The sequence below is a fragment of the Nicotiana attenuata genome, chromosome 5 (genome assembly GCF_001879085.1).
Source record: "Nicotiana attenuata strain UT chromosome 5, NIATTr2, whole genome shotgun sequence".
Classification (NCBI taxonomy): Eukaryota; Viridiplantae; Streptophyta; class Magnoliopsida; order Solanales; family Solanaceae; genus Nicotiana; species Nicotiana attenuata.
The window spans coordinates 13,143,525-13,215,613 of NC_031993.1; the positions used below are offsets into that span (position 1 = coordinate 13,143,525).

A 72,089-nucleotide genomic window follows, 5' to 3' on the forward strand; every position below is an offset into this window, starting at 1 on the left:
TCCTAAGTCTAATCTCTGATTTCCTTGTGTAGGGAGCAGCGAAAGAAAGCAGCCAAAGATGGTATATGGATAGCGGCTTCTTTAAACATATGACTGGAAGTACAGATGATTTCCTTTCACTCAAAGCCTTGTAAGGTGGGAGTGTGTCCTTTGGCAATGGCAAAAAGGGATATATTCTAGGAGTTGGAAGAGTTGGGAAGACACTCACTCACTCAATTGAGAATGTATATTATGTGAATGGCCTAAAATATAGCATGTTAAGTGTCTCTCAAATCTTCGACAAAGGAAACAAAGTGGAGTTCTTATCAAAGTCTCCCACTGTCACCAATCTTGTGACTGGTGAAGTAGTTCTGATGGCAAAAGATTCAAAACCATCTATGTTGCTGACTTTGAGTCCTTAAACAGTAGGGATCTTACATGTTTGAGTGTTTTTGATGATGATATTTAACTGTGGGACAGAAGATTGGGACATGCAAACTTCTCCTTGTTGAACTAGCTAGTTAAGAAGGACCTGATTTGTGGGCTGCCAAAGTCAAGGTTCAAGGATCACAAAGTGTGTGATGCATCCTTCAAGCCAAAAAAGGAATTAAGCACCTCAAGGCCACTGGATGTTCTCCATATGAATTTGTGTGGACCTATGAGGGTGACCAGCAGAGGAGGAAAGAAATATATTTTTGTCATTGTAGATGACTACTCCAGATTCACATGGACCTTGTTCCTCAGAACCAAGGATGAAACTTTTCCAGTCTTTGCTGCTTTTGTGAAGCAGATTCAAGTGAAAATGAGCCACAATTTTGTAAGCATAAGATCTGATCATGATACATAGTTCGACAATGCAAAATTTGACGAATTCTATGTTGAATATGGTATAAGTCATAATTTTCCAGCTCTCATAACACCCCAACAAAATGGTGTTGTAGAGAGGAAAAATAGGACTCTGGAAGACACGACAAGGATGATGCTAATTGACAGTGGTTTACCAAAGAGCTTTTGGGCTGAGGCAATGAACACTGCCTGCTATTTGATAAACAGGTGAATGATCATGTCCCTATTAAATAATACCTCGTCTAAAGGGAGAAAACCCAAGCTGACTTACCTGAGAACATTTGGTTGTAAATGTTTTGTTCTTAATAATGGTAATGAAGCAGTGGAAAATTTTGATGCCAAAAGTGATAAAGGGATCTTTCTTGGATATTCTTCATTAAGCCAAGTAAGGTCTACAACAAAAGGACTCAATGTGTTGAAGAAAGCGTATATGTAATTTTTGATGAATCACACCACTTAAGTGGGAAAGATTCACATGATAAGAATGATCAAGCCAGAGTGCAGTCAAAGGTTCCTAGAGAAGTAATTGATATGGAAAACAGGAAGGCTGATCTGATGATCAGGTCAAGGAGTCCAATGAAGAGAATGCAGCAGAACCCCCAGCTGATTCAGAGGAACCTGGTTCCTCCATTACAACAACTGAAGTAGAAAACAGAGTTGTTGATGCAGTGCAAGAAACTCCTGATGCTGAGAAGGGAAGTGGCACTCATTCTTCCATCGATGCTAACAATGGATCCCACTCAGAGGAACCTAGCTCTTCTTACGATGAGATTCAAGTGTCCAAATAGAAGCACAAAAGCTCACATCCTCTCCAGAATGTGATCACTCCTCTTGATTCAGGGATCTAAACTAGATCAAGGAAGCATTGAAAGATGCTGACTGGATTGCTGCTATGCAAGATGAACTTCATCAATTTGAGAGGAACAACATGTGGCACTTGGTTCCTCGACATTTAGATAGAACTGTCATTGGAACAAGGTGGATATTCAGATACAAGCTTGATGAGTTTGGAAATACAACAAGAAATAAGTCCAGGTTGGTGGTCCAAGTTTATAATCAAGAAAACGGTATTGACTATGATGAGACTTTTGCTCCAGTTGCATGGATGGAAGCCATCAGGAATTCTCATTGTAGTTGCATTTCATATGGAATTCAAATTGTTCCAATAGATGTCAAGAGTGAATTTCTGAATGGATATTTAAAGGAAGAAGTCTTTGTCAAATAACCACCTGGTTTTGAATGTCATGAGCATCCTGATCATGTATTCAAGCTCGACATGACACTATATGGTTTAAAGCAGACCCCTCGTTCATGGTACGAAAGGTTGTCCAGGTTCCTTCTGTAAAATGACTTTATAAGAGGGAAAATTGACAACACTCTCTTTTCGAAAAAAAAAGAGGGAGGAAACTGCTAATTGTGCAAGTTTATGTTGACGATATCATCTTTGGTGCAACAAATGATTCCTTATATGAGGAGTTTGCCAAGCTTATGGGAAGCGAATTTGAGATGAGCATGATGGGGGTACAAAATTTCTTCCTAGGTCAGCAAGTTAAGCAGACCTCTAAAGGAACGAAGATAAGTCAGCAAAAATACATTAAAGAGCTTCTGAAGAGGTTTGAGATGGAAAGCTCAAAGAATATAAATACTCCTATTGCCACTGCCACCCCTCTGGACATGGACGAACTTGGTTCCCCTGTGAATGAAACCATGTATCGGGGTGTCATTGGCTCACTCTTGTATCTCACGGCCAACAAGCCTAACATTGTGTTCAGTGTGGGATTGTGTGCTAGATTCTAATCAAGTCCAAAAGAATCTCATCTAAAAGCTGCTAAGAGAATTCTGAGGTATTTCAAAGGAACAGAGGACCCGGTCCTCTACTATCCCTCAGGAGACAATTTCGACTTAATTAGGTATGTTGATGTTGATTATGCTGGTTTTTTGGTGGATAGAAAGAGCACATTTGAGATGACACATTTAATGGGATCATGCTTGATTTTATGGTGCACAAAGAAACAAAACTCCGTAGCTCTTTCTACTGCAGAAGATGAATATGTGGCAACTGTTTTCTATTGTGCTCGACTGTTGTAGATCAAGCAACAACCGAAAGACTTTGGTGTATTTGCTGATTGTGTGCCATTACTTTATGACAACACAAGTGCTCTCAACATGACAAAGAACCCGGTCCAGCATAAGAGGATAAAGCACATTGATGTTCGACATCATTTTCTCAGGGACAATGTTGAAAAGGCTCTCATATGCATGAAGTTTTGCAAAACAGAGGACCAAGGTAGCTGATATCTTCACCAAAGCATTGAGCAAAGAGCATTGTGAAAAGAATCGACTAGAGTTGGGACTAATAAAATAGAACTGAGCACCAAGTCCCTCAATGTTTGGCTATGAAGGAATGTAAAGGTAAACTACTAACAAGTAATTTCTGGTAATTTCTAACTCAATTCTATACCGTTATAGGTAAACACGCACGACAATTATAGAGAAAACAAGCAGCTAGTGATGTTGCAATTCGGTAGAAGGATGAGGCTCATATTTACACAATCAGTCAGGGAACCTGGTTCCCTTGACTCAGGTTAGTAGTTCCTCTTACACTCATACGCATTTTAAACTGCTAAAAAAGTGCCACATCATTAAAATATGTCTGCCTTTTCTTTCACCATTTTAAGCCCAAGCGTCACACCCGTTATAAACTGACCCGTCTACCCAGTCCGTTGCACCCAATTGTAACCGATCCCTCATCCCCTCTAAATGAACCCAAAAGATATGTCTTTCCTACAACTGTCTATATCAAAGCCATCAAACTCTTTTCCTCTCTTAGAAAACCCTCTCTCTCTCGTGTCTTTGCTCTCAAAAATCACCATGTCTTCCCAGAATCCATAGTCTCCAAAGGCTACCATTGTCACTCCCACTGCGCCATTGTCTCACGAAGCACTGCAGCACGAACCTGAGTCTCAACCTTCACCTAGTGAAAATCCCAACTTCGACCAACAACAACCTAATGTCTTCTTTCAACCCCATCAAGTTCTGTTCTCAACGTAGCCGAAAAAATCAAACACCCAAAAGGTTTGTTGCTACAACCTCTCCCTCTGCTTCGCCGGGAAAAATGTCAGAAGACGCAATAATAGACGGAGAAGAGGGAACAAGAGTTTCGAGTCAGCAAGTTGGGGCGGTATCTATAGCCCAAGAGGTTGTTGTTGGTTGTGTTGAAGCATCCGAAGTGCCTATTACTCCTCCTGCTCCAACGTTTGATCTGAATGTTGCTTATCCATCAGGTAATGCATCTCTTGCATCTACTGACTCTACATAGTTGTATGTAAGTGAGAAAGTAGTTATAAGAATATGTTGTTTATTGCTACTAAATGAGGGTTGGTTGGGGAGTATGTGTATGGTGATATGACTGTTGGGTATCAAGGGGAAGGAGACGAGAATGGAGTTGGAAGTGCGGAACCGGTGCCTTATGGTGACTTAGTGCTAGTTAGTACCACAGTGGAGTCAACAAACGGACCTGCTCCCTCTGCCCAAGAAGAGCATTTTGCTCCTACTTGGGATGAAACCCCATGCTCCACAAAAGAGCCCCTAGACAGTATTGACCCTGCTCATTCTCCTCACTTTGATGCAATGCCATTTGATTTTGTAATTCATAAGATGAGACCTTTGTCTGAAGAAGAGAATGATAACAGTGAGGAGGACCATGATGATATGTCAGTGGCATATTTTATTGCTACTAGAAGTGGTAGGCAGTCCCCAAAGAGCCCTTTCTTAAAAGACCCACTACTAGGCAGCAGAAGAAAGAAGCTCTTGAGAGTGCTTTGAAGAGAAACAAGGAGAGAAAGAAAAGAAGAAGGTTAGTGAAAGGGGTAAAATTAGTGAATGAGGAGGATGTGCATTCGGCAAATATTGTGGATATTGAGGATGAAGATACGAATGAGGAACCTGCTTCCCTTGTTCGTAAATCTTCCAAGAAGTCTGTACTTGTGAAGCCCAAGAGAGTGTCATTTGTGAAAGGTGTCGAGAGTGATAAAGAGAAGAGTGTTGACCGGAAGGAGTCTGGTGAGAAAAGTAAGTCTGAGAAGAAGGAGAAAAGTGTGAAGAAGCCTTAGAAGAGAAAGGCAAGAAACAAAGATGAACCTCGTTCCTCCAAGAAAGCCAAAGTAGAAGTGTCTGAAGTTGAGAGAAGAGAAAATCTAAAGAATCAAAGGGTGTTGTGGGGCAGAGTGGTTAATGCTAATATTCTTGAAATGTCAGGCATGAGACAGCAGTCTACAATCTGCGAGTTTTAGAAGTGGCTCATCTGTTCACCATTCGGAGTCCCAAAGTTTATGAAGAGGAGGTTCGCAGCTTCTACGCGGATCTGTTCACTGTGGAAGGCGACAATATCTACCTGAAGGTTAATGGAGTGGACTTTGTGATGGATGAAGTTGTAATAGGAAATATCTTGGGTTTTCCTACTGATGGGATGTCGTCTATTGAAGGTACTTGTTTCCCTAACATTAGGAATATCACTCTAAAGAATAAGGTTGTTCAAAGAGGGGAATGGGGGCACAAGAAGGCCCTGCTTCCGAAATATCCGCTTATGTTTGATATAGTGAACAAGGTCCTGCTCCCTCGCGTAGAGAGACGTTCCATTACTTCATAGCAGATATGTTCCTCATGGAAGCACCCGATGGATACACTACCATCAACTTGTCTGGTATCATGATTGAACATACGAAAAAGGTGGCTGACTTCAAGGATGGGAACCATGGTTTGCCTTATGGGTTCTTGCTCACTAGAGTGTTCGAATATTTCAAAGTACCTTTAGGAAGAGCAGTAGTGGGAACTCGAAAGCAAAAGTTCTCAATGACTACCTTAGAGGAGTGCGAGTGTATAGATAAGAAGGGGTGCTGGCAGCAGTTCTATGATTTCTCAGCTAATCGATGCTCAGACTGCTACTAATGAGGAAATAAAGAGGATAAAGGCTAGGAATGCCATTCTTGAGGGACAGCTCAGTCAAGTCAAGGAGGAACCTGGTTCTAGTAGTGCGCAGGGTGCAGAGGTTGCCCACTTGACAGTTGAAAATGCATAACTGAGGAAACAGGTTGAGAACCTAAAACAAGCAGCGGTCTGCAAATGCTCGAGTGGATATTCTTCTCAAAGCCCTTACCTCTTCATACTTTCCTCCCTCTTCTAGTGCCTCTTAAACAGTCCCTTTGTTAGTGTCCAGTTTAACTTTGTTTTCTTAGCCCAGTGTCCTTTTTTGGCTTGTCGTTTTTATGACACTGGTACTTTAAGCTTGTTTTTTGTGTGGGTGTTTTGTAACAATGGTACTACTGCCTACGTTTTTCTTCTCAAATTAATCAATGAGCATCTCAATCTTTTATTGTCCATGTTATACTCTTGTGCTCCATTTTTAGCTATGATGTGAGCACACAAGCGGTATGAGTTAACTTTGCTGGACTTCTTTTTGCGTTTTCTTGCATATATTATTTTTTATGATGCCAAAAGGGGGAAGAAAAATTGAAGGGGGGAGAAAGAGAAACAGGTTAGGGGGAATATAACTAATCTGCAAGGTGAATTGTATGGAGATCTGGTTCTCAAGGGAAACTTCAATTCTAAGTTTGTCATCATCAAAAAAGGAAAATTGATAAGTTATGTGCTTTTGTATTTTGATGATTTAACAAACTTCATATGTGAACTAGATAGGTAACCTGATACACAGCCTCAAAGTGCTCAGAACAACAAGTTACATGTCTGGCACAAGTTCCAATGATATCAATCAAAGAAACGGTAGAGGGAACAGATGTCTATCAATTCCTTTGGTCACTACAAGTCAACTCCTTACAATTGTTAAAGCTGCTACACTGTTGCACTACACACGCAATAGTGCAGCAGTCAGTTTATAGAGCATGCTGTGTACCGAATACTTGCTTACATCATCCTAATGACCTCACTTATATGTTACCAACATGAGGAAAGGGAAAATACACACTTGAAAAACCTAAAATTGATTTTCTCTCTCAAGTGCTAGCCACCACCTCTCTGAAGAACAAAGTTGCTGCAACCTCAAGGACCAGATCCAAAGATTGAAGACAACTTAAGTCCTTAGCTTTGTTGAGTCTTTGTTATTTGTTCTTAATTTGTAATCCTACACTAGTTTCAAGAAGTGTCTTTGTAGGAAAAATTTAAACCATTATTTGGTTTAGTTTCTTGACTAGTGTTAGTCAAGGTTTGTTGCTTTGTAATAGAGTTATTACAAAGAGGCTTGTAATATAGTTATTGCAAGTAGGTGAGAGATTAAGAGTTTAATTCTTAGGTTACAATAGGTTGTAATCTAAAGTTTCTCTGTTAGTGAAGTTGAATTCCTACGAGTGTAGGTCGTGGTTTTTAACCCCGTGAGCTGAGAGTTTTCCATGTAAAATATTGCTGTGTTATTTACTTACCATTATGTGTACGTGTGTGTGTTATGTGGGAACTAATAGAGAACTAGGTTCTTTATATAGTTTGGTGGACTCTTAGTTTACATCAACTATTGAAGCAATCAAACAGAATATAAGAAAAAGAGCAGTAGCTCTTGGATCTTTCCAACTTAACAAGTTATAGAATCTCTCCCCTTGATTAGCTAAATACCTTGCAACAACTTGCATTCTTGATACAATGCTTCTTAACCTATCATACCTTATTCTAACAACATCGATGTTTTGAGATGTTGGGAACGTGTCGAATTCCTCATCCAATTCATCCCAAGGTACTCTTTCATCTTGTGACAACTTGATATCGATGTGTGGTGGATTTCTTGGCCTCATTCTATAATTCCACGTACCGATCAAGAAAAGAAGGACGAATATCGCGCTTAAAATTTGCCTCGGGAAGCACACAAATTGAACGAAGATGATGTGTACTAGTACTGTTGCAAAAGAATTCTTCCAAGTGCAAATCTATTGTTATATAGAATAGCACATATATTAGTCATGTGTCTTTCTGTTATGTGACAACCGTTAGTGAGTTGTCCAATAGTTAGTTGCTTAACTTAAATTAGTTGGATAGTTAGGTGTATAAATGTATCGACAATTATCTTCAATAGAACAACAATTTATTTCTTCTTCAGCTAACTCTCTCTCTCTCTCTCTCTCAAATTCTACCATTGTTACACCTCCAAATCTCTTGCATTTCAGCATGGTATCAGAGCGGGAGATACTGGAATCTCACGTTTTGACAATCTCAAACTGATTGCTGCCTAAATCTCTCAATTTCGTTCGATCAATTACTGTTATTGACATGATAATGGGAGAGAACACAATTGACCACACACATCCTCTATTTTTGGGTCCTTCAGACACTCCGAGCTCTGTATTGATTCTGGTAAAGCTCAATGGGTCGAAAAACTATAGGTTATGGAGTAGATCGATGAGGATTGCACTTTTTCGGGGAAGAAGAAGCTAGGGGTTGTGACCGGAATATGCAAAAAGGAATCCTACAAGACAGTTGATTTACAAGAGCAATGGCAGACCTATAATGCTATTGTTTTGTCATGGATCATGAACAATGTGTGTGATGAGCTTTTTGGTGGCATTGTGTATGCATCGGATGCTCATCTCGTTTGGGAAGATCTACGGTGGAGATTTGATAAGGTCAATCGATTAAGAATTTTTTAATTGCATCGTGAAATTGCAACCCTCTCATAGGGAACCAGCTCAGTTTTATTCTATTTCACAAACTAAAGGAACTTTGGCATGAGTATGATGTGTTATATTCCCTTTCTCTAATTGCGGATGCCCTAAGTCTAAGGAAAATATGGAACAACTACATCAACAACAAGTTATGCAATTCCTTAGTGGATTGAATGAGTCTTATGATCAGGCGAGAAGACAAATTCTCATAAAGACAACTACACATATGCTAAATCAGGCCTATGCAATGATTGTACAGGATGAAAGTCAGCAGAGTGTGGGTGCTAATGTTGTGACTGATAGAGGTGATCCTTCCTTGGCTATGCAAGCAACAGGCAGGGGACAAGGATTTCTAGGCAAAAGGCAATTTCTGCAATGTGAGCACTGGCGGATGAAAGGTCGCACCAAGGAGAATTGTTACAAAATCATTGGCTATCCATTAGATTTTGTTCCAAAGAAGAAGCAGGGTACAAGGAACTCTGACAACTGGAGAAATACTGGTAATGGGAGTCAAAATCATGGTGGAGGAAGGCCAGATAATTGGAAAAGAGAACCCCTTGCAGCTGTGAATCAAGCAGATGTTGGATCATGCTCTCAACTAGATGGGCATGTACAGACAACAACTGAGAACAAGGGATACTACTTCACTTATGTCACACATACTGGCAGTGCATATTTGCTGGATAAAGAAACAGTGAAAAATGTCCTTTATATACCTGATTTTAGGTTTAACCTATTATGAGTCTCAAAGCTCACAAGAGCACTATCTTGCAATATCAATTTATTCCCTGATTTCTATGTATTCCAGGACCTCTGCAATGAAAGGGTGAAGGGGATTGGTAGAGAGAGGTGGATTATATGTGCTTAGAGATGGAAGATTAACTAACAAGCTGAAGGCCATTTGTGCAATGAGCAGACTGTGTGGAGGAAGCAGCAGCCTATGGCACATGAGACTGGGACATCCTTCACTATCAACTATGAATAATATAAAGGAGTTACATAGCTATGTTAGTAGTATAGCATAGAATAATTGCTTTGTTTGCCCCTTAGCAAAACAAACTAGGTTGAAATTCCCACTTAGTGATTCTAGAGCTGATGGATTGTTTCATCTTGTACACATGGATCTTTGGGGCCCTTTTAAGGTTCCTACATTTGATAACAAGTATTAATTCCTATTGTGGATGATCACTCTAGATACACATGGGTACATTTTTTGTAGCCGAAGTCTGAAGTAATAGTAGCAATAAAATAGTTTCTTAACAAATTTGGAGTCATGGTTAAAGTACTGAGATCAGATAATGGGACTGAATTCTTTAATTCACAATGTGCATCTCTGTTGAGTAATCTTGGCATTATTCATCAGAGTAGTTGTCCTTATACTCCTCAGCAGAATGGTATAGTAGAAAGGAAGCACATACATATTCTTGATATTGCTAAGGCCTTGAAATTTCAGGGGTCCATTCCTATGAAGTATTGGGGCATGTGTGTGGAGGCTGCAGTGTATTTGATAAATAGGTTACCATCCAGCATTCTAGGGGGCAAGGTACCTTTTGAGTTATTACATTGTAGAAAGGCTTCCCTTCTTCATCTAAGGGTCTAGGTTGTCTGTGCTATGCAACAAATCTGCCCAAGGGAGACAAATTTGCTGAGAGAGCCAAAGCAGCAGTTTTGATGGGATACTCTAAAACACAGAAGAGATATATACTTCTGGATTTACAAACTAGACACTTCTTTACTAGCAGGATGTTGTTTTCTGGGAGTCTGAGTTTCCTTTTGCCAAAGGAAGCACTAATATGAGCAAGTATGTCTTCTCCTCTACATATGAAGACATCATATTACAGTAGTACTCTTTGTGATCAAACTTACCAGAAACAGCAGCAGGTGTAGATCACACAGATGTTTAAGATGATATACAACATGAAGTTGAGGGGGCAATATCTGATGGTTTTGATGCAGCAGGTTTTCAGGATGCAGAAGCTCAAAGTCCTAATGCATCATTATAGGATGCAGAGTCTCAGAATGAGTTGAACAATGAAATGCAACAATCACTTAAAGAAGAAAATGAAAATGTACCGCCAAACACAGGAAGGAAATCTTCAAGACAAACCAAGGAGACACTATGGATGAAAGATTACATCACTACAAAGAAGGCTACTACCTGCAATTATCCAATTTCAAACTATTTGTCTTATGACAAACATCCTCCTGTTACCAATGTTATTTGGCCAAGTTCTCTCAACAGGTTGAGCCACAGTCCTTCAAAGAAGCTGTCAAGGACAGTAGATGGATTGAGGCTATGAAGCAGGAGATAAAGGCTTTGGAATATGACAAAACATGGTGCATAATTGATTTTCCAGAGGGTAAAAATATAGGAGGCCCAAAATGGGTATATAAGATTAAGTATAAAGCAGATGGGGACATTGAGAGATATAAGGCAAGGTTAGTGGCAAAGGGGTATAGTCAAAGAGAAGGATTGGACTATCATGACACTTTCTCTCCAGTGGCAAAGATGGTCACTGTGAGGTCAATCATAGCACTTGCTGCTTCAAAAGGGTGGAACTTGTTCCAAATGGATGTATACAATGCCTTCTTGCAAGGTGATTTGTATGAGGAAGTTTATATGGAATTGCCTGAGGGATTTAGACAACAAGGTGAGCGGAAAGTCTACAAGTTAATGAAGTCCTTATATGGGCTTAAACAAGCCTCAAGATAGTAGAACATCAAGCTAACAGAAGCACTCCTAAGTGCAAGTTTTGTTCAAAGCAATAATGAATATTCCCTATTCACTCTGAAGAGCCAGGAAGAGGTAGTGATTGTCCTAGTCTATATGGATGATCTTCTTATCACAGGAAGCAGTGCAAGCTTGATTAAACAGGCCAAGAATATCCGACACCAGAAATTCAAAGTCAAGGACTTAGGAGAACTTAAGTACTTCCTGGGAATTGAAGTACTAAAATCTAAGGCTGGCATTTTGTTGAACTAGAGGAAGTATGTAGTGCAGCTCATCTCAGAGATGGGGTTAAGTGGAGCTAAGCCTGCTTGCACGCCCTTGGAGGCTAATGCAAAATTCACTTCAATGGAATATGATCAGGCAAATAAAGTCAAGGATGATTCCCTATTGCAGGAAATCAGTGCCTATCAAAGGCTAGTTGGCAAGCTACTGTATGTCACCATTACAAGACCTGACATCAATTATGCTATGCAAACCTTAAGTCAGTTCATGCAAAGGCCCAATAAGTCTCGTTGGAATGCTGCAGTTAGAGTTGTAAGGTACTTAAAAGGTGCACTAGGACAAGGAATCTTAATGGCTTCTGGTCACACATGGGAGTTAACATGCTGGTGTGACTCAGACTGGGCGGCATGTCCCAACACAAAAAGGTCAGTTACGGGTTATGTGATAAAGTTTGGGAGTTCCTTGGTGTCTTGGAAATCAAAGAAACAACAAATTGTGTCAATGAGCTCAACGGAAGCTGAGTACAGAAGCATGGCTGCTGCAACTGCTGAGATCATATGGTTACTTGGTTTGTTTAAAGATTTGGGTGTGAAGATTACATAGCCAGTGACAATCCTTAGTGATAGTAAGTCTGCTATTCAGATTGCAGCAAATCCGATACTACATGAATGGACAAAACACATAGAAATCGATTGTCATTTCATTATAGACAAGATCAAAGAAGGGGTAGTTCAAGCAATACATGTGAACACAAAGGAGCAGTATGCTGACTTTCTAACCAAAGGCTTAGGAACTGCTCAACATGTGCATATACTCGACAAGCTTGGAGTGCTTAACATTCTATACCCTCCACCTTGAGGGGGCATATTGTGATACAGAATAGCACATGTATTAGTCATGTGTCTTTCTGTTATGTGGAAGTTGTTAGTGAGTTGGTCAATAGTTAGTTGCTTAACTTAAATTAGTTGGATAGTTAGGTGTATAAATGTACCGACCATAATCTTCAATAGAACACTGATTCATTTCTTCTTCAGCTGACTCTCTCTCTCAATCTGCCATTGTTACACCTCCAAATCTCTTGCATTTCAGCAAAATCCATTGAACCATTTGCAAATAGCAATCAAGCCTGTTAATATCCCAGCTATTCGAACATAGTTAGCTTGCTTCTTCTTATGCTCCACATGTTTGAGCCAACATCTAGCATGTATTCTACCACCTCTCTTCTCAATGGTGGCTCTGCGCGACTTAGCCTCGTGGCAACAATTTGAGTAGCTTGGTGCCTTAGATTATCAATTTGGTAATAAGTCAGTGGGTGAGGTAATATAGAGTTGGCAATAAGGGTTGAGAGTACATAGTCAACATATTGAGTAGAGATGAACAAGAAAACCTCACAGCCAATTGAATTTCTCTCATCTTCTTTACACCTGTCGGTGTCAACACTATGAGAAGATTGAAACTGACAATTATCAGCACCTTGCAAATGACAATTTTAGCTCGGCAAGAGAGGATGCTTAAAATAAAACTGAAGAGATATGCAACAACAGTGCAATGTAACAGGAAGAATGATGAATTGGTTGATATCAAAAAATGCAAATACCATTATGCCAGATTGAAGCAAAAGGCCGTATAAATTCAAAATAAACACAACAATCAGCCAGAAAAGAAAATAGTTTTGCTCCTACAATTTGTGAAACAATTCAAAAAATTGATGAAGTTACGAAACTGCATAAGGAGACATGTGTTCCCTCAACAGAACGGTATGTTGTTACTTATCGTGCTATCTATCTTAAGGACGATGCTGAAGTAGTTATTTATACTCTTAAATTGATATGTGAATATAGAAAACTAGAATACTGGTGTTCATAAGATTAGCAGGACCTTATGCTGCTTCAATTCCAGTAGCACTTGTGAACTAATTATTTCTCATCTTTTGTTAGTACCAACTGTAATCCCATCCGGATCCTTTCACCATGAATCCCAAACTATGGTATTGTTGTACATGTAAACATTCTCGACATATTTGCTTTTGCGAAGCGACATCTCTTGCAGATCGCATCGTACTTTATATACTAAAGAATATTTGTAAATACATTGCAGGGGACCTATGTATCATGCGACGCGACCTATGTATATTTGTAAATGAAGGATCTGTTTATATGTGTTCTCAAAGCAGTAGAAATATACAAAACAATCTTCAACATGCAGGAACATATTTTTGGGTACAATACAGGTACATATTTTTTGGTTGTTATGAATTTTACAAGCATAACTAAAGCAGGAGTTAAAGGGTAAAAGACATATTATTATCTTCTGGACAACTTGGTATTAATTTTCGAAAATATATCAGAGTTTATAACTCGATGTTCGCATTTACATCTATGGGAGGCCGAGTTGACAGAAGCATCAATCGTTCAAAGGCCCCATACGTGGTTTCAGGATGAGTGGTCAAAATTATCATCACATTGGCTCTCTGTTGCCGGAAATTGAAAAAAAAAACACAATTTGCCCCGTTCTATATATATGATACTAAAAATGAGATGCATAACAGAATGAATAGTCTGCTCCATGAAGAAGTTGAATCTAAAATTGTTCAGGGCTTATCTGAAATGTTAGACGATAATAATATTTTGGCAAAAACATTTCGAATGGCAAGGGATGGATATAAACACTACAATTCTTATTTATAGTATTTTGTTTCTCATACGCGATCATGCTTCTAAAGTATTTATATTGAAATTGTCCAATGGCTGACATGAGTCTCCACATTTTTGTGAGATTGTATGACAATATAGTAAAAGGAGTGAGATTGAATGACATCATTCATGAACGCGCGAAGCGCGGGCAAATTACCTAGTTATTAATTTATAACTAGGTGACTTTAATTAAAAAGATTAAAATTTCGAACCCATAAGATTCAAATTTTGGCTCTGCCAAGCATGATGTACTAATGCCAATAAGAATATGGTTTGGACTAATCACTGAGGTTTATACATAACTTAGAACTATTGTTAGGAAAAGGAGTGAAATGGAAGAGCACGTAGAAGCATAGCGCAATTATGAAATGCATTTGATAAATACCAAAAGAAAGAAATGGAGTTAACTTACAAGCCTTTTAAGTTCTGCAGTTTTTAAAAGTATGTTTCATGCTGGTATATATCGTGATAGAATTATCCAAAGAAAAAAGAATAACAGAAAAATGAGACAATGCATGAAAGAAGAAGAATATAAGTTAAAATCTGAGAGAGAGAGAGAGAGAGAGAGAGAGAGAGAGATTAGAACAGACCAATCACTATCAAATTAAATCATAGTAGCACCTCCCAGATTTTATTGAAAAGAAATGATCATCCCTACTGATGATAAACTAATAAACAGAAAATATAAATGCTCCCATAACAAGATCAACAAGAATAAACTAAAGAAAAATTTAATTCAAAATCCACCACCAAATGCAACCATGCCTGCAAATCACAACAAGCTATCTGTTTTTGCAGGCAATCTCCTGAAGAAACTTAAGGGCACAGAAGGAAGTTTCTCTCTGAATCTTGGGTGCCTCATTGTATAGAACCCCATAATAGTCACCACAACTTTAAAAGGAGTGACATATAGTACTATTGAAGAAATCAAACAGAATATAAGAAAAAGAGCAGTAGCTCTAGGATCTCTCCAACTTAACAAGTTATAGAATCTCTCCCCTTGATTAGCTAAATCCCCTGCAACAGCTTGCATTCTTGATCCAATGCTTCTTAACCTATCATACCTCATTCTAACAACATCGATGTTTCGAGATGTTGGGAACGTGTCAAACTCCTCATCCAATTCATCCCAAGGAACTATTTCAGCTTGTGACAACTTGATATCCATGTGTGGTGGATTTCTTGGCCTCATTCTATAATTCCATGTCCCGATCAAGAAAAGAAGGACGAAGATGGCGCTTAAAATCAGCCTTGGGAAGCACACGAATTGAAAGAATATGATGTGCACTAGTACTGTTGCAAAAGGGTTCTTCCAAGTGCAAATCCCATTGAACCATTTGCAAATTGCAATCAAGCCTGTTAATATCCCAGCTATCCTAACATAGTTGGCTTTGCTTCTTCTTATACTCCACATGTTTGATCCCACGTCAAGCATGTATTCAACCACCTCTCTTCTCAATGGTGGCTCAGCGCGGCTTAGCCTCGTGGCAACAATTTGAGTAGCCTGGTGCCTTAGGTTGTCAATTTGGTAATAAGTCAGTGGGTGAAGGTAATGTAGAGTCGGTAATAAGGGTTGAGAGTACATTGCCAACATATTGAGTAAAGATGAACAAGAAAACCTCACAGCCAATTGAATTTCTCCCATCTTTTTCACCCCTGCTGGTGTCAACACTATGAGAGGATATGAATGAGTGTAAACTCTATCAGTCTCGAGTGTTGAGAGTCTAATCCTTACCTTCCCAATTTTTGAATCACTGACTTTGTCATTTTTATCTGCACCTTGCAAATGACAATTATCAAACACTCCAATTGTGATCACTGTACAAGGATCAAATACCTCCCAAGTGTATTGTTCATTCCATTTGGGATTGAAACTGTTGAGGATTGTTCTTGTCCTAATCCATTTTTGACCATATTTTGCCACACAATAAGCATCTGTAATCCCGCGGCCATCTCTATTCTTCATCGGGGATAAACCTTGAGCATTCAAGATTCCAAGTTCTAGTACCCCTATGCTTGGTTTCCACAACTCCTTGGATGTTGCCTTGAGATCACTACTATAATGTGTTAATTCATCAAGAACATGATATCCACCATCAAAAGATAGCCTCAAGTGAACCTTGCTGTTTAGTTTGGCAACTTTCTTGTTGCCATCTTCAGACACAACATCCTTCTCAAGACTATACCACTTACTAATTGGAGTACTAAAATCTAACCTTTTTTCGACATCTTGTAAAGGGATGACACACTTCCCAAGTTGTTCATCCTTATTTGGTGCCACCTTATCCTCCACACTCAAAACCAACTGATCCTCAAAAGGTTCTGCAGCTACAAACATCAAATCCTCATTCCATGTTGGGCAAACATTCTTACTCAAAGAAATCTTAGTCCTTAAAGCAACATTTCCTAGTGTAATCCTCGCGTAAATCTCCGGCTGCTGCCTGTTCTTGTTACTTAGCTGCAAATCTTGAGCTTCTATCACATTGACTCTCAGATACCAAAGTCTAGGTGATAAATAAACCTTAGATTTTATATTTGCAACACCATCACCATTTACTGCTGTAGCATCTAAATGTAAAGCTTCTGGAAATCCTTCATCAGCTTGTGTCCCTATCCAAACAGCCAACATTAACTCTCCTTTCACCTTTTCTCCCTTCCTATTCTCCAACCAGTACCATTGAGGAGCTAAAGGACTATCCGGGGGTACCCTTTTTGGCACCTCATTTACCTCAAAAACTACTCTTCCAATCAAACCATCATCATTACCACTAGTTCTTGATTTATCCTTCAAGCAAACTTCAAGAATTCTTGATTGAATCCGGTCCTTCAACACGACGAAAACTTGGTTCCAATCAGGACTAGACCTGTCTTCAAAGTGCAGAGTGAGACCTTTTAAGTTCCCAAGTTGCACTTCAACAAAAGGGTGAGGATTGCTATTGCCATCTTTTTTTAAAGGTAGCTCTTTGGCTTTCACTACCCTTATGTAGAGGTAATGCATTTGCTCAACGAGATCAAATGCTGTTCCAAGTCTGTCATTTGCAGTAACTCTTCCACCACCAAGAATTGGAGTAGTCTCCTTTAGATTAAAATCTTCATTTTCTGGTGGACAAAAGTTGTGATTTATTTGATTCCTGTTCTGGTTTTGATTTTGGCTTTGAATTTGGTTTTGGTTTTGGTTCTTGCTTTTGTTCTGTTGTTGGCCTGGATTTTGGTTCTTGTTCTGGTGTTGGCCTGGATTTTGGTTAGACATACTAGCAAGAACACAGCTTGAAACAATGTGAATGATGTTTGAAGAAAGACGCCACTATATTTCCTCAAAGAATGCAACGATCAGTTTATTTGAAAAGCCTCCGTATAAATAAAGATGGATTTATTGTATCTCCTAAGATTTTGGTAACTGATACAAATGCCAGCAATCACTTTCTTTTTCGAAAATATTTGAAAACGGAAAGAAACTTAAATTGGATTTTAAACGTTAGAATTAATTATTATTACTATTTGATTAAGGATGGATTCTGGTTCAGCAAGTAACTGATACCCCATGATTAGCTATAACATAATATAAAACAAAGTAAAATAGATAAAAATAGAAGCCAGAAGCAGAAAAATACAGAAGAAATACTTTGTACTCCATTAATTACTACTACTATTAGAGAGTACTTGTAGGGCATTAAATTTTATATTTATTTATATTTATAATTGTATTCAATATTTTTGGCGATTTGTATGTTTTCTGTTGTTGTTACATTGTTGTTACAGATCTTTTGTTTTTATGCCGAATGTCTCCCACAAACAGCCTCTCTACACTCATGGGTAGGGAAGGTAGAGAGGGGTAAGCTCTGCATACACTCTACCCTTACCAAATCCCACAAGTGAGATTATTACTGGTTTGTTGTTGTATTTTTGGCGATTTAGGTGTATATTTAGTAACAAAGTAATACTACTTTGATCAGTATTTTTGAGAAGTTTGAATTACCTAACAAATGAAAATGAAGAATTTATTTAGTATTTTTTTATTAGACACAAAAAAACATAGTGAAGATTTTCGCTAAAAATATATTATAATAAGAAGACGAACAGATGTTTCATTTCACCGGTAAAATCAGCTTGCTTTTTCATAGGGTTGTCCTCATTGCTCAATCCTCGAGTTGGGATTAGGATTAAATCAAATTAAAATTGAAGAAATTTATCTACCTTAAATGCATTGAAGGTGAATTTATTGTCCTCTTTAAATACCAACACTAAAGTTGTTAATTTATACAACAAATTAATTAGGCTCAAAATTCATCAATTCTATTTAACCGTTCAAATGTTTCTTCTTTGTTTGTTTTTTTCAAAGAACAAATAAGTAATTTGTAATTTAGGTAAAATAGGAACCATGTATTCTTGTTGGACATTAAATGGCTACATGCATACATTTCTTTCTGTTGACGAAGAATTTTGGGTAAATTTTAAAAATAGCCAGATTTATAACTGGTCGTTCAAAAATAGCCCAATTTTAAAAGTAATCGAAATTTAGCCACTTTTTATATAAAGATAAATCTGAGCGAAAACACTGTTCAAAACCCGGAAAATACTCCAGTATATTATGCTGGAGTTCCAGCATAAGTATACTTGAACTCCAACATATTATACTTGAGTTCCAGAATAAGTATGCTGAAACTCCAGCATAATATGATGGAGTTTCAGCATAAGTACACTAGAACTCAAGCACAATATACTGGAGTTCCAGCAAGTATATTGGTCCAGTATAATATACTGGAGTTTGGAGCACCAGTGCTCCAGTCTCCAGTATATTATACTGGAGCTAGCAAAGTCTACCGGTCCAGCATAATATGCTGGAGTTCATACACAAGTGCAGCGAACTCCAGTATATTATGTTGGACCGGTCTCTATTGCAGCAAAATAGTGGCTATTTTTCATTGACTTGGTAAACGCTGGTTATTTTTGATTGACCAGTCCGAAAACTGGCTATACCGTGCTATTTTTACAAGAATTTTGCTAATGGAGCTCCTCACCGTATGGAGGTTGGGCTTGTTTACCTATCATGTAGAGTTTTAGGCTTTTTTTACTTTTGGCCCGCGCAAGAAACTATTTATATTGGTAGCTAAAAATATGTATAAATTTTTTATAATTTTTGTATATAACATACAACACGTATATATATATATATACACACACACACACACACACGAAATTATACAAAAAATATTTTTTTTGGCTATTGTTTTGAGAGCGGTTGTACAATGTCATTTTCCCTGAAGTTTTTGGGAGATCTACGCAAGGAATTTTTACCTAATTTATACTATATTATAAACTTATTTACTCGTTTTAAAGAGATCACTTAATTACATTAGCATATACAATTTATCATTTATATAAACTCCAATCTTACCCATTTTTTCTCCCTCTTCTTCCTTTCCCAAATTTGTATCACACTTATTACGTCTCAAATACTGCAAAAAATCCACTAGTTGGAGAAACGTTGAAAGATATTAGTTGGTGAATTTTGGGCAGTTTTCGTCAGTTCAAATACTCAAACACCATGTCAAAATTCATGATTGTATTGCATAATGCAATTGGAGCTTTTGAAATCACGGAAAATCCGATATAATGGAGAAGAATAAGATTGGTTAGTTATCTTGAAACAGTAAAAAAAGAAACAACACCTATTAAAATCTCCACTGATAATTATTAAAAAGCTTTAAAGCTTTAAATTTAAAAATTAGATTTTGTGAAATTATTAATTGTTTAGATCAGGTATTGTTTCAAATAATTAAGAATATCCTTTGGAGTTTATATCTCAATTTTGAGAGAATTTATTAAAGATTCGACGTGATTTTAGTTAGAATTTTAGATTGAAACTATATATATATATATATATATATATATATANTAAAAGAGAAAAATACGGTAAAATACTTACCTTAAATCCAGAATTTAATCATGAAGGAAGTTCATGGAATAATTGACAATCATTATGCTCAATCCCAAAGCTTCTACTCAATTGGTTACAGTCTCGTGCTGATAACGTGTTATAAAATAATAAAAGAATAAGAATAATATTGCAGAGAAAAGTAGAGAGAGAGAATTCTTATTGATTTGGGATGAATTACAATGGAATAGAATCATCTATTTATAGGGAGAGGGTGACTTAGCCACCAAGTAATAAACCCTAGAATCTCTCTAAATATAGACATTCACCATAAATAAAATTCTATTTATAGCAGTCCTTATTTCCTTTTTATTATTTTGAGAATGACCTTTGGCCCTACTCATACGTAGTCTTAATAGTACGTGCCTTGTTATTTCCTTTTTATTATTGTTGACACTCCTCCGCCGTATTGATAAATTTTATGCTACTAGTCTTATAATACGCGCGTTGCGCGTGTATTTTATGTTGATGAATATAAATTTTTAAAAAGATAAATTTTTGTTAAAATTAACTTACTCAACTTGTATAATTTATCTTATTGTGATTATATTCCTATATATTAGGATTTCCTGTATAGTTTAAATAGAAAAGATTTAATAATAAAAATTTAAGTTAATTTCAACGTCCTGAATATTAGAAAGTTACAATTAAGCAATAATTTTGTCCAATGTGAAATTTATTATTAAATCATAAAAAGGTTGATCAATTTTGCATTGAAGTTTCGTGCTTTTATAATAATCTAAAGTAATAGAGAAGACAAAAAAAAAAAGTAAAATAGTTCTTAGAAGAAATTACTTATTTGATGTTAAAAATAATTTTGTTCATCGTGAATACAATTAGAGTGTCATTAGGATGTCACTTAATTCTGAAAACTATGAACGCCTACAATTTTGTACTAACATACCAAGTAATTGACTTGTTAAACATTTAGTTAAGGTACTTTTAATCAATTTTAAAGTCCTAAATTTTAGGTATCTAGTTTAAATAAGGAAAGAATTAATAACGAATTTCAATGAACTTTGATGTCTTAAATATTAGGAAATACTTAATTGACTATTTTATCTAGTGTGAACTCTATTTTTAAAGGGTAAAAAAGGCGAACAATATTTCACTAAGGGCCTTCGTGCTTTTAATATAGTATATAGTATAGATATAGATAGATAATTTAATTTTAAATTTTCTAGTTTACTCTTAAGAAGATAATTTGTAGCTGCATAAATATCTGTGTCTTATTTTAGATCATAAATTTTAAAAGTTTTTCTTCTTTCTTAAACTTCGTGCTCAGTGGCCAAAAGAGTAAAAATCAGTGTTTCTTAAAGAAATAAACAAAGATTAATAAGCAAAGTTTTAGTTGATTTCAAAGTCCTAAAGTATTAAATATAATTAAATAATATTTTTTCCTAGGAGAAATATATGTTTATAGGATAAAAAAATCGATCAAAAATATATTTCGTGTTGAAGTTTCATTAAAAACAAATTTTGCAAAATTTTAATCGTTACTCTTTAAAAATAAATTTTATGCTGGATAAAATTGTATCATATATTTTAGAGAATAAGAAATTATTTTAAATGGATAAAATAATTACAATACAATTTATTGTTATTAATTTCAATATAAAAATTAGAGCATCTTATATACCCTTCACTTATCCAATATTCTAACTGAGCTTTTGATTTGATACATGTATATATTACAATACGTTAAAAAAATACGTAAAAAAAATATATTGTAGCATTCTTTACCACTACAAACTATTATTATTTTCAAATATTGACATGTCGTTTGTAAATTTACTTAAAGATATTTTCTTACTGATCTGCCTTTTAAGTTTGGTTTAGAATTTTCTTAGTCAACTTCAATAATTAAAGTCTTAAGATTGATCTATTTTTATGGGTAAATATCTAATGTACGTGTAGGAGAGAAGTTATATTAATTTAGACAGTTAAAATAAGAAACATTTTTATGTAACCTAAATATTAGGAGTTTATTCAAAGTTCAAATAAGGAAAATTTAATAATCAAAATTTTAGCTAATTTTAAAGTCCTAAATATTAGGAAATTAACTTAAATTACATTATTGTCCCATGTAAAGTTTATTTTTGAAGGGTAAAAAAGGCGAACGACATTTCGCTAAGGGCTTTCGTGCTTTTAATATAGTATAGATAGATTTAAATATATAGTCATTAAGTACTATCCACAATATTAGGTAGAGTGGTTAATGTGGATTTGGCCGTTTGGCTGACCCATCATATCTTGTGATTATTGGGATGAGCTAAGATTTTTGGAGCCCATCTATGAATGGAGTACTCTCTAAGAATGAGGCTTTTTTGGCCCGACTCAAGCAAGCCCGGTCCGCCTTGAGACTTGAATGAGGTTGGTCTGGGTCGGCTCGTGGACACAGTAAAAGAAAAATTTAATTACTATTATTAGTTCTTAAAATTTATTAATTTTTTAATATTTAACTAATTAACATAGTATATAAATTGGAGATGTAGATGGAAATGAAAACGTTAAGATAACCTGTCACAAGCATACTAAGATAAGCTTGATGTGCTGGTGTTAAATATGCTATAAGTGTCATGTTTTTTTTTTTTTAATATTTTGTTTTGAATTTTGATTTTGAATGAATGAAATATTGTCGTTTATTTTGTATCTCATTATAATCTATTGAATCAATCTCAAAGTGCTTTAATTTTGCAAAAGCTTTCCATCCAAAAAATATCTAAAGCTTTTAGCTTTGATCATTTGACGTCGAGTGAAATGGTTCCTTGCTGAATAAAATTAAAGCTCCACTATACCCCAGGAAAGATCAAATATTGGCCGAATGCCAATCCTCATGCTTTGAAAGAGTAAACAAGTAAGATATTTTTTGACCTGTAAATATTATTATTATTAATATTAATTATTTAATTTGTTTTTTGCATTTTAGGTAGAACTTAAAATTTAAAAATATGAACAATTTTTAAAACATGATGGGGCTAGCTTGTGGGAAGTTATGGCCCACGAAGGACAAGGCTAAACTAACCATCTTAAGGCCTATTGAAATGAGGAAGTGCACGGTTAGCCACTAATAACATATGTATTTACTTTTAAGTCACTGTTTAAAATGTCTTTAGTCTTTAGCCACTGCTTTAATAAACTTTAACTGGCCGGACGAAAATACACTTCTGCTCGTGTCTTTAACTTTTGAACTTAACTTCAGGACTACATGTCCTTAACTTTTGAACTTGTAACTCTAAGTTCAGGACTTCAGGACTACATGTCCTTAACTTTTGAACTTAACTTCAGGACTATATGTCCTTAACTTTTGAACTTAACTTCAGGACTACATGTCCTTAACTTTTGAACTTGTAACTGTAAGTTCAGGACCAAGTGTCCTTAACTTTTGAGCTTGTTAGTCTAAGTTTAAGACCTATTGTCCTTAACTGTTGGGCTTCTTAGCCTAGGTTCAGGACCTATTATCCTTAACTTTTGAGCTTGTTAGTCTAAGTTAAGGACTTCAGGACCTATTGTCCTTAAATTTTGAACTTGTAACTGTAAGTTCAGGACCTATTGTCCTTAACTTTTGAGCTTGTTAGTCTAAGTTCAGGACTTCAGGACCTATTGTCATTAACTTTTGAACTTGTAAGTCTAAGTTCAGGACCAAGTGTCCTTAACTTTTAAGCTTCTTACTCTAAGTTCAGGACCTATTGTCCTTAACTTTTGGGCTTCTTAGCCTAAGTTCAGGACCTAGGTATTAAGCTCAATGTGAAAAGACAGAGGGCCCAATAAACTAATCATTTACTAATTAAATATTATCTACACTTAAATAGGTCATGGATTGTTAGCTAAAAAAAAGAATTAATTATAACTTTTTAATGTACCAAGGATAATAATGTTCTAATTTGTTCCTATTCGATAGCCAAACAAGACCTATTCCTCTCTCATAGTCTCTTCTGTTCCATAGCACCAAGACTCAGAAATTGGGTGTCACGTGAAAACTGCCATTTTCAAGGACTATCTCCTGGTTTCTGGTACTCCGACCGGCGAATTAGCCGTTTTCGACGAACCCATTATGGAGAAAGAGCCTCACAGACGGCGGCACAGTTCTTCTCCATAACATGAAAGAGATAAAAGAAAGGGTAACACAGTCTTTTCATATTAATTTTAATGGACTAGTAGCTACTATTGCTAAGCATTGAAAATGCTGGATAAAAAGTAAATACCACTTTAAAAAGTGGCTATTCCATACAATTTTTTACTATTGAAATGGTGGCCTGGCCCGACAAAAACTGGCTCGTCAAATGCCGAGACTTGCCTAGGCCCATATCTACAACTCTAATATTAAGGTCAACTGATACAATCAAACCTCTCTATAACAATTGTTTGTTCCGAATATTTTTGAATATTATAGCGAATTGCTGTTATAGAAAATATATATTATAATAGAACATGAGATTTGGTTCCGGAAAAATTTGGCTTTTATAGAGAAGTGCTGTTATATAAAGATGTTGTTATAAAGAGATCTGACTGTATTTGAAATTCATTTCTATTTTTTCTAACCTCCCCCTCCTTTACATATCACGAGCCAAATAGAAAGGAATTATGTTGTTACAAACTGGGGGTAAGCGCATAAATAGCCATTCTCAGGAAAGAGATTAGCCAATAATTATTTTGTCCTGAAATTTTAAACTAAAAATCTTAACTTCAGGACAATTCGGGACGTTGTTGTCCTGAAAATTTGAACTAGAAATAATGGAATTCAAGAAGTACTGGCTAATTCTTAAATAGAAGCCCTTTAGAATGGCTACCCGATGTCATTTCTACTACAAGTTGGGATGACATTATTTTTAAACGGATAGAAAAGCACGTTAACGAGGGAAAAGAAATCATAACTAGCCATATTTACAACTGGTAAATTGAAAAATAGCCACAATTTTAAAAGTAATTGAAGTTTAGCCATTTTTCTTGTAAAGATAAAAATTGAACAAAAACACTCTTAAAAATTCGAAAATATTCCAGCATAATATGTTGGAGTTCGAATTTTTTACATATGAGTTTCCGCATAATATGGTGGAACTTTCTTTGTGCTGAAGTTCCAACATAATATGCTGGAAGTTTATACGCAATAGCTCCATAATCCCGCATATTATGCTGGAACTTTCTGTGTTTCAGCAAAATATTAGTTATTTTTCAATGACTTTGCAAGTACTGACTATTTTTAAATTATCAATCCGAAAATAGCTAGTCCGGGCTTTTTTTATGTAAACGAGGCCAACATTTGGCCTTAACGAAAACAGAAGTGGCAGCAGCGTAAATAACCAAAGCCAGCCAGTCCTTTTCTGGAAACCAAAAGCGTCCGTCATTTTCTTTTAAGTTTTTTTAGCTGTATTGGCGCCAGTTTCTCCCGCGGTTTAACCTCACAAAATTTGGAAACCTTAAAAACCCTATCAACCGTACAATACTAGAATCAAGAACTGAAGAGCCGAAGTTAGGTCACCGGAAAATCTTCAGAACCTTAAAATTTTCGCTGCGAATCGTTGGCTGCTAATTAATAGGAAGAATGTTTTATTCGCATACATTCTTGGGACGAAAGGGTCCATTAGGGACAGTATGGTGCGCAGCACACTTGCAAAAGTTGAAGAAGCCTCATTATATTTCCACTCACATTCCCTCCACTGTTGGTAATTTCTTCTTGAAAATTTGCCCCCTTTTTATTTGCCTAACTGATATAATGGGTTGCTTTTCTTTTTCCGAGTTTTCTTTAAAACAAAATCTATTTTCCTAATTTCATGTGGTTGATATGTGATTCTTGTTTTGCTGATATCAGTTGGGACTTTTATAAATTTTATTTGAGATAAATTTTTACTCTTTTACATCTTTTAGTTGAGAAATTTATCCATTTTATGTATCTAATGTTATTTTTCTTGCTGGAAAATTTATCTCTTTTTATTTGCCTAGCTGCAGAATTCTCTCTTTTTATTCTCAGATTTGATGAGTTTCTTTTCCTTATTTTGGTTGCTGAACTATTTTTCCTTCTTTTATTATTCAATTTGTTTTTTTTTTAAATGTCAGTTGGGACCTTTTTGTTAGATAAAGATTTATTATTTTCGATTAAAGATTGGTTCTTTTGATTAAATATTGGGATTTGGTGTGATATAGAGGTTTGTCATTTGCTAAGATGAATTGATTTCTATTTCAGTGGAGGCTTTTGTGTTTCTGTTTCTAGTCACGATAGTTGAAGCTTGGATAAATCTCTGCTTATGCACTATCTATTGTCAACTGTGTTGTGCCAGTTATTCATTGTTCATTTTAAAGGTGGTTAGATGATAATTTGCATTTCGATCCTGATATTTAAGTGTAGTAAAATTGACTATGAAGAGTAAAAATCCATGCTTTCACATATGCTTATGATTGAACTAAGAGAAAGTGTGAACTTCTTTAAGAGGATTGCTAAGCACAAAAAATCGGAACTTGAACTTAGAAACTATATCAACTCTTGAAATCTAGGAAAGTAGGAGAGAACAATTGTTTTCGTCAAACAAATAAAATGAGGTTCATTAAAATCTTTATCTAACAATCGCGATTTAAGAATGTAGTGGATTTATATTCTTTGGGAAATTAAATCTTCTGCATATGTATGCTAATTTTAATGGTTCAAATGTTGCTTTAGTTCTGGTATATGCCAAACGCACTTTGTTTTTTAGTCCTTGATGCCTCTTAGTAGCTTGACTGCTATGCAGTCATAGTAATAAATTATTACTATGTCTTTTGCTGCTTGCAAAATTTGTTTCATTTTTTGGAATTTATTATCATCACTTATCTCACTGATGTCTTATACAAAGCTTTTCGTGCACTTATATGTTGCTAGTTTGTGGTTAAAGCAGGATTTCATTAAAACCCCTGGAAAAGATGTATAACAGTTTTACAATTTACCTTATCAAAAAAAGATGTATAACAGTTTGACATAAGTTGCTCTACACAAAAATATAGCAGTAGCTTTGATATCCATATGCTATTTTTTCTTTAAATCTGTAATCAATAATACTGTTGCTTATTTGTTGAAATCTATTTCCAGAACGCATCATGTATCCTGATGTACCTATTGCACTGCGAATGTCTGGTCACCTTCTGTTTGGAGTTGTTCGGATATACTCAAAGCAAGTTGAATACTTTTCCGATGACTGCAAAAACTTACAAGCTGTGTTATTTAAGGCCTTTTCTTCTTCAAATGTCAATCTGCCGGCAGATGCCACTCATGCACCATACCACTCCATTACTTTACCAGAAACATTTGAACTTGATGCCTTAGTTTTTGATGAAGATCTTGACCTGAATAGGTATTCTTTCATTTTACCTTTTTGATTGTCAGCTAGAATCTGTAGTTAGTCACCCGTGCATTTTGATTTCCAGGTTCGAGGATACTCATCTTAAAAGTTATGAAGAGATAACTTTGGAAGGTACATATTATGTTGTTTACTTTAATTCTTTCTTTATATCTTTTTCTGTTTCATTTTCAATTGAACTTTTAGTTCTGAAATTCTCTTTTTTGTTTACTTTAATTCTTTCTTTATATCTTTTTCTGTTTCATTTTCAATTGAACTTTTAGTTCTGAAATTCTCTTTTGCACAGATCAAATTCTAACGCGTGAAGATCAGTATGTAGCTATTTTCATTGATGAGGTGGGTTTATCTTTTGCTTCATATTATCAAGGGAAATATAGATTTATTCACTTAAGTTGCAACACCAGTTTGACTTGAAGTATTCTTCACAGGACATAGCAAAGAGTTTGTCAAAATCAGGTGAAGTTTTTGGATCAGGTGCCATGCCTATGGAGATAGAGTACGGATCTAATTGACTGTAAATGTAGATTGTTTCCATTTATTTCCAAGATTTATAATAGATGTTTCTTTGATGCTGTAGTTCTGAACCTTCAAATCCAGATGGAACTGCTGCTCAATCCCTAAATTCTTCCCCTACGAATCAGTCAAGACTAAACAGAGAAACTGTTCGTAATGACATTCCTCAAGATATTCCAGAAATTGAAATCATGCGCGATGCTGTCCATGATCATAGTTTTGATCATGTTCCCTCGTGGTCTGACCAAGGGAATGATGTGATGGAACCAGATAAAATTCTGGAGGAACAGATCATGAGAGAGAAGGAAACTACAAGCCCAATTGTAGAAGAGATGGGGGCCCCTGAGGGGCATTCTATCCCGTCTCAACAATGGCAAGAACCACCTTCTGCCACTTCAGTGGAGGCTCACGAATTTGCTGATCCACAAATGTCATTTGGTGGGTGCAGGAGTCTTTATTCTTAAACTGAAATTACTCATAGGTCATATATATACTCTAATACGGAACTCCTTTTCATTGAATTCAGGGCATCAGTCACCTGATTTAGCACTTCGATCAACACCTCCTCCTGAGATGCCAAAAGCAAGGGGAAGAAAGCGAAAGCTACTCAAATATGATAAGGAATTAGTATTGTCGAATAAGTATGTTAATGTTCTGTCATCGTTAATACTAATATATATGTTTTCAACCATTAGTCTTTCTGACAACGTATCATGTTCAACACTACAGAAAGATGAGAAGGGATCTAGAAGATACCAGTGATGTAGTACGCCAAAAAAACAATGCTCCATTTTCTCGTCTGGACATCTGGAAACAAAACAATAGACTAAGAAAAGATGGAATTTTATTTGAGCCTTTAATAACTGGTGGGTGTCTCATAGTTACTATTTTTATGAGTCTGAATGTCCTCCAACTGACTCTCAGCTTCTGTAATTTTTGGTAGGATTATGTGATGATCTCTGTAATATCTACAAGGAAGATTTCATTTCAGCAAAAGTCAAGACGGCTTCCCCACAGGATGATCATGCAGAACCCAGCAATAACCAATCCCCTCCACCTGGGAATGATCTTCCGGTGGAAATTGAAAGACTGCGTGATAACCAAGACTTTGCAAGCACCAATTTTTTGTCTGAAATTTTGCCTTCACCAAATAAGTCCATTTCCTCTCCACTAATGTCCATGCCTTCTACAAGCAGAAGAGATGATTTCACTCCTGCTACTACAACTTTTGAGACAGAATCAAGTCAAATGGGAAGAACGATGGAGAGTGAGATGCTCCCTACGCCCGACCCAGCAGCATTTACTGGGTATGTTGGTTCTGATATGGAGACCCCTTCAACATGGTATGGAGAGGAACTAGGCGTGGAGAATACCATTCTGTCTGATATTCCTGAGTTTGACAATTCTGTTGGGGTATGTTCGATCATGCTTTATTCCCTATTAAAATAGTGAAGCATGAATCTAATTTGATCATTATCTGGATAACTGTTTCAGCAGATTATTATCGTCTAGAGTAACTTCATTAGACCCAGAATACATATTTAAATCTATTTTAGGCTTGGATTTGTAAAGAGAGTTAGACTTCTACCTTTGGTGTGAGTGGAAGCTTATAGTTCATATTTGAATGTTCCAGCTGTCACTTTCATTCTATGCTGTGGCGGAGGTAAGTGTGTTGAAGGGTGTTCAATTGAATCCCCTTCGTTAGAAACTACACTATACAAATAGGGTAAAAACAAACTTTTTGGCATATTCAAATTGTTGAGTCTCCTTGATAATTAAGTGTATTTACTCACCCTTCAAGTTTGCATTTTTTTCTTTTGAATCCCCTTGTTAGGATTCCTGGCTCCTTCATTGATTCTGTGGTCAAATTGTTGAGTCGAAATGACAATTCACTTTAGTTCTTCCCCGTTTTGCATCTGATAAGTTGCTGAATACCAATGCAGGATCTAAGTTTTCTAGAACAAGATGACAACACTCCTATTGGTGAGCTAAGAACCTCTTTTTCCCTTTTTAAGTTTAAGGGTTTGTCGTAATTTGGATAATGTTGGTCAATGTTATGTGCTACTGTCTGCAGCATCATATTACTGGATTTTTATTTGTTTATTTATGATGTAACATATGCCTAAGGCTTGTATATCCATATGCTAAAGCAGGACTTCGAGGAACTCCCTCGTCAAGTAAGCAAGGGGGAACACCACAGTTTGATACATTATCTGCCAGAACAAGGTAGCACTCGATTAAAATTATTATACCTTATATTGATTTACTTTGCAAGACAGTCTTTTAAGTTTTAACACTATGATTGCAGAGCTGTGGCTCAATATTTGAAGGGGCAGTCACCAGCAACCCCCATCTCAGAAGATACTGGAGATCTCAGCCTAAATGCAATTTTAGAAGGCAAAAAGAGAACAATATGTGCTCGAATGTTTTTTGAGACTCTGGTAAGTCTTCTATTATATTTCCGTGATTAATTGCTCTTACTTACTGATGCAATTTAGTTCCAAATATTGGGTATCTTAAGGTCTTCTAATATCCAACCAATATCATTTATTAATTTTTAACTCTTTGTTGGTGTTTTATTGAGTCAAAAAAAAGGTGTATGCATAAGATTCTCTTTTTAGTTGCATATATGATATGCTTTATTGCTTAATCAATCATCATATTTGGTATGATATGTATATATTGTTTGAGGAACTATTTCAGCAGATCTTTACTAACTGTCTTGTGGAAATTGATTCCAGGTGTTGGAGAATTGTGGACTTGTACATGCGAATCAAAATGAACCTTATGGTGATATAACTTTGAAAGTGACTTCCAAACTGAAGGAACAATTTTCAAGCTAAGGCCATTGCGTAGATCTATATATATAGAATAGAGGTAAAACTTTTATTCCTAATTTTGACTGCATCTTTTATAATGTTTAAAGAAGTTACTGTCAATACAGAGAAGATTAAGAGGTAGATTTTTCGCAAGGCTTCACATGGTATGAGCTAAAGATAAATCGAAACTAAAGCATCGACGTCATTGCTCTTCCTCCGTACATAAACATGTACTGGGACTAAAATGGTCTTAACTCTATCCAAAAAATTGGAAGTATCAAGCGAGTGACTTGAGTGATTGAGATTCTACTTTCTTTTAAGTCAATGAAGTGGGTTGAGAACCTGCGGTCTCAGGTTCTAATCCTAGTGGAGACAAAAACACTAGATGATTTCTTCCCTTTCTGTCCAAGTCGTGAAGAATAGAAGCTGGTAGGAGGTAGCAGGTAACCCGTGCAATTGGTCGAGGTGCACGCAAGCTGACCCAGACACCATGGTTATCAAATAAAGGAAAAAAGTTTTCCTCTCGATTGCTCTGTCTGTCTTTCTCTGACTTCCCTGGAGTAGGGGCATTCATGCATTATGGAATATCTTATTAGACATAAAGAGCACTCCAATAGTCTTATTGTGCCTCTAAAGCAGACACATATGCACAAATTGTATAATGTATCATATATAAATGTGATTTTCCTTCTGTAATGCAGTTAAATTACTGTATAGCATTGCATAAGTCTTAAACTTTTTTGGATTGCATTTTGAATAAGCTCTTCTATTTGGTGTCTTTAGCATAAATGTTTTTTGGTTGTTATTAGTATAACAAATCAAAATGTGATCTTGTTCTTTGAAATGCAGTTAAATCATTGTACAGAGATGCAACGTTGAATAGCTTAATGAAGATATATAACCTCAGCCATTCAATGACTCAACAGTAGCTTCATGATTATCGCCCCAGCAAGGAAATTAGCATTGTGCTGCTCCTCTATGAAGTCTCTCTGCCTTATGATTTTAATTTATTTTTTTCACAGTTTTTATCCTTTTAGGTATAGTTCCCTTTCTTTTTCTTTTTCCTTGTTTTTAGAACTTATTGTATGTTCTGTCAAAGCAATAAGTGTTCTATTTTGATGAATTTCAAAGAGTTTAACTGACATATTATACTAAAATTTGATCTCGCATCTTAAACCTATAGCCGAGCCTCCTTTCCTTCTAAGTCTTGAAGTTCTTTTCCTCTTGATCTCTTATACAAATGCGTCAAAACGCAAAATAACATACACTATTTTTCTCTACTTATATGTAATTTTCTGGAATACAGTTTTTTTTTTTTAAAGTTTTAATACTCCATCAGATAGGACCTTTTGTTAATAATTAACTTGTTAATCATTATTTTCGTCACCGTACAAAATATAGTCATCATGCATATGAATTGGCTCTTCTAAGCCAAAACTATAATTGTGTACCCAAACATTTTGTCAAACTTTAGGCAAGATCTAGCTGATGTTTTGCTGGTTCCTAATTCACATTTTAGTTGCTCAAACTCTGCTTATTTTTCTATTATATATTATATAGAAAAGGAAAGATGGTTGGCCAAGGGCATATATGTCATTTCATAAAAATTTCATATTTGCATTTCTTAAATACAAAATACACACGGACCTCACATTTCTCTAGCCACAACTCTCCTTTAAATGCACAATGCATGTGTTGATTAGACTATTTGTACAGTGCAAATGCTCATTTCCACTCTTTTTCTCATTTTGGAAAATTATTAATTTTGTTTTATTCAAATAGAAGTTTCCATAGAGAATAAAATTAATTTTTAAATAATACAACAACAAAAAGAAGTATCGATATTTACAAGATTTTCATATTTAATCGTACTATCTTAAAGCAATTTGAAAATAAAAATTAAATATTTTTCATCTATCCATACTATTTGAAGACGATTTCAAACTAAATACTTTTATATTCAAAAGTAATTTTAAAAAATATAGCTTGTTAAATTTCAAAAGTTAATTAACTAAACACCAACAAATAATAATTTTAATAAAATTGCAACGTTGGGCCGTATACGGGCCTTTCCTGGTCTAGTAGATATATAGATAGATATAAGATTTGTGTCTAAAACTGACAGCTTTATTAATATAATATAGAAGATTTGTGTCTAAAACTGACAAATGACTTTTTCGCAATCGTTATAAAAATTTTCTGGCAACAATTCCTCTCTGCTTCTCTTCTCTTTCTTATCATTCTTCTCTATTCGTTCTCAGGGAACATCTGGAGAATTAGCTTTAGACAGAATTCAACAATTCAGTTGTAATCGGCAATTCTTTGATAGTTCATAATAAAATTACCAATTTCTTGCCAATTCCCAATTGTTTGATTAAGTACATAACACATGGCCTGTCCACTTCACATTTTCGAAGGAAAAAAGAGGAAGTGTATGAAAGAACGGTGTGTCTTTCACTTCTTTTCAACTTTTGACATCCCCGATTTTCTTGCAATAAAAAAAATCCCCGATTTAACAATGGTGGTACCGGATGAAAGGAAAGCGGAGGCCATACGATGCATCGTTGAGGAAGCGCGATGTCGCATTCGAGACCCAGTTGGCGACGTGTTCGGAGAGTTGGAACTTGTGAAATTGGCGTAGGTTTTATTGCTTACATTTTCTTTAAAATCTTGCAAAACTCTTCTAATACTTGTTTCTTCCTAACAGGCAACCAAGTAGCACTCATTCTAGTGTCAATTCCTATCATCAAGAACTCATTCTTGGCGCTGGGTATACACAAAGAAGCGGCACAGGAGGTTAATTAGTCATTTACGTGTTTCTTGTATATGTTCCTCTGTTTTTAATTAGTTGTATAGATGGATAAAGGGACTATGATATGATCAGGTATGAGAGGTCAGGTGGAAACCACTGAACAAACTTGAATTGATGCTGCTGCAAAAGTTGAAGGTCCTGTCGTTATTGTGCTTCTAGAGGAATCGGCAAGGCATTGCTTTGGCTTTGGGAAAGGCTGGTTGTAAGGTCAGTTAACTGCTAGAAAATACCCCAATGAAAAGTTCTTTTTGTGAATGGAACATTTTCTTTCATGACAACCTTTGTGGTTTCATTGTCAAACAAGATCAGCCTTAATCTGCTCTGGTAGTTGCTCTAATTGTGTTTACATTGGCTCTGTCTGTCCAATAACAATACTAACTTTCTTTGCTTTCCTCTTTAGAGTAAAATGTTTAAAATAGTTGTAATGAGTAGAACAAGTTCTAAAAGAATAGTTTGAGATGTCCAAAAAGTAAATTGGTTAGTTGAAAGGTGTCACATCAAGTGTGAAATAACACTACTTTGGACTTGTCTGTATTGTTTTTGGGTGAAAACATTGCTGCTAGAAGGAGAAGCTTTCTCGGGACCAACTAGAAAGGGAAGCGGGTCTCTCCTCTTAGCTTAACTTAGATGGTTGGTCAGTGTTACCTTTTACCCTCTTGCTTGAGTACTTTGTCTCCTGGTTATCTATCTAGTATATTTAGTTAGAAATCTTAGCTTACTTTACCACATGAAGTGGTTAGGCATTTCAAAAATGTTGAATGCTTATATTTAATTTCTCTCTGAAATTTTCAATAGTGTTCTTAGTCTTAAAGGCTTACATAGGTGGATTCACAGGCATTAAAGTTGATCAATTTATAAAATTCTTGCATGCTCCAGCAAACCTGCTTGGTTTAAATTTCAATGTTGTTCGCAGGTCCTAGTTAACTGCAATATCTTCAAAGGATGCAGAAGAAGTTTCCAAAGAGGTATATGTTCCTTTTTTCAGTAATAATTGAATATAGTTTTTGCTTTCTGGTATAGATTGATGTCCCTAATCCTTCCATTTCCTACTGAAAAGCTCTTTTTATTACTTGAAACATGAACTATATCTCTGACTTCAGCCTGATGTTTGGAAGAGTATCTGTATCCTGCAGAATACTTCTTCTTCTATGTGATTTCTTATTTTGCTTTTACTTTGCTGGATTATCTACATTGTCCTTCAAATTTTCAACTTTTAGGTGGACCTCTCCAACTTAAAATAGTTAGAAGGTACCTTGAAGAAATCTCTCTTTAGTTTGAAGTTGTAATATCATTAAATTTTAGTCATATTTTGATTTGTTGAGAGGCGCAGGGCCATGCTCCCCGAGTTTCATTAAAGCATTGTAATAAAGCCTGGTAATTAAAGTGAGAGCAACTCACATGAAATTTCTCGGTTACCCAAAAAAAAAATTTAACTCAGGAACTATGTAAAGTTATAATATTGTATAAATATTGTTACTGGATATGACTAACTTTCTAATATATCTCTTTAAGATTTATATGATGAAAGTGCAAATATGTCAAAATAATCTTCATTTAACAAGGGTAGTTGCCCGTTCATGAGAGGGGAGGTAGAGTTTTTCAAAAATTAGAGAGGAGTTCCTCTGGCTTATGACATATTATGCTTGTGATCTTTTTCTTTTTTGGTTTAAATGGGAATGAGCTTTAACTGATAGAAGCAAGTGATATCAGCTACACGAGGGCAAATACTGAAATTCTTGTGTGGGAGCTCTTCTTTCAAGGACATTAATCTTATCCACCAGCTGTTTGCCTTCTTGTTTGTCGTGTGCATCCTTTCAGCTGTGAAAACATAAAGTGAAATATGATCTTCATATCGTAAAAGAGGGCTTCATTACATATTAAAGCTACACATTTAAGAAAGCTGGAAGTAAAACTCAAACTACTTTTCAATGCAAGACTCGTTCTCCATTGCAATTAATCTAAAATTTAAATACTTAAACTGCATATGCGAGCAACATAAATCACCTCCATCATAGCATAAATAGTGTTAGCTTATGATCCTTTCATCTTATTAAGTCATGGATATATATGATAATGGATATGTAAAGTCATAATGCTTATATTTTATACCTTTTCATTTCAAATGGTTATGTTTTCTATTCTTGGCTAATCCTTGTCTACCAAGAATGTGTATAGGTTCCTGTTTTGTGTATGGTTTTGCTGATCTGCTTATAAGTTCCATCCTGAAAACCTAGATATCGTCGATTGTTTTGGTTTATCTCAGCCTTGTAGATGAATAAAATTTGCTCTTATTCTACTCGTTCAAAGATAAAGAATGTCTGCTTCTGCTCATAGTCCTTCCCTGTGCCAAAGAAACATATGCTGTGGAAGGCTTGATATAAGAATGTCTGACAACTCACTTGAAAAATACTTCTATCCATTGTTTGATTGCTTATTAGAATTAAAACTCTTATTGTTTACTTCAACCAGCAGTCATTTATTCTAGGGTGTGGGAACATGTTATAAGGTTCATGCTTTAGGCTGTTTTTCATATTCCACAAAGAAGGCAAAAGATCTTCCTGAGTGACTTCAGGAAGTTCTATTTTGTAGATTGAAGCATGTGGTGGCAAAGCCTTTACTTTTGTAGGCAACGTTTCAAAATAAGAAGATGTAGAATCCATGATAAAAACTGTAAGCACTCGCTTTTGTTAGTAATATTAGTTAATAGTGGATTTTATCGAAGTTGTAGCTAGCTAAAGTATCGTACCTGCAGGTGGTTGGTCGATGGGAAACAATTGATATCTTGATAAATAATGCTGGTTAGAAACCCTCCTTTTTGCTAGTTTTTTCTTGTGGGAGAAGTGAAAAAAACATTTAATTAATTTTGCACCAAGGTAGTACCAAAAAGTTTACATTAAGCATCCAAAAGAACATGTGTGACTTTCTACTTAAAGAGGAATATGTCTTTACCCCAAATATATGAGTGAAACAATATCTTTTAATCCAGGTTAGAGACAGTCATCCTGTGTTTTACATTAAATTTCATTAGAATGTGCATTCACTAATTCTCTTATTTGCCTTTTCAGGTGTCACGCGTGATACCTTGTTGATGAGAATGAATCAGTCTCAGCGGCAGGAGGTTATTGAGTTTAGTCTGACAGGAGTTTTTCTCTGCACACAGGTACATTAGCTGTGTTTCATTAGTGTTCTGGTTCTATTCCCCAACCCCTCCTCCCAAAACCTGTATATATTTTATGATAATGTCCTTATGTGAGGGATCTTTCTTCTTGTTGCAGGCTGCAGCTAAAATCATGATGAAAAAGAAAAAGGTATAGTTGTCTGGAAAGGTTCACGTATTTGAAAACTGTTGCATAAAGGCGAGCAGCATGTATTTGTTTATTTATTCGAGAGATTCTTCACATGTAATGAAGAGCTAACCCTATGGACTCCACAGCAGTTATGAGCACTGTCTACACCACATGGTGGTCACTGAGGCTATCTGCACTGACCTTTCCAAAACTTCATATGCGATGGAAATATAACTAGAACAATCATAAACCATGTGTGACAGGGGCCATTCCTAGTTTGTTGGGCTCACATGCTCGTCAAAGCAGGGGGGAAGTGCACGGTTTAGCCACTAATAACACATGTATTTACTTTTAAGCCACCGTTTAAAATGTCTTTAGTCTTTAGCCACTGCTTTAATAAACTTTAACTACCTGGACGAAAATACCCTTCTGCTCATGTCCTTAACTTTTGTACTTAACTTCAGGACTTCAGGACTACATGTCCTTAACTTTTGAACTTGTAACTCTAAGTTCAGGACTTCAGGGCTACATGTCCTTAACTTTTGAACTTGGAACTCAAACTTCAGGACCAAACGTCCTTAACTTTTGAACTTGTAAGTCAAAGTTAAGGACCTATTGTCCTTAACTTTTGAACTTGTAACTGTAAGTTAAGGACTGCTTGTCCTTAACTTTTGAACGTGTAACTGTAAGTTAAGGATTGTCTGTCCTTAACTTTTGAACTTGAAAATCAAAGTTAAGGACCTATTGTCCTTAACTTTTGAACTTTTGAACTTGTAACTGTAAGTTAAGGACTGCCTGTCCTTAACTTTTGAACTTGTAACTATAAGTTAAGGACTGCCTGTCCTTAATTTTAGAACTTGTAACTAAGTTAAGGACTGCCTGTCCTTAACTTTTGAACTTGTGTCCTTAACTATTGAACTTAACTTTAGGACTTCAGGACTACATTTCCTTAACTTTTGAACTTGAAACTCTAAGTTCAGGACCATGTCCTTAACTTTTGAATTTAACTTTAGGACTTCAGGACTACATGTCCTTAACACAATTATCTTTGTCCTCAACTTTTTGGCTTTTTACCATATTTTTCCTAATTATCTGTTGTTTAAGAAAATCTAAAAGTCAGTTCTTTTAGAAAACCAAAAGTCACGTCCTCCCACGTCTGTGATTATTATGAGTGAAACCAAACAATTCGACTCCTGAAAGCAGATACAAAAGAAAATGAGAGGCTTATAAAATTTATATGATTAATGCATTTCGTTTCTTCTGTTCAAAATTGGGGTTCATATATGAAAATAATGGAAACACTCATACAGACCCCAGAACGCCATTGCAGAAGGAGAAGTGGAGCTATTAGGAATGGATCTGAAAATGGCGTATTTCCGTTTGGGAAGGAAAGGGTAATACTGCCTTTTCATATTAATTTTAATAGACTAGTGGCTACTTTTGCTCATCATTAAAAATGCTGGATAAAAAGTAAATACCACTTTAAAAAGTGGCTACCCCACGCAATTTCTACTCAAAGCAGAAAGCAAAAGAGAATCAGAAATGCAATGATAGGCTGGCAATTTGTGATGCTAGCACTAGATTGATTTCATAGGTTGTGGGCTGAGTACTTCCTTATCTTAGTGAAGGTTAAGGGACGGAGCTGATTATGACAGATTACTCAAGGGGAGATAGTTTATTCCCACCTAGCTTTGAAAGATAAAGTACTGCTACAGTAAAATTGTCACATCAATTAGCTTCCTATTTTGTTAGAAGCATCAGATGTTGAGTCGATTTCAGCTGGAGTATTCATTTATTGTGTTGGAAATTGATTTGAATGAAATGGTTTTGATGTAACTCAACTATTTTCACCTATTCCCTTTTACGGATTTAAGTTGCTGATATCATTGTCTCAGATTCTGTCATCTGCTATATTGCTGAGAGTAACCTTTTCAATCAATTTGAACTGGTGTTTTTCATACAAATTGAGTGATCGAGTGAGCTAAAGTAGGCCAGTAGGCCAGGTTGTGGCAGATGCCAATTGACGAGATTGTTGGCACCACTATACAGTGTCCTACTTATATAGTGATATGTTCTAATCCTTGAAAAAAAGAACTGATCACTAAGATTGAAGCAGTACAATGCAATGCATTTTCTATATTATTCCGTATATACTTTAGAATTTTATGTTGACGCATGGTCTATACTTTGTAGGGAAGAATCATCAATATATTTCCTGTGGTTGGTTTAATAGGCAATGCCGAGCAAGACACTGCTAAAGCAGGAGTCATCGGCTTAACCAAGAGTGTTGCAAAGGAATATGCCAGCTGGAATATCACTGTAAGTGCTCGTAATCATTCTGTTATGTTAATGCTTTAGGCCCCCTAAACCTAAAAATATTTTTAGTTGTGGATTTACTATCTTATTTTTGCTTAGACAATACTGAAGTTAATAGAAAAACAAAAAACAAATACAAAATACCTATAAAAAAGGAAAGAAAGTCTATTTATCTTTTAACAATAAAAATATTTTAGAACTTTGAATTAAGATACTCACATGTTCATATTGATAAATAACGTTTATTACAATAAGATCCAAGGTAATAAATTACAAATACGTGCTAACTTCTTATTAACTTGAATTTCCTTACCAATGTAAATATTAATATTATATTTTACAAGATAACTCCTCAATAAACAAAAAGAAACCAATGTAATATTAATACTATGTTTTGCAAGATAATACTATAGGCAAAAAATATTAAGGTCCCTTATTAAAATATGGCTTTAGGCCACGACTTTTATTGAGACGTCTTTGTTGTTATGGCTCCTTTATTTCGGGATACTTGTTATGGCTCGTAATTAGGTATCTTATGCTGAATTTTATCTTTCGGCAGGTTAATGCTGTTGCCCCTGGATTCATTGCATCGGATATGTCTGCCAAGATAAGTGAAGACACTGAAGAGGAAATTTCGCAAAGTGTTCCCTTAGGTCAGGGCAGATACCTTTTAAAAGTATTTTTGGCATTTATATCTCAACATAATGACGAGTTCCACATCTAAAACAAGGGAGAGTTCTACTTGACTTCTAGGACTAGGATTCCAAGTAGAATAGGACAACATCAGATGCATTAACAGATTTTCCGTCCATTAATAGATAATTTTGACTCTAGAAAATGAAGTAATTAAAACTAAATCTGACAGGTAAAATGACAGTAGAGTTCCTTTAAACTGACAGTAGAGTTCCTTTAAACCATAGCTGCATTAACTAATTTTAGTTTCATAAATATAGGATGTTGTGGTCAACCAGAAGAAGTTGTTGGACTTGTGGAATTCCTGCCACTCAATCCTACAGCCAGCTATATTATTGGACAGATATTGCCGTGTATTTTGTTTTCATCTATCCTTAATCTGAAGCTTCTATCTTGCTACCTCATGTTCAAACAGTCGCTTATTAAGAGTATTTATCTTCTTTACAGGTTTTGAACATCGACGGGGATGGTTATGTAACAAAATTTCACATGTTGTTTGCTCATAGAGAATGATTGAAAGGGTGATTATCTATGGTATACCCTGGCTGTAGCCCCAGACTGTGAATTTTGTCATTCATGTTTCAAGAAAGAGTATTGTTTTTTTGCTAGAGATGTGGAGATTGATAAATCAATGGGATTGCTACAATTACATATGAAAGTTTCTAACCCCTAATATCCTTATATAACGCAGATAAATTTTTTAGTCGAAGTGCTCCTTGTTTCACTAGAAAGTTGACTGGTGAGTTTTTTTTATTTTTTTTTTTATTTTTTTTTTTTAAGTACAGATTAGACAAGAAGACTATACTAAGTGTTCCGTGTTATTCAAATATTTCAATCACTTCCTCTAGGATGCATGTATACTTTAACCTAAGTGGTTAGAGAAATCTCTAATTTCACTTCTACACTAGTTGGACATTTTCACAGTTAAGGCTTAGGTAAGAGATCACAGAAATATATTTTGAGGAAAGAGCTTCTTTTTTAGATGAGATTGTCGGAATCTATTTGCAAAGTTGTCTAACTAAGCGACTGTGAATTCTTTGCCAACAACATTCGTGGATTTTAACAGAAAATTATGTATATGGAATATGATAGTGTGTGAATGTATCTTTGGATTTTCGGTTCTTGAAACGGAGTGACATAGGCTTGGGCCTTTTCGGGGAAGCAAACGTATGTTTTTATGTCACGACTCGGAATTTTCATCTTCGGGACTGTGATGACTCCTAACATTTCACTTGCTAGGCAAGACGACGTTAGAGAACCGTTAAGCCAATTATTATTCAATTTCAATAAATAAAGTCAATTAAGCCAAAAGTAAAATAAAATCGAGTGCGGAATAATATAAATGCCCATAATATTTACTACAATCCGGATCTGGAGTCACAACTCAGGAGTTTCCAGGATTTTCTACAAACAGAGTCTGAAAGAAATACAACTGTTTTGAACGAAAAGAAACAATAAAAATAGGGGAAAATAGAAGGGGACTTCAAGGTCTGCGAACGCCAGCAGATTTACCTTGAGTCTCCAATGAGCAAATCCAAGTTGCTACACCTCACACATAACAACATTGAAACGACGAATCACACCTCAATTCGAAATCATTGAACTTTGAAACTTCAACTTCCACAACCGATGTCCAAACCTATCAAATCATTGACCTCAAATTTTGCACACAAGTCACATTTGACATTATGGACCTGCTCCAACTTCCAGAATCAGAATCCGACCCCTATATCAAAAAGTCCACTCCCGGTCAAACTTTTCAAAATTCTAACCTTCGCCATTTCAAGCCAAATTCAACTACGGACCTCCAAATCACAATCCGGACGCGCTCCTAAGTCCAAAATCACCCAACGGAGCTAACAGAACCATCAAAAATCCAATCCGAGGCCAAATACTAAAAGTCAAAACATGGCAAAACCTTTCAAATTTAAAGCTTCAAGCTGAGAATCATCCTTCCAAATCAATTCCGAATAACCTGAAAATCAAAACCGACGATTCACATAAGTCATAATACATCATACGGAGCTACTCATGTCCTCAAACAACCGAGTGGAGTGCAATTGCTCAAAACGACCGGTCGGGTCGTTACAGCGACAATAGCTATAACAAAGAATAAATCTTATAACTGTAAAAGTAAACGCATGAAATTGAGACATGATGTCATAAAACAACTGTTGAGAGATGGAATAATTTTCATTGACTATGTAAAGTCAGAGATAAATTTGGCCGAACCTCTGACTAAACCTATGGGAAGAAAATTAATTCTTCAAACCTCAGAAGAGATGGGGCTAAGACCGTCATGTTGTCAATAGAGATGGTAACTCAATCTATGTGATTGGAGATCCCATGAAGTAAATTCATATGAGTAATAACAAGTCGATATTGGCATTGATGCACTAAAAGAGAGTGCTTGACTGCTACTAATTGAGAGGCAAGTTATAACTCTTAATGAAATTCATAGTCCTTATGGATGGTGTATTTAAAACTAGTATACACTTGATGAATTCACCTATATGAGAGTGGAGTGGGCCGCTCCTATGAGATTTTGGCCTAGTCTCTAGAGCTCTCATGAATCACCAGGCACGCGCATGGCCTATTGGTCGCAAAACCACGTTGAACAGCAAAATTACCGGGGGTCAAAATGTGATTGATAAAATCTCTGACTTACAATAAGAATTATTGGTTCATAGAAATATCATATTTCACCAGTAATTATGTGAGTTAAGTTTTATTGGTCTATGTTTGGTTCATAGTCCAAAAGACACAAAACCTATTACATCTGTACCATGCAAATTCAGCAATCAATTCTTTCGTTCCTTTACTCTTATCCTATAAATTTTGAAACTATGTGGGGATTGTGGGAATATTTTCAAAATTTTAAATAGCCATGGGTCTTTTTATTTTACAAGTGTTCTATCTATTTCCAAGTGGCTTCTTGCATAAAGCTTTGTGGCCAAATACTCTTAGATAATTGGTACATGACAAGAGTTTTTACATGTGGCATTGATTTAAAAGATTGTTTGACAAATGGCCTTGCTAAGCCAAGTATCATTTTGCATGAGATATGTTGTCATCTTGCATGAAAGAAAAATTGACAAGTAAGTAAGACACTTGTCATGAAACTAAACTCATTTTCACGCTATAAATAGGATGGTCTTTAGCCATCATATTAACTCAATTCTTAACCAAGAATTCTTCTTTAGCTAATCATTACTTTCTTCCTACAATCATTACATATTATTATTATTATTGTTGTTGTTGTTGTTGTTGTTGTTGTTGTTGTTGTTGGATTTGTTATCTAATTTTGCTGGTTCCTGTATCCTCTAAATAAATAGAGATGAGCTTGTTTAATCCTAGAGAAACATTTCACATTGCTGAAATAGTTTCTCAGAACAGTGCCCAGCACAACTCAAGCTACTTCGTGTATCTGCTTACAAATAATATTATTACAGTATTATTATTATTTTTCCGTGTCATTTCCCTACATCTATTAGTATAATTGATAAACAAAGAAATAAGACCAGTTATCTACTAAAATAGATTAAATTTCCATAATTATTTAAACATTCATTTGCAGTATCATTTAATATAATTTAAATCTTATACGCATATAGAAGGATAGACTACAATGAATAGGCTTAGAGAATAATATTCCATCACAGTTACGATATACAATCAAACCTCTCTATAACAAACTCGGTTATTTCGATATTTTTTGGGTGCTATAGTAAAATTTTGTTATAAAAAACATATACTATAACATAACATATGAATTGTTTCCAAGAAATACTTGATTTTTATAGTGAACAGATGTTATATAGGAATGCTATTATAGAAAGATCTGACGGTATTAGATTTAGAATAAAGAAATGAAACAACAGGGGCTCCTTACAATAACTTAGGGCTGTAGTTATATATATTCCTTCTTAAGTTTTATTTACAACTATAATCAATCAATAGATTTCGAAAAATCCAATGGGATATCCATGAGAGAAGTTTGTAATGCTCCTTAGTTATTAAATAAAATCTCTGCTTAACCAAAAAGAAAAAGATTTCGAAAAGCAATCAATTATCCAACAAATGCATATTTTCCAAACTCAGTTTTCCATAACTACTTGGAGCCTGTGTGGCCAAGATTTTGGGAGGCCAAAAGTACTTTTTTTCTTCTTTAAAAAGGTACTTTTTAAAAAATTTAGAATGTTTGGCCAAGATAAAAAAGTACTTATGAGAAGCAACAGAAGTAGTTTTTATGTTTTTTGGGAGAAGCTATAAATTTTAGCTTCTTCCGAGAAGCAAAAGCAGAAAATTAATTTGTTCAGGACAAAATAACCTTTCAGTAAATTTATATTTTTTAAATTATCCCTCATTAGTTTATATTTTCATTTTCCTTTCCTTTCTACTATACCTTTTTTCTCTTTTTTTCTCTCAATTATATTTTTATTCTCTTTTTCTTATTCCTATGAGTAAATTTTAAATATATATTAAATGATGTATTTTGATATATTTAAATTATCGTGTAAACAAGAAGTAATATCAAATACTCAATGTTATTGCTTTGAGTAATTATTTTTTATATTGATTGAAATTTTAATTTATATTTTTACTTTATATTTTAATTGAAGTTTCTATAGTAGATTTTTAATTTTTTTAAGTAATACTAATCACAAACTGAATTTTTATTGTCTTTTTTCGTAATTTGATACTTAAACGTACTTTTTTGAAAAAAATGGCTATACACAATGAGCTTGCAAAAAGTACTACTCAAATAAATTGCCCAAACACAAACTAATATTTTGCAAAAGTATTTTTTCAAAAAACACTTTTAAATAAAAATACTTTTTAAAATAAGAAATTTTTGATAGCTTTGTCAAACGTACTCCTAATTTATTTTGATAACGAGACTTCCTTTCTAAGGAAGCATGTTGATTCGTCTTTCTTTCTACTCAATGTTAAAATAACACAATGGTCAACATCCTTTATTGCTAATGACATAGATTACAAGGAATAGTATTCTTTATTGTACTCTATATCATACATTCACACCTTTATTTCAGCTGGAGGCCATACTTGTTTTTATTTTTATTTTTTATTACATCACGGAAGGAAAGAGGATGTTACGCTATTGATCCTCATTTGATTGCTGCTTCAAATTGAGCTTTGTATAATGGCACTAATATTTCTCTAGGAGGGAGATTTTCCACGATAATCCTACAGCTCAAGAACTCATCAATCCATTTGCTTAACTTGGGAAATTTTTCTTCGGTCAATAGTTCCAATCCTAGTGATTCTTGAATTGCTCCAAACCAGTGAATGTAACTGGCAGCAATGTCGAGGAATCCAATGTTGTCTCCTCCAAAGAATTTCTTATCTTGGAGTTCATTTTCAAGGAATTTCAGAAGCTCACAAGTTTCATCCCAACCTTTCTCCTTCTCTTCTCCTTTGCCGTAAACAAGTTTGTATAATGCACCCAATAACTGATAAAAAATTTCTTTAGTAGATGCATAAAAAATAATAAAAGAGTTGGATAAAATACTAAATATTTCCGCTGAAAAAAAGCTTTCCATTTTAAACGCTCCTTCTAACTCTATTTGGACCAAATGTTTTTGCTCATCTTGTTAGACTTAACGGAGAAGTGATGGAGCACGCGGAGTCACACATAGGGGTGTACAAACCGAACCGGAAAATTGCACCAAATCGAAAAGTCAAATCAAACTGATTAAAAAATCCGATTAGGTTTTGTTTGGTATTGAGTAAAAAAGCCCGAACCAAACCGACATATAAATATATAATTTTTATATATACTTTTAAGACTTTTTCATAGGATTTTCTTTAAAAAATGTCTAGAAATATTTAAGATTCTCTTATGGGATGTAATATTTCATAAAATATGAAGTGCTCTATCTTTATTAACTTTAAATAATGGGATGTATGATCACTTTCGTAAAAATAGCACGGGCTAGCCAGTTTTCGGACTGATCATTCAAAAATAGCCAGTGTTTCTAAGTCATTGAAAAATAGCCACTATTTTTGGACCGGTATATTATACTGAACTCTAGTATATTATACTAGAGTATTTTTCAGATTTTGAACAGTGTTTTCGTTCAGATTTATCTTTACATGAAAAGTGGCTAAAATTCGATTGCTTTTGAAACTGTGGCTATTTTTGAATGACCGCTTGTAAATCTGGCTATTTTTAAATTTCTCTCATCACTTTCTTATCAAGTGTTAATGAAATGCGTCAATCTCTCTGTTCTTCCATATTCATATGTCGAATTTGAAGTGGTATTTCGATAATTTAAAATTAAATAGAACATATTATTATATAGGTATCATATTGATTTTATGTTTAATTATTAAATTTAGTTAACCTTGAACGTATACATCAACAAAAAATTATATATTGTCAGACGACTAAAAAAACAACTATCATATGTTACTAAGAAAATTCTCCCATAAGAATATGATAAGAGATCACACGCTTTGACAATTTTTTAAACTTTTACTAAACATATATTTAATTATCAAAAATTTAACAAAGTAAGATTGAAATAATATTTATATAACAAAAAAATTCGAAAACCCGGCAAAATCGAACTAATCCAAACCGATATAGCTGGTTTGGTTTGGTTGTGATAAAAACCGAACCAACCCGGTCCATATACACCCCTAATCACACATATTGAATTACTCCAGTGTGGCACGAATCATCACTTAGTGAATGTATCAATCGCGAATCAGATGAGTCGACCGGTCAATTTCGAATACCAAATAATTAAACAAAAAGAAACTAATTGCAATTAAATGGGAACATATATATATATATGTACCTTTTCATCGATAAACTTAGCCCAGAAACGAGCCATGGCTCTCTGATATGGATCTTTAGGCAAGAGAGGACACGTGTCTCCCCAAGTCTCATCAATATATTCAAGTATTACGAGCGACTCGCATATTGGCTTTCCATTATGGACAAGCACAGGGACTTGTTTATAAACAGGATTGTACTTGAGAAGTTGAGCACTTTTGTTGGACCTGTCTTCTTCAATGTATTCGTATTCCACACCCTTCAGTTTTAAGGCTAATTCAACTCTTTTGTTAAAGGGGCCTGCTATAATACCATGAACTTTTACCTCTGCCATCTTTGTTTCTTCTTTTACTTGGGGAAATTAGGATACTTAAAGAGACCAATAATTTCACTGTTCTCTTCTTTCTTTTAGTGGAGAAGTTTCAAAATTATGGACTTTTCTTGAAGGATTACTTGAGTGCTTACCTCATATTATGTTCACTAATTTAAGTGCATAATTACCTTTAGGAGAATATTAGTTACATTAAATAGTTATTTGTAATGATCCGACAATAACAATAACAAACCCAGTAAAATTCCACAAGTGGGATCTAGAAAGGGCAGTGTATATACAAATCTTACCTTTACCGATGTTATTTCCGATAGACCCTTAGGTCAAGGATTTAATGATCAAGCATATATGAAAATTTATTCTCTTTTGCTTGTAGTTTTGTTTCATCAATTCACAGAATGAATTTTTTGTTAAGAGTGTAATACATGAGAACGAATTAAACTTAAGGTGTTGGGGAAACACAATATGAACTTCCAAAGAAAGAAAAAGGAAAAGGAAAAATAAAGGATTTTTCTTATTCACTTTTGGCTTTTCTAGAAGTATCAGTTCTCCTTGCTTAACCATCCTTCCTAAGATAATTTTTTAAAAACAAAAGTTTAATTTATATACTTTGTAGGAACATATTGAACATTATAAATTTATGCTTACTTTACTATTTTAGCTGCCAAACAAAGAAAAATATTTCACCCTCGTTGAAATCATGTTTACTACAATATATTCTAAAGTATTATGTTTTTTTTTTTAAATAAAAAAAATAATTCTGCTTTCGTTGAAAACTGCCACATAGTCTATTCAACAAAAACACGCGGTGACTGATTGTCCTTGCCAATCAAGAAATTCAATAGTAATATTGTACAAGGATCCTGAACCCAGCTTCGATATGATTAATGAACCTGGGGTGGATTTCGTATTTAACTGTTAATCATTCTAAAAATCATGTGCACTTTATTTATTTTTCTTAATCAATCATTCACTAGTATTCTAATAGGAATTGGTATCATGTCATTTACCAAGAAAAGAATAAAATAAAATCAACTATTGTAGAATGTCAATTGTAATCTAGTAATACCCTTCATTAAAATTCAATATTAATTTTTTTTTTAAAAAGTATTATCATTTCAAAATTACTACTCATGGCACAATTAATTAGTATTTTGCGGTATTCATTGCGTCAAGGAAAGAAAAAGCTTAGCTACATAGAAGTTGATGCGGATTAAGGATGGTACAAGGATGCCGCATTGACTTATCTCGCCGTCTTAGATAAGAAAATTAAGCCTTTAATTATTGCACTTGATTAAGTACTAATTAAGATATCACACATGTCAAGTGATAGAACAAGAATACACCATTAATTTGACTGTCCACCAGTAACTAGTGATCGTGTTGATTTTCATCCATAACCAAAACATATTTAATTAGATGATGGATTAATCACTTCTATAACCTAACTCAACCCGCTAGGTAAGCCAACTAACAGAAAATACTACTCAATTGAGATTAAGAGAATAGAGAATAGAGAACTGATCATCTACTAGTTTACCCAAGACCTGGTAGTACGAATCACGAGCTTCTAAGATTTGGAATTTCAAACTGATACAAATAAATACACGTTCTGTTTGAAGGTTACATAAACAGATTAGCAATAACCTAAGCTACCAAGGACAATGGCAGCTATATCCAAACGCACGAACATCTTCCGAATCAGCACCCGACGTCACCAGCAGCTCTGCTCCAAAATCTGCACGCAATGTGCAAAAGTGCAGTATCAGTACAACCGACCCCATGTACTGGTAAGTATTTTGCCTAACCTCGTTGAAGTAGTGACGAGGCTTTTAGTTAAAAGATGCTTATTTTATAACCTGTACATTAGATTAGCTGTAAAGCAGTTTAAAGCATAACAGATAAAAGTATCATATACAACTCGGCGAGACAGTCAAAAATTACTAAAAGGATCCACAGTAGAAGATTTACGATCTTTCATGGTATGAGAAGTATATCCAAAATATCAAATCACATGGCACGGTAACACCCTCGTGCTTTTATCTTATCCTCACCATGTATAAATAAATTTATGTAACAATTCAATTAGCACGGCAACACCCTTCGTGCGTTCAACTCATCCTTCCAAATGAACGTATAACAGAACCAACCATATGATAGAAACACAATAACAGGAATAATAAAGTGGGAAATACGCAAGTAACAAAAATGGACAAGGATATACATGTGGGCAAAAGTAAAGGACTAAACGAAAAGCACGTGAGTAACAACAACAATTTGAAAGCAAGAGGGGGGGGGGGGAGGGGGTATCAATGTCAATTAACTAGTATATTGGAGGCCTAAGTACAAATATGACAAATAAGAAGGAAACACATGATCTTTACAAGTTAACAAGTAAGGTCATGAATGACTAGCATGATGCAATGCTTAAACTAGAGTGCGACAGAATAGGTATGGCATGAGTATAATTTCAAAGCAGGAAATAGGCATGGCATATGCAAGTTAAGCAAGTAAAAGACATGGATAACACAACAACAATTGAGATAGAGGTCAAGTACGGGACAGTAACAACATATCACTCAAAATATTTAATTATGACAATAACAGCTCAAGGTAAAGGCGGAAATGTATACACGGAAAACAAATATCACATCATAATGCATGTCCCTCATCCTCACCTGCACGAAAACACCCTTCGTGCCATGACCTCACAATATTAAAAGCATAACAATATAAATGAAATGGCACGACATCACCCTTCGTGATTTACACTCTTAATCACATGATAATGTATATAAAATGGCATGGCATCACCCTGCACATGATAATGTATATGAAATGGGACGACATCACCCTTCGTGCTTTACACTTTTCCTCACATGATAATGTATATGAAATGGCACGACATCACCCTTCGTGCTTTACACTCTTCCTTACCAAGCATATGATATCAATAAAATGACAAGGCATGAAGTATAAATAACATCGAGGAGAGTGTTCAAACGAATATTCCAACAACTTCTTAATCACGGAATTTCTAAGCCAACAACGATTAAATAAACCCTCAAGGGCCGTATAATTCAAGTACTTCCACAAATCTCACAATTTATCAGTAACACAAGTATAGAATCCAGCATCTCAAAATATCGACCGTAGCAATGTAGTGGTGATTACGCATAGAGAGGACCAAACTAGACACATCAATGTATTCTCAGAATTCTATCAAATGTGATCAAGTTATATTAGGCTAAGTGTTGATTTCTAACATTTTATACTACGTTCTTAATATCTATAAATCAAGTGAGGCATGAAGCAAGGAAGTTACGTAATCCTACAAGACACAATTATAGCATAATCTACCCCTGAGCATGATTAACCCCGTCACATACATATACGCTCGTCACCTCATATATACATCACCCCCGCATGTTGCAGACAATGACAAATAAGAGGAAAAATTCCCTCAACAATGTTAGGCAAAACATTTACCTCAATTCGGCTAACTCAACACTCACTCTAGCCTTTTTCTCTACAAATTCACCTCCGCTCAGCTCAATCTAGCCAAAGATGACTTGAATACATAACACCATGCAAGATGAAACAATTTCAATTAATAAAGCTGTAGTTTTTATTCAATTTTTAAAAAGTCAACAAAAGTCAAATCCCGGGCCCACCCGGTCAAAACCCGGGTCCAAGGGTAGGTCTTGACTACCCATAGCCCCACGAGTCCAAATATATGTTTTGTTTTCAAATCCGAGTCCTATTCAACTCTCAGATCTCAAAATTTCATTTTTCAAAACTTTGACAAAATTCCCAAAATTTTCCATAGATTTCTCATGAATTTGATGTTAAATCTTGTATAAAATTATGAAATATAGTTGGAAATTGATTAAAGATACTTACCCAATGTTTTGGTATGAAAATCCCCTCTCAAAATCGCCTCACCTCGAAGCTAGGATTCAAAAATATGAAAAATAAAGCAAAAACTCGGAATTCTCAGCACTTAACAGGTTGCAGATGTCGCAATTGCGACAGCGGGTTCGCACCGCAAATGCGAATTCATCGCATTTGCGAACCTGAAGGATTTCTGCTGAGGTCGCATTTGCGACAAAGACTCGCAAATGCGAAGACCAGCCTTCGCAAATGCGGCTGATCTATCGCAAATGCGAAAAGCTGCCCAGCCGCCCAGGCATCGCAAATGCGAAGAAACCAGAACCAGAAATCAAAATTCATGAAAACCATTCCGAAACCAATTCGAAACTCACCCGAGCCCTTAGGGATCCAAACCAAACATGCACACAAGTCTAAAAACACAACACGAACTTGCTCGCGCGCTTAAATCATCAAAATAACTTCTAAAATCACGAATCGGACGCCAAAACGCATGGAAATCAAACTAAACTTCAAGAACTTCTAGAATCTCAACCGAGCGTCCGAACTATATCAAATCAACTCCGAATGACGCCAAATTTTACAGACAAGTTCTATATGAAAAAATGAACCTACTTAAAGCTTCAAATAGCGCATCACAACCTCGAAATGACGAATCACACCTCAAGTCAAAATCAATGAACTTTGAAACTTCAACTCCTACAACCGATGCCGAAACCTATCAAATCCTCTCCGATTGACCTCAAATTTTGCACACAAGTCACATTTGCCATTACAGACCTATTCAAACTTCCGGAATCAGAATCAGACCCCAATATCAAAAAGTCCACTCCCGGTTAAACTTCTCGAAATCCAACTTTCGCCATTTCAAGACTAATTCAACTACGGACCTCCAAATTACAATCCGAACGCGCTCCTAAGTCCAAAATCACCCAACGGAGCTATCGAAACTGACGAAACTCCATTCTGAGGTATGCTAAAAAGTCAAACTTGGTCAATTCTTCCATCTTAGAACTTAAATCTTGAAGTTCATTCTTCCAAATTGATTCCGGATAACTTGAAAATCAACAGCGAAGATTTGCGCAAGTCATAATACATCATGCGGAAATACTCGAGCCCTCAAAATACCGAGCAAAGTGCAGATACTCAAAACGACCTGTCGGGTCATTACATCCTCCACCACTTAAACACACGTCCGTCCTCGAATGTGCCAAGAGTCGTTCCAAAGCTATCCAATCACGGTGTAATCCTACTAAGCATAAACCCAGGGGTGATCCCACGTCACCCTTTTCCCATAAGCCCACCAACACAACACCATTAAGATCCTTGTTTCAACCTTGGTCCTTAAACCTTAGAACCCAATCTCTATCATCCAGAATTCATTGCAAGACTCGAATCCCACATCTGCGCACTGTATAAGTCTGAACAAGCTATATCAAGTCACAACCATAACACAAGATATAATCACATGATATACCCCATCACTTCAACACTCACAGTAGGAACTGCTGACTACCATTACTGCCGGAAAACAATTCCAATGCCGGTAGAAAACCTCATATCGATTAGAACCTCATTCAAAACCTTCATACCCTACCGATGATGAAAGAAACACGCATAACCGATTAACCATTCATCTGATCAATAAACCAAGAAACTTACTCGCCCGACCAGGGCCATTGCCCAAATCCTCAACAAAATGTAGTGTTATTATTCAACACCTTCCTCATCCCAATACAATAGCGCAAATCTCAGGTCTAGAAACCCCATCTCATCAATACGAGTAGCCACACCGACAAGCATCAACAATAAACATATGGATCCACACACAACCCGGTTCCGTACACTAACAAGTAATGACTCAGACATGACAGATAACAGTAAGAAAACTAAATAAGAAAACTACTAAGCAAATTAAACAGGCAGGGAAATTTTAGCATTTTACTATGAACTATTCTCAACAAGGTAAAAGCAAAGTACACGAAATAGAAATAAGGAGCCACATTTCATCACTGAACCGTTGCGGTGTGCAACCCGATCCCATCATATCAATCCATATAGGGTACCTTTCGAGCCATAATACTCGGGCTCACTGATCACATGTGCGTCAACATCAAGCACAACAGAGTATAAAAAAATAACTGTGGGGAAAATCATTAGGAACAAACAATACTGAGAAAGTCAAGCACCACTATGGTGCAATAAGCAAATCAACCTCACAAAGGCTACCTCGCCCATAATGCCATGAGGCCTAAACTGAATCACAATATGCGTGTGAAGAATCATGTAACCCCCACAACACGTCATAGAATCAGATAGAAACATATAACATAAATCAAGGCAAATAACATCCCTTCCGCCCGATGATATACATGTGGCAACAGCTGCGCAAAAACAAACAGGTCCGATCCGATACAGAATACACATTCTCATTAAGGTCAAAATAACCCCCAAACCAAATTCCTATCTTCCTCAAACATGTAATAAACCTTCCAAAAGTCTATAGCAACCTTTCCATGACACCTACCGTCAATCATCCAATCCTCTACATTTCTTCTCAACTCGCAACCCAGGAATAGTCTGTCAACAAGAACATCCAGTCTCTGAGCCTCACGAATATCAGAATTTTCATACCCAATCTCAACACCACTACTCAAATGGCTGACACGTAACTCATACTCTATCATCTCACAGGGAAACACCCATAAGTCGAAACATAGTGTACCTGCCAATAGGCGAACTCTACTTCGATAGGAACACATAGTGCCAACAAGACCTCAAACACCCAAAATTTTTCGAGACATCAAGAACTCATATCCTTCCCTCCGAAACTAAACCGCAACCTTGTACATGCACTTTTCAACGCCACACGGCGCATCGCCTCTAGCATGCTAACTCGCAACACTACGAATATCTCATAGTCAACTCTAAACCATAAGCGAATTGAATACCTAATCAACCGGGAATCTTTCATTTAACTCAAGCCAGGAGAACACCACCACACACAATATAGCCTCTGTACCTATAGAAAACATCAACTCCGAACGTGGTCATAACCATGATAAATTCTTCAGAACTCATTAACACATAATCGAGAAATCAGAACCAATCGCCTCTAACTCAACCGAGTTACTAGACTGCCAACGCGAAAGTAACTCAATACGATACGCTCGCCCTGAGGGAACCTCCTAGGAACTCGAAGCCATTTCTTGCATCATTCCAACATTGACATGTAGACCCTTCTTGAAAAGGAAATACCGCCGATCCAATTACCACTCGCTACCGTTTTCATGCCTGCCCGTAGACAAATTCAAAAGTCCTTAAAGGCTACATAAAACCTGGAACTCTCCAGAACTTTCTCGATAACCACTCATCTTGCTCTGATCTCCGCTACACAACTAATACGCATCGGGCAACCCGTGCTTCATCAGCATATGACCATCCAAAGAAACAACCAAGCAATATCTCGATCCGGAAACTAATACGGTCCATGACTCTACAATCCGATCGTCATTAGCAGACTCCACCACTTAGCTTGAAGCCATAGATCACCTCATCGGCACCCCAAGGTACCATATCTTCACAGCATGCCTCGATCCTGCACGACTATTTAGCTAATTACTTCAAAACTCATGAAATGCTGATCATAAAACACCCCGAAGATTCTGCCAACCGCTCGTCCATCATCGCAATAGTCAAACAACTTCCCCAAACACTCTGAAATGATGACATATGCACTCCACCGAATGGAAACCTCATAGGATATACACGATCCAAACTTATCATGCAGGAGATGGCCCACCAGTTTTACTCAAATCGACACCTTGCCATGAACCCGCCTTAATCACAATAGCCTGGCCAACGGCCAATCTTCCCAAATCTGTGCTTACCAACCGGACATATGAACCCGCCTCATACCATAAATGAACGACTAGAAGATTCAACACTGCATTCGCTTCTGAGGCTAGACAACACATCCCGATGATAATCAAGCATTCATAGCCCATCGTAATCCATCTGCAGCATTACCGATCGTCCACACATAACGAATACTGAGCGCACCACATCACATATGAGCGATCGAGAAAAGTTCAAGTGGTAGATTTCAAGCTGAAAGAAGGCCGCACAACGAGGAAAGAAGAAAGGTAAATTTTTCCTAAATGCCCCGTAGCTTCCTGAAGATAGGTATGGACGTCATCATACCGATCTGCAGGACTCTACTAGACATTAGCTCATGACTCGTAGAACCTACAAACCTAGTGCTCTGATACCACCTTGTCACGACCCAAAAATCATAAGTCGTGATGGCACCTAACTCAACCCGCTAGGTAAGCCAACTAACAGAAAATACTACTCAATTGAGATTATAAGAGAATAGAGAATAGATAATTGATCATCTACTAGTTTACACAAGACCTGGTAGTACGAATCACGAGATTCTAAGATTTGGATTTTCAAACTGATACAAATAAATACACGTTCTATTTTAAGGTTAGATAAACAAATTAGCAATAACCTAAGCAATCAAGGTCAAGTGGCAGCTATATCCAAATGCACGAACATCTTCCGAATCAGCACCCGACGTCACCAGTAGCTCCGCTCCGAAATTTGCAGGCAATGTGCAGAAGTGCAGTATCAGTACAACCGACCCTATGTACTGGTAAGTATTTTGCCTAACCTCGTCGAAGTAGTGACGAGGCTTTTAGTTAAAAGATGCTTAATGTTATAACCTGTACATTAGATTAGTCGTAAAGCAGTTCAAACATAACAGATAAAAGTATCATATACAACTCGGCAGGACAGTCAACAATTACTAAAAGGATCCACAATAGAAGATTTACGATCTTTCCTGGTATGAGAAGTATATCCAAATATCAAATCACACGGCACGGTAACACCCTTCGTGCTTTTATCTCATCCTCACCATGTATAAATAAATTTATGTAACAATTCAATTAGCACGGCAACACCCTTCGTGCGTTCAACTCATCCTTCCAAATGACCATATAACAGAACCAACCATATGACAGAAACACAATAACAGGAATTACAAAGTGAGAAATACGCAACTAACAACAATGGACAAGGATATACATGTGGGCAACAGTAAAGGACTACACGGAAAGCACGTGAGTAACAACAACAATTTGAAAGCAAGGGGGGAGGGGGGGTATCAACATCAATTAACTAGTATATTGGAGGCCTAAGTACAAATATGACAAATAAGAAGGAAACACATGATCTTTACAAGTTAACAAGTAAAGGCATGAATGACTAGCATGATGGAATGCTTAAAAAAGAGTGCGACAGAATAGGTATGGCATGAGTATAATGTCAAAGAAGGAAATATGCATGGCATATGCAAGTTAAGCAAGTAAAAGACACGGACAACACAACAATAATTGAGATAGAGGTCAAGTACGGGACGATAACAACATATCACTCAGAATATTTAATTGCGACAATAACAGCTCAAGGTAAAGGCGGAAATGTATACACGGAAAACAGATATCACATCATAATGCATGTCCCTCATCCTCACCTGCACGGAAACACCCTTCGTGCCATGATCTCACAATATTAAAAGCATAACAATATAAATGAAATGGCACGACATCACCCTTCGTTCTTTACACTTTTACTCACATGATAATGTATATGAAATGGACATCATCACCTTTCGTGCTTTACACTCTTCCTCACATGATAATATATATGAAATGGCACGACATCACCCTTCGTGCTTTACACTCTTCCTCATATGATAATGTATATGAAATGGCACGACATCACCCTTCGTGCTTTACACTATTCCTCTTACATGACAATGTATATGAAATGACACAACATCACCCTTCGTGCTTTACACTCTTCCTTACCAAGCATATGATATCAATAAAATGACAAGGCAGGAAGTATAAATAACATCGAGGAGAGTGTTCAAACGAATATTCCAACAACTTCTCAATCACGGAATTTCTAAGCCAACAACGATTCAATAAACCCTCAAGGGCCGTATAATTCAAGTACTTCCACAAATCTCACTATTTATCAGCAACACAAGTATAGAATCCAGCATCTCAAAATATCGACCGTAGCAATGTAGTAGTGATTACGCATAGGGAGGACCAAACTAGACACATCAATGTATTCTCAAAATTCTATCAAATGTGATCAAGTTATATTATCCTAAGTGTTGAATTCTAACATTTTATACCACGTTCTTAATATCTATAAATCAAGTGAAGCATGAAGCAAGGAAGTTACGTAATCCTACAAGACACAATTATAGCATAATCTACCCCCGAGCATGATTAACCCCGGCACATACATATACGCTCATCACCTCATATATGTATCACCCCCGCATGTCGCAAACAATGACAAATAAAAGGAAAAATTCCCTCAACAAAATTAGGCAAAACACTTACCTTAATTTGGCTAACTCAACACTCACTCTAGCCTCTTTCTCTACAAATTCACCTCCGCTCAACTCAATCTAGCCAAAGACGACTTGAATACATCACACAATGTAAGAGGAAACAATTTCAATTAATAAAGCTGTGATTTTTATTCAATTTCTAAAAAGTGAACAAAAGTCAAACCCCTGGCCCGCCCGATCAAAACCCGGGTCCAAGGGTAGGTCTTGACTACCCATTGCCTTACGAGTCCAAATATGTATTTTATTTTCAAATCCGAGTCCTATTCGACTCTCAAATCTCAAATTTTTATTTTTCAAAACTTTGACAAAATTCCCAAATTTTTTCATAGATTTCTCATGAATTTGATGTTAAATCTTGTATAAAATTATGAAATATAGTTGGAAATTGATTAAAGATACTTACCCAATGTTTTGGTATGAAAATCCCCTCTCAAAATCGCCTCACCTCGAAGCTAGGGTTCAAAAATATGAAAAATAAAGCAAAAACTCGGAATTCTCAGCACTTAACAGGTTGCAGATGTCGCAATTGCGACAGCGGGTTCGCACCGCAAATGCGAATTCATCGCATTTGCGAACCTGAAGGATTTCTGCTGAGGTCGCATTTGCGACAAAGACTCGCAAATGCGAAGACCAGCCTTCGCAAATGCGACTGATCCATCGCAAATGCGAAAAGCCGCCCAGGCATCGCAAATGCGAGGCTTCTTTGCAAATGCGATGGCCGCATTTGCGACCAGAACATCGCAAATGCGAAGAAACTAGAACCAGAAATCAAAATTCATGAAAATCATTCCAAAACTAATTCGAAACTCACCCGAGCCCTCAGGCTCCAAACCAAACATCCATACAAGTCTAAAAATACAACACGAACTCGCTCCCGTGCTCAAATCATCAAAATAACTTCTAAAACCACGAATCGGACGCGAAAACACATGAAAATCAAACTAAACTTCAAGAACTTCTAGAATCGCAACCGAGCGTCCGAACCATATCAAATCAACTCCGAATGATGCCAAATTTTGCATACAAGTTCAATATGACAAAACGAACCTACTCAAAGCTTCAAATCATGCATCACAACCTCGAAATGACGAATCACACCTCATGTCAAAATCAATAAACTTTGAAACTTCAACTCCTACAACCGATGCCGAAACCTATCAAACCCTCTCCGATTGGCCTCAAATTTTGCACACAAGTCACATTTGCCATTACAGACCTATTCCAACTTTCGGAATTGAAATCATACCCCGATATTGAAAAGTCCACTCCCGGTCAAACTTCTCGAATGTTACATCCCGTACTTTAGCATTAGGATGTGCCGTAGTTAATCCACATGAGTTCGAAGGGATTATGTCTATTAGGAGGTTATAGAGGGTTTAAGACAATACTATTATGAGACCCTGTAAGTTTACAACCTTGATACCGTTAGATATTATGTTAGTGTGATATTTTCTTTTAAGTGAAGTATTATAGTAAAAGTTTTACAAGTATAATTTTGGATAGTTACCATTATTACTATTTTCGGGTATGATAAATTATACACCTAATATGAGAAAGCTTATGAGATTTTCTTTACTGTAAAGATATAAATTATTTTTGCACAAGAAAAGAAGGTTATCTTTTTATCATTTTAAGAATTAAGCGTACAAATTTTTTACTCTTTATATGATATTAGAAAAATTAGAAGTTGAGAAAATATATATATTTTTACATGGATGTTTTAATGAAATAATAGTTTATGTATTTATTTTATATGATACCACATGACCACGATAATATGATATATAAAGTGTATTAAAAATAAGTAAAATATTAAGTAATTTGAAATAATTCTTAATTATGTGGATAATTGGTTAATTAATAATTTTTTGTGGAAGATAAGTTGTTAAATAAAAAAATAAGAAATTGGATAAGTCTTGAACCTCCTACGTGGCAGCCATATAATAATTAACTAGATGACTCATAAATCTAGTTAAAAGGTGGCACATTTCACACCTCTACCAGGTATCTATCTTTCGGAGGACTTTTGATTTCACTAAATGAATTAAGATTTGAATCATGAGCTCCTAATCATAGGATCCAAACCTAGAAATCAATTTCAAAATTTGCTGCACGAATTGATAGGCAAAGCAACTAGGCGCTGACTTCTATTTTCTTAGTGCATCAACCATACCTCTAGCATGTGTGTTAGTACAAATTTCTATAGTTTACATTTCAGGTATTTCATCCTATAGTTCTTTCAACCTGTTGAGTTTGATGTTTGATGGAAGTTTTGTATAGTATATTCCTATTATGTGGTGGTAGTGTTTTGAGAAGTGTCTACTAATTTTGGAACAGAACTAAAGTTTAGAGAGTATCTTTAAAGGTTGCTTGCTTTTCCTGCTTGGAGCAAACAGAGGTAGAACATTTGGTTATATGGATTTTCCCTTACTTCAGGTATGTTAAAGCTATTCCTTCTTTCTTTTTGGCATGATCTATACGACATGAACGAAACGAAAAAATGCACAACTTCCATAAATGACTCTATTCATAGAAATACTAGGGGTGTCTATATTCCTGATTCCCCATATGAATTATTATTATATCTTCTGTTCATGAGTCTCAGAAAAATACGTATTTGATAAAGTTTATCCAAAAGGTATATTAATTTTTATGGCATTCCGAGAGGATTTTATTAACGTATTTCATATGCATTTCATGCATTTATACATGCACATTGACCCATGACCAGATGACATTATATACGCGTATATATATATATATACACACACATACACACACACACACACACACACACACACACATATATATATATATATATATATATATGTATGTATGGGAAAGGTTATGACGTTATATACGCACCACCACCTGATCAGCTGGTATACGTTGATGATTTGCCCACAGTGGCCGAGATGATATGATGGGATGCCCTCAGAGGCTTGATGATGTTATGTACATATAGACCTATGCATCATATGACTTTTATACGCATGTGCATGACACTATAAATATTTCATGATTTACAGAGCTATTCAGACTTACAGGTTGAGTCCTTTACTTCATGTTTCTTCTATGCTCTTTATATATTTATTTACACGCCTTACATACTCAGTACATTATTCGTACTGACGTCCTTTTGTTGGGGACGTTGCATTCATGCCTGCAGGTATAGATAATCAGTTTGACGAGCCCTCATAGTAGACGAGATTGGCATTCAGCGAAGGATCGGTAAGACTCCACCTCATTCGGAGTGCAGCGGAGTCTATGAGTCATCATGTCAGAGTTTTGCTACAGACTTATGGGTAGGCCGGTACCCTGTCCCATTTAATGTCGAATAATCTTAGAGGCTTTGTAGACAGAGGTTTATTTTGTACAGTATGTCAGAGGCCTTGACGGCCCATATGTATTCATGTTTTAAGAAAAATAGTCCAGTGATACAATGTTGTCCACTTACAATTGTACATTACGAGTTGTGGACATGTTAGCCCATGATAGTTACAAAAGGAATGAATGAGTTTCAGAGTGGTTCGCCCGGGCCAGTGCGGCATCGGGTGCCAGCCACGCCTCCCAAGGTTGGGGCGTGACATTGAAATCCAACTTTCGCCATTTCAAGACTAATTCAACTATGGACCTCCAAATTACAATCCGGATGCGCTCCTAAGTCCAAAATCACCCAACGGGTCTAATGGACCTGATAAAACTCCATTTCGAGATCAAATTCTAAAAAGTCAAACTTGGTCAATTCTTCCAACTTAGAACTTAAATCTTGAAGTTAATTCTTCCAAATTGATTCTGGATAACTTGAAAATCAATACCGACGATTTACACAAGTCATAATACATCATGCGGAGATACTCGAGCCCTCAAAATACCGAGCGAAGTGCAGATACTCAAAACGACCTGTCGGGTCGTTATAGTTGGTGTGGGTTCAAGTCTCACTTTTCTCTTCTTCTCGTATATCCTTTTTTAGTAGGGGTGTCAATGGATCTTTAAAAACCGACTGAACCGATCGAAGCAAACCGTACCGAATCGATTATTACATTTCTTTTAATAAAATTATAGGTTTTTATATAAACTTATAACCGTACCGAATAATATAGTAGGTTTTTAGTTTTATAAAAATAAAACGAAAAAATATTGAACCGTATCGAACTAATTTATATATGAAAAATATATTTTATATGCTAAGTTTAAAACTAATAAAGCATTAATTTTTTTTTCTTTCGTGGGTCTTGTGATTATGAAAATGGCTACAAATAATCTAATAATTAATATTCAACGTCCCACTTCCATAGCTATTCTACTACTCATATCGAAACTAAATTAGTTCCAGCTTCTTGAGTAGCAAGCCACTAGGTATTCCACCAATCTTCAGTAGCAAGCCACAAAGTATTGGATATCTTTCCTCTCGTATGATTTAGATTTCTTTTGTTGGATACTAATCTTCTAATAAGCTCTATTCTTGAGTCCCAACTTGATTAATATCTTTCCACTTATATGATTTATATTTCTCTTGTGTTTGTTTAATTTATTTTACACTACCATAGAATATTGGGATGAATCTCTATTTTGGACATCTTTCATGTTGCTTTGATCATCACTTCTAAAATAGTAAAAATGTCAATAGAGTTTTGCCAAATTTCTATGCAAGTACACATTTGCCATATTCTAAGTTCGACTAGTGACTCTTGCATAACATTTAAAAAAAATCAAAAATTTAACCGAACCATACCGATGCCGAAAAATATCGAGATGATAGCACGGTTTCAAAAAGTCTAATCTTGGTTATGTAAAATGGAATAACCGAAATGTTACACCCTATGTTTTCGTACGTAAAAGTACGTCGTAAGTCACTTGGTGTAAGCTCGGAAAGGAGATCATCTTTGAAAGTATATAAAGTAAGTTAATCATGTTACCTTGGAGTTTACAAATATTTAATAGCGTGAGAAACAACTACCAATAGGGTTGGAAGGTTTAGAAGCTACGAATCGAAAAAAATAAATTTTGTCGAAAGTCGACAAGTTGGGAGTGTTATAACTCGTACTTTTGGGGTGATACTAGGGTGATTAACATAATAAAGAAGGTGACTTTATGAGATTTTTTTAGTCGTATGATAGTCGAGTGTTAAGTTTTGAAGTCAAGCGAGTTGTGGAGAAAAAGTCGACGAAATTCGTCATTAGTTACGTTCATAAATTGTACTGAAATTCGGGTTTAATGTTAATGAACTTTTTCCAATATACTTGGAATTACAGGATGATCCACCTACCAAATTGAATATCTATGAGTCTAGTTTCTAACACATTAAACCGTTCATCGATACGACATTGGAGTAGAGAGATATGCGCGTTTTTGCGAGACTGCAGAAGTAGCTCCCAATGGAACCCCACCTAGGCGGTGGTCGGCCTACTTCACTTTAAAAACGATTCGGACGACCTTTCTTTCTCATTTTTCGTCCCAACTTCGTCCCTACACTCCTCTTAATCCTCCTAAACAGATTCCAAAGGTTTTAGGTGATTCCAAAGTGATAACACCATATTTCAACATTAAAAGTTAGTTCTAGTGAAGAATAATACCTCTTTGAGGTTGAGTTGTCATTGGGGATAGTTGTGGGCTGTGTTTGGCTGAAATTTCAAGTTGTTTCTACTGGTTAAGGTGAGTATAACTTTCTACTAATTATTCTTAAACTTTCTTGTATGTTGATTAAGTTGTTAGGATGATAAACTACAAGATAATATTTGGATTAGCTTGAGATGTTGTTGTTCTTGATGGATGGTTTTGAAAGATGCTCTTATGAACTTTAAGTGGATTGAAATTATAGGAAATAAATTGTTTATGATATCGTTAGTATGATTATATTGGTTTACATGTCAAGCTTGTTGAGGATATTGGTAACTAGAAAAGGAAATGGCTATAAAGCACTTGGAAGTTGTCCATAGTGATATTATCTCGTGTTGGGCTATTTCGGGTAACCTTGAAATTGAGTAGAAGGTTGAAAATCCTTTAAATATTATTGGCTATTATAATGAATGTATTACTAAGTTCAAGAATGAATGATAATAGGGTTGAAGGGTGCTAAAGGAATTCAACCCGAGCTTGCCGCTCGTCTTGATATTTTGATTGCTTGTTAATGAAATATTTTATACCATATTATTTATGTTGTTCTTATTGTATTGCTTTGGTTGTTATTGTTGGTATATGGTATTGGAGGTATCCCTTGTTACGGGGAAGATACTGCCCGAATTTACGTAAACCAGCTACTACATTAAGTCACGGACTTAGCCTTTACTCAACACTTATTTTGAATTTCTTTATGCTATGGTAGATTGAGTTGAGTTGTTTGAAGAGTTGCTTGGAAGGTATTAAGGATTCAATGGGGTTAAGGTATGTTAAGACTAAACCTTTCATTCATTTTGGCATGATCCTGTAATTACATGCATGGGTTTGATAACAAGACATAAAGAGAAGTTCGTACTCCTGAATTCATGTACATTATCCTAGTCTCATAAGTTATAGTATACTCCCTTATCGGGACTTTATGTTCAGTTAAGTATAGCCTTCTTTTAGACAAGAGAGCAGAGGGTGTTATATATATATATATATATATATACACACACACACACGTAGTATTACAGTATTTTCTCCACCACCGAGCTATAATCGGTGGGCATACCCCTGTTCGGTAACCTCAGATCAGATGGTAAGTTATATACCGAGCCTACTGTGACCGAGCACTTATGAGCGAGCCCAGAATGGACGAGATATTCAGCCTAGTATGGTCGAGCGCTTATGAACGAGACTTACTTATTGAGAGAGTACATTATTTCGGTTACTTATTGAGCAAGCCCAGAATGGACGATATCATCTTTGACTCCTAGTTACATTCAGTTATTATATTATCAGTTCGGTTTCAACTTTCAGTTATTCTACTGCCTTACATACTCGGTACATTATTTCATACCGACGTTCTTTTTGCCGGGGATGCTGCATTTCATGCCTGCAGGTCCTGTTAGACAGCTGGATAGACCTTCCCAGTATACAGAGCCAAATATCAACTTGATTGATAAGCTCCACTTTCCCGGAGTTACCAGGTCTAACAGCAACGAAAAGAATACTATGAAAAAAGCTTCAACAGCCGCAATAAGACCTTCTAATAATAAGGCACACAAGCGAAGAACCACGCGAACGGTTAGTTAATCTTTCGCTCGATAGCAAAATTCCTACTAGGAAGTTAAGTTTGCTATCGAACAAAGGTTACCTGACCGTTCACGAGTGCACACCACCAAAGGATTGTTATATAGACTTTTACTCAATAGCATAAATTTCTAAGGGGAAGCAAAGTTTGTTACCAAGTCGAACATTGTCCAGCAATTCATTAGTGGGGTCCTCGAAGGTGCAAAACTTCCAATGTTCCAATTCGCATTCTTCACATTCAAACATTGGGGGGGGGGGGGGGGAATAATATAAGGATACGTCAACAATGACTGCCACGTCAACCGCAAATGAACACCAGAAACATAGTTGTATCATTAGGACCGGGGACTGTGCGGCCAGCCCCATAGAAACAAAATGTATAAGTTAGCCATAAACAATGGCAATTTCCTTTTTAGCATAACAAATGCTAATGTACTTTTTAAAAATGGAAGGAATAAAGTGAAGTCCTTTTATTTTTATCTTGTTTCTTGTCTGAACGATGAATTGACTTTGTCATTTGAAAGTTAAACAAGTTCTTCAAATGCTAGTGTCGTAATGAACAAGAGACATTCTCTTCAAGAGCACCGTAAATATAAGAGGGCCCTCTCTTATGAAAACCATCACATTAAAGGGTTGATGTCGGAAAAACTTATGCCCGGAATCAAAATAACTTTGGGGGAAAATGCACCCGAAGCCTTGCACAAAAAGACGCAAAAAACAAACTTTCGCAAATACTTACGAAAAACCTCACATTAATGGGTTGATTTCAGATGAGTTTGCGCCTGAAATATAGATATTTTAAGGGGAACAAAACACCCAAGGCCTTACATAATCAGACACAAACAGTAAAACATGCCCAAAACACTTAAACAAAAAAGAATGCAAAGGTTAAAACTTCGGAAAAGAAAGGAAAAGCTAAACTGCTACTGTAACACCCCGTATATTCGGACTAGGTGTGGATATGTTAAATGGGTATTAATTTGATATTTATACATATAAAGTCCTAGCGAGATGATTGTGGGTGAAAATAGTTGTTTCATAATCAAGATGGAGAGTGAGGTGCATAAGAGTCGACAAAATCGACTAAGTTTACAAAAGGTCCGTCTTCCAGCAGAATTTAGTGAACATGTGTAAAGAATTTGGGAAAAGTGAAACGATCAAAGCTGTAGCCCTTTGAAATATCTTTCCAACGATATATTGTGGAGCCTGAACGGATCTCTGTGCAAAAAGTTATGTGCATTTTACATAGCAGTGCGCAATATGCACGCCCAGGTGCGTGCCCAGAGGGGCACGTGCGCGGCCGCGCACTTGTAGCAGTGCTACTTCCATTTGCGCGGTCACGGGGGTCATTTTTAAAGCCCTACTTCGTCCCCACACCCCAAAACACAAAAACTTGCTCTAGAAAGGGAAGCTCTCAAGACCCTAACTCCTCAAATGTCCCTCCACCATCCAAGGTAAGTTTTAACGGTGATTCTAAGTTGATTTCAATTCCCCAACACCTTATTAACATGGGTGAACCATCCAAATCATTATATATTTAATTGTGGCATCATTGTTGAGAAAAGAAACCCGAAAACTCGAATTCAAGAGGATTGAACTTTAAAAAGGTAATGTCTTCGCCCTCTAATTGATTATACCATTGGATTAATGATTATAGACTCTATGTTCATGAGATATGAGTTGATGGGTTTGATAGAAAAGCATGAACGGTTATAGGTTTGGTTTGTTTATTGTTGATTATTGGTTAAGGGTGTTGTTTATCTTATGGGTGAAGAAGAATGATTTTAATTATAAGAAATTTGAGATTTTAGAATTTATCTCGGAGCAAGAGAATGGCTTGTTGGGTGTAGAAACACCATTAATAAGGGCTATGAAGCTTTATGCCACCAAGTGTTTGAGAAAATGTCTAAGTGACCAAAACGTGAGTATTATTGCTAATATAGAATCCCTTTGACTTGTATTGATATAGATTAAAGTTGAAAGCGGTGGCAAATATTACATTACGCTCAAGAGCAGGAAGTTAAGGTATGTGAGACCAACTTTCTATGTTTGGCAATGTTAATGATTCTCCCTACACTATATTTCTTTACCACGTTACCAATTGCCTCAGAAATATAGTTAAGCCTAGTTCCTTGAATAGTTGCAGAACTTCTATTCTCTAGCTTCATAACTCATTCATGACTTTCATTATGAACGTTGTGAAATCAGTGTGTAATCAATATAGACTTGGGTTTGATGCCCATGAGTCTCAGTCTAGATTACTCAGCATGTCATAAACAGTTGAAGTTTCAATTTTCATAATCAATTCATGAACACATGTCTCAGTCTAGCTCTATTCAGCATTCAAATATCATGTAACTCAGTATGATTCAGTATTTCAGCATCATGTATTTCAGTATGATTCTCAGTTCCTAAATGTTGAACGCCTGTATTTGGGCCCGAGGCCGTAGTTTATATGCTTTATGCATACTTAGGCCTAAGGCTGTAGTTTATGCTTTATGCATGCTTGGGCCTGAGGCCGTAGTTTATGCTTTATGCATTTTTGGACCTGAGGCCATAGTCATGTATACGTATACTTGGGCCTGAGGCCGTAGCTTACGCACATATATATTGGGCCCGAGGCCGTAGATTAGTCATATAAACAGGTTGTTCATAATTCAGAAGAGGGAGTATTCATATCCTTACTTCCTTTGTTCAGTTCAATTATTAGTTATTATTTCAGTTATCAGTTATTAGTTCAGTTATCGGTTATCAGTTATCATTTTAGTTTCAGTTTCAATAGTTATCATTTCAGTTATTAATTATCAATTCTTAGTTATTAGCTTAGTTTCAGTTTCAGCATTTATAATTCTTTCTTTCAGTTGCTTTACATACCTGCAATTCAAATGTACTGACGTCCCTTTTGCCCGGGGCCTGCATCTCACGTTGCAGGTAATGATTTACAGGTTGACAATTCAGAGCACTAGGAATCTCGTACCAACTATTTGGTGATCCCCAGTTCTTTCGGGGCATTATCATTACCTTACAGTCTTCAGTATTTTCATACAGTCAGTGTTTACAGTGCTTCATTAGAGGCTTCATAGACTAGAGTAATAGCTAGATAGAGTCGCAGGCTTTTCATATTAAGCTATGTTGGCTATAAATATATTTCAGAATTGTATTAGTATTTCCGCACTTTGATTTATATCATCCAGACATTCAGTATATCAACATGTGTTAGTTTATCTTCCGCATTCAGTATGTTATGATATCACATGTTGATTCTGCCAGCCAGTTGGTTCGCTCGATCGCATGTAGTCAGGCACCGGGTGCCGTGTTACGTCCAGGCCCAGGTTCGGGGCGTGACAATGATTGGTATCATAGCACTAGGTTGAAGAGTCCTAGGGAGTCTATGAAACTGTGTCCAGTGGAGTTCCCTTTATATGTGTGTGTCGGCCACCCATATAAACGGTTAACTACCAAGACATCCAGGATTGTCCCATTTCTTTCTACTCTAGATCGTGCCATGAAGCTTAGAGCAACAGTTGACCTTCTCTTCCTATCGAATTCCAAACGTATTGGATGCCCAAGCGACGCGCAGGAGAAACCTAAGGTCCTAGAGAGGATAATTGCTCATTGGGGTATAATTATGGAGTACAAGTTGGTAAATATGAGACTTGAGAGGATGTTAAAAGTGGGATGCAATGGATAGTAGTACAGATTAGAGCATAACCTTATTAGAAAGTACAAAAGCAGTTATCATGTCTTATGGTTATTAGTTTACCTCAGTTACCAGTTATACAGTCTTTCAATTAGCAAGTTTATTCAGTACGCCAGTATTCAGTTATATGTTTACCAAATATCCAATTTTCAGTGTATCAAAATTTCTGGTTACTTGTGAGCATACAGTGATGCATATGGTTCTCATAGAAAATGTAAGTAACAATGATTATAGCGAAGCCTTCGCATATTTTAGGTCTGGATTAAGACCAAGACTCATTGGATGGCGCAGGAAGTGATTTATCAGATGATGGTATACTTTGAATGATAAGTTTGTGCATGGTAGTGTTTTCGTATGTGTTTTACCTCCTAGAACAAATTCATTTAATTCTTGGAAATGGAGCCACAAGTTGGATGATGATAGTTCAGATGTCAGACCCTAACATTGGTCACTATAGTTTTGGACAGAAAAGAGCCTAAGGGTAAAATACCTAGGAGTCATAAACGTTTGTTATTACCAAAGATGTGATTCCGTACAACTCATTCAAATGACTAGAAGATATGAGGTATGAAATGAGAACCAAGAGCATCCAATAGTGAATTTCAGGAAACGATTTTAAGTTGTTCATATTTATTCAAATCAGAACTAGAAGTATCACGTTAGTAACTTACTATAAGAAGCAGCTATTGATGTAAGATAAAAGATATGGCAGTTCCTCCTTAGGTTATGTGACTAAATGATTACCTCGGATGTTTATAGTATGATATGATTTTGTATTGTATAGAAAGTTTGGGGTTAGACATTCCAATTTCGTTTAAGACAGATGAATTCCCTAAGTGTGATCCATGCACATAGTTTAGAAAGAAAAAAAATAGTATGCGACCGTAGAATAAGGTCGGATGGTGAGGGATTTTAGGAATAATCTTCTGTTTCACTTTAGTTATTCAAAGGGGACTAGAAAACATGATGCTAGCAGGTGGTTAGTAAAAGAATAATAAGTAAGTTTTGAGTAGATACAGTGAATTAGCAATTTCAGCAGGCTAGTAGATGTACAATTTGATTTACTTAGGCAGGTCAACAATAGTGAGTGGTTAATAGTTTCAAACACCAAACATGTGTTAGAACCCAAAGAGTTTAAGTTAAACCCGCAGTATAGTGACAGTGAAAAAAAAATTAGCCAGCAGTAAGAGGGCAAGCTATAGAAGAATAGCCTTTAGGAATTACCGAAATATGGGTTCTCCAGGATTGACAGTGTGAGCAGAGTTAAATTATTAAGATTGTGTATGATAGTTGTGAATACATTAGCTTTTTGTTAAGTGAATAATTTAGTTTTTCCTAGTAAGAAAGATTGCTCAGAAGTAAGTCGGAAGATGAGTCGTCATTGATGTAAAGTGCAAAGAATTGCAGAAGATAAGGAAAGTTATCGGATCCCAACAAAAGAGAAGGATCCGCAAGTATAAGACCTTTACCTTTGGTCTAAGGGGGAGATGTGAAACATCAGTAAGTCCAGATAGAGATTTTAAACTCGCATAGTTAGCATGGAGTATAAAAACTATAAAATCATGCCTAGTTGCATCACGAGGGTAGTGCCATTGCACGAGATTCTAATCTTCGGAGTATTGGTCAAAGACTTAGGTCAAAACATCGCTGTTAATGTTTTCAGGAAGTACCTTAAATAGCTCATGATTGAGGCAGACAAGAGAACTATGGTGAAATAAGTTCACCGCTTAGCCAAGCAAGGAGTTTGTCTTTCAAATTCTGAAGATGGTGGAATTATTGTCCAGAACAGAACTTGTTCTTCCTTAGTAGCCGAAGTGAAGGAGAAACGGTTTGATGACCCCTACTTATTGCAGTAAAAAGAGGGGATTCATAAGCATAAAATTATAGCTTTTGAAGAAGGGGGGGATGGTGGTACTTTGAGTTACCAAGATGGACTGTGTATTCCAGACATGGATGGGCTCAGAGAGCGGATTATGTCTGAAGCCCAGAATTTCAGATATTCTATTTACTCAGGTACCACAAAGATGTATCATGGTCTTAAGGATATTTATTGGTGGAACGACATGAAAATGAATGTTGCAGACTTTGTGGCCAGGTGTCCGAATTATCAGTAAGTGAAAGTCGAGCAGCAGAAAGCCCAGTGTTTTACCACAGAATACACATATTTTGAGTGGAGATGGTAAATATGGAATTTATAACAGGATTATCTTGCTCAATTTGGAAGTATGATTTGATTGAGTGATTGTAAATCGACTTACCAAGTCAGCACACTTCTTTCCAGTAAAGACTACAAATTCAGCAGAAGATTATGCCAAGTTGTACATCCAGGAAATTGTCTGATTGCATGGGACTCCTTGGTCCATCATCTTAGATCGCGGTTGCTCAGTTTAAAATGAGCTTTTAGATGTTCTTTCAGAAAGGATTAGGCACAAGTTTTTCATCCTCAGGAAGATGGTCAGGCAGAGAGCATTATTCAGACAGTTAAGGATATGTCCTTGATATTAAAAGTAATTGGGATGATCACATACCTCTCATTGACCTTGATAATAATAACACCTATGATTCTAGTATCACGATGGCACGTGCGAGACTCTGTATGGGCGAAGGGTAGATCACCAATTGGTTGGTTTAAAGTTGGTGAAGAGAAGTCGTTGGGACCACATCTGGTCTATCGGACTATGGAGAAAGTTAAGTTGATTCAAGAGCGTTTGAAGACGGCTCAAAGCTGCCAAAAGTCCTATTCGGACGTGCGACATAGAGACCTAGAGTTTCAAGTTGATGATTGGGTGTTTCTGAAAGTTTTGCCTATGAAAGGCGTTATGAGATTTGGGAAGAAGGGGAAGCTTAAGCCCTGATATATTAGGCCATATAGAATCTTGCGAAGGATCGATCAATTAGCTTATGAGTTGGAATTGCCACCAGAATTAGCAGTGGTACAACCAGTATTTCACGTGTCATGTTATAACATTCAAGTTTCCAGTACTCAGATACTCATGTCAGTTCAGTACTCAAATACTCATGTCAGTTCAGTACTTAGATACTCATGTCAGTTCAATACTCCAGCTACTCATATCAGTCAAATACTTAGATACTCATGACAGCTTAGTGCTTAGATATTGATGTTAGTTCAATACTCAAATATTCGTGCCAGTTCAATATTTATATATCCAGTTCAATAGTTGAGTATTCACGTATCCATGGCAGACCAATATTCAGTCAATGCAGTAGTCATTCAGTTCAATATCTCAATAGTTCAGTAATCATGTATTCATTCAGTTTAGTATGCAAGTGTTAATGAAAGTTCATGTTTCCACCAAACCCGTTTAAGGTCCGGAGTTAGCAGAAGTAACAGTCAGGAAAATCATTCGAGGACGAATGATCCCAAGGGGGAGATAATGTAACACCCCGTATATTCGGACTAGGTGTGGATATGTTTAATGGGTATTAATTTGATATTTTAGACATATAAAGTCCTAGCGGGATGATTATGGGTGAAAATAGTTGTTTCAGAATCAAGATGGAGAGTGAGGTGCATAAGAGTCGACAAAATCGACTAAGTTTACAAAAGGTCTGTCTTCTCGCAAAATTTAGTGAAAATGTGTAAAGAAATTGGGAAAAATCAAAAGATGAAAGTTTTATCCCTTTGAAATAGATTTCCAACGATATATTGTGGAGCTCGAACGGGTCTCTGTGCAAAAAATTATGTGCGTTTTACAGAGCAGTGCACAATATGCGCGCCCAGGTGCGCGCCTAGAGGGGAACGTGCGCGGCCGTGCAGTTGTGGCAATGTTACTTCCATTTTGCGCGGTCAGGCCTTCGGGTGCACGGGGGCGCACCCGGGGGGGCATTTTTAAAGCCCTACTTCGTCCCCCACACCCCAAAACATAAAAACTTGCT

At 36.0% G+C, this 72,089-nt stretch overlaps 4 protein-coding genes and 1 pseudogene across 4 annotated transcripts; 3 read left to right on the plus strand and 2 right to left on the minus strand.

The window, feature by feature from the left end:
• LOC109225979 (uncharacterized mitochondrial protein AtMg00810-like) lies at positions 11,497 to 12,039 on the plus strand. Its single transcript, XM_019390783.1, has one exon. It carries the CDS (start codon positions 11,497 to 11,499, stop codon positions 12,037 to 12,039), a length of 543 nt encoding a protein of 180 aa, XP_019246328.1.
• On the minus strand, positions 14,902 to 17,379 carry LOC109225980 (FT-interacting protein 1-like). The gene has a single exon (XM_019390784.1). It carries the CDS (start codon positions 17,377 to 17,379, stop codon positions 14,902 to 14,904), a length of 2,478 nt encoding a protein of 825 aa, XP_019246329.1.
• On the plus strand, positions 25,456 to 31,901 carry LOC109225328 (sister chromatid cohesion 1 protein 3). Its single transcript, XM_019389951.1, has 14 exons — positions 25,456 to 25,727; positions 27,122 to 27,383; positions 27,457 to 27,503; positions 27,676 to 27,725; positions 27,818 to 27,885; positions 27,967 to 28,340; positions 28,429 to 28,543; positions 28,632 to 28,768; positions 28,846 to 29,315; positions 29,846 to 29,885; positions 30,056 to 30,128; positions 30,211 to 30,343; positions 30,644 to 30,779; positions 31,571 to 31,901. Exons 1-13 carry the CDS (start codon positions 25,607 to 25,609, stop codon positions 30,743 to 30,745), a joined length of 1,992 nt encoding a protein of 663 aa, XP_019245496.1. The 5' UTR covers positions 25,456 to 25,606; the 3' UTR covers positions 30,746 to 30,779; positions 31,571 to 31,901.
• On the plus strand, positions 33,240 to 40,435 carry LOC109225981 (annotated as a pseudogene).
• LOC109225329 (probable glutathione S-transferase) lies at positions 44,779 to 47,035 on the minus strand. The gene is made up of 2 exons (XM_019389952.1): positions 46,657 to 47,035; positions 44,779 to 45,303 (listed from the first exon to the last, which is right to left on the minus strand). Exons 1-2 carry the CDS (start codon positions 46,966 to 46,968, stop codon positions 44,959 to 44,961), a joined length of 657 nt encoding a protein of 218 aa, XP_019245497.1. The 5' UTR covers positions 46,969 to 47,035; the 3' UTR covers positions 44,779 to 44,958.

Bases quoted from the DNA above. Each gene is read 5' to 3' on its own strand.
- LOC109225328 (XM_019389951.1), top strand. From the start codon at position 25,607: ATGTTTTATTCGCATACATTCTTGGGACGAAAGGGTCCATTAGGGACA. The intron at 27,726-27,817 runs GTGGGTTTATCT...TATTCTTCACAG, and splicing joins TAGCTATTTTCATTGATGAG to GACATAGCAAAGAGTTTGTC. The intron at 28,769-28,845 runs GTGGGTGTCTCA...AATTTTTGGTAG, and splicing joins ATTTGAGCCTTTAATAACTG to GATTATGTGATGATCTCTGT.
- LOC109225980 (XM_019390784.1), bottom strand. From the start codon at position 17,379: ATGTCTAACCAAAATCCAGGCCAACACCAGAACAAGAACCAAAATCCA.
- LOC109225979 (XM_019390783.1), top strand. From the start codon at position 11,497: ATGGGGTTAAGTGGAGCTAAGCCTGCTTGCACGCCCTTGGAGGCTAAT.
- LOC109225329 (XM_019389952.1), bottom strand. From the start codon at position 46,968: ATGGCAGAGGTAAAAGTTCATGGTATTATAGCAGGCCCCTTTAACAAA. The intron at 45,304-46,656 runs GTACATATATAT...ATTTTTTATCAG, and splicing joins CTAAGTTTATCGATGAAAAG to TTATTGGGTGCATTATACAA.